Below are 72,089 nucleotides of genomic sequence, written 5' to 3'. Positions count from 1 at the left end.
AGAGGGATGGAAGATGTCTGCAGCTGCTGATGGATGGTATCCACCTTCTCCTGGAAATAATCCAAGAATCCGGAGCAGAGATCGGGGGCACCAGAGGGGGGGGAGGGGAGTGGGCTAAGTAGCTTGTTGATGGTGGAGAATAGTTTTCTGGGGTGGTTTTGCTGAGACCCAATAAGTGTGGAATAATACTGGGTCATGGTCTGAGAGAGAGCTTCCTTGTAGGCCGAGACATGATCTTTGAAAGCCAGATGGTGGACAGTGAGGCCAGTTTTTTTATATAGCCTCTCCAGCCGTCGACCAGCAACCTTCATGGCTCGGAGCTCAGTGGTGAACCAGGGGGCAGGACGGTTGAATGAAACAGTCCGGGTTTTGATGGGGGCAAGATGGTCCAGGCTATGGGATAAGGCAGTGTTGTAGCGGGCTACCAGGTCATCAACCATGGGGTCAGGGGAAACCCTAGCCATGTGGGCAGCTATCAAGGTCGATAGGACTGGAGCACTCACTGTCTTGGTGTTCCTGAAGGTGATGGAACGCTTAGGACGCTGCCTGGGCAGGGAGGCAGGAACACCAAAGAAAATGGCATGGTGGTCGGATACCGCTAGGTCCAGGCACTGCAGTGTGGTGGGGGGCTTGCCAGTGGAACACACCAAGTCCAACGTATGACCTCTGTCGTGGGTGGGGCCACGCACATGTTGGGTGAAATCAAAACAGTCCAACAGTGACAGAAATTCGATGGCAAACGTGCAACTGCTGGAGTCCACGTGCACATTCAGGTCCCCCAGCAGATAGGTAGATGGAGACGTGGCACAGACAGGTGTGAGCAGCTCAGACAGCTCAGACAGGAAGGCAGACCGGGCTGCGCTGGTGTTTTTAGGTGGGCGGTACACTAACACGAACTGAAATAGTGAAAATCCAGCTATTGTGAACACAACACACTCAAATGAGGTAGCAGTGGTTATTGTCACCTCTTTGATGAGGATGTCAGCTCGATGTATCACAGCCAGCCCACCACCACCCCCCTTTAAACGGGGCTTCTGTATGTATACATAGCCAGGAGGTGTCGCTTTATTTAGTGCCATGAAGTCCTGTGGTGTCTGCCATGTCTCAACCAAACAACAGATGTCAATGTGTCTTTCTTTGATGATGTCATGAATAAGCCCAGGTTTATTGTTGAGGGAGTGAACATTCAATAGCATGAATGAAGCTGCTGACATAGACTGGGTGGGAGGTGCTAAACTGTCAACACAAAGCAGTGGGCGGAGATAGCGGGCGCGCACATGGGCTTTGTTGTGATGACGTAATGCACCAGAGCGTGACACGGAGGTTATGGAGGGAATGGGTGAGTCAGAGTAAATAAACTCACGTCGGGAGCCCCTGTGAATATACCGAGGGCGACGCAAGAGTCCAAGAGATTTAATGACCCCGATGGAGTTTGGAATGGAGTAGCTGACCAGGTCGAGAAGTTTCACGGAGGAGTACTTCCATATCCCCATCTCCAGCAGCGGAGGCTAACGGTGGCTAACGCTACCGCTGGATGGACGACGCTAACGGTGGCTAACGCTACCGCTGGATGGATGATAGTCCAGGAATTCAACTTTTCCAGTAACACAGCAGATCCGTAATCCAAACAATCCAAGCGCAGGGGCAGACGGGGTGTCCCACAACCGAAGAATCACGGAGTAGTAGGCAAACCAGGGATCACTATTTACCAGGCTAGGAAGCCTGACAGCTGTCAGATGGAACAGCTGTTCGGTGACACACAACGGCAACAGCAGATCAACCTGTAGGTAAGTCCCCAAACCGTTCAATCTTCGTATTGTAGGAACAATCCCCGTGAAGTGTTATGGTTGTAGTGACCAGTTATTAGAAAAAGCACTGAAAAGGCACTTTAAACTCGACTTTTGTCTCGGATTGAAAAGCGGCGACAAAACGCCAGCGTCCTCTCAAACCGGAAGCAGGAAATGCTGTGTCCTTCACACAGCATTTCCTCCATCTTTGGAATGCTGCTCAGGCTTCATCCATCTTCTGTATAGGCCTTTCAGTCGATTGTAAGTCTCCTTGGGAGATTCACCAGGGGGAATGTGTGTTGATCTGAACTGGAGTCTATAAGTCTCAGGAGAGATATCAAATTTTGCAAGGAGGGCTTCTTTAAGGTTAGCATAGATGTTTGAAGCATCTTCCTCCATTGCGGAGTAGGCCTCAAGGGCTTTCCCAGATAAGAGTGGAACTAGTCTACAGGCCCATTCAGACAGCGGCCAGCCCCAGGTGCGAGCGATACGCTCAAAGCGCACAAGGAAATTCTCCAGGTCCTCCCCATTTTGGAAAGGGAGCATCTTTGGGCCTTTTCGCAGGTGCATGTTGGTATTGGCTACAGGCTGCAAGGAGCTGCTTGGCTGAACCCTTTGTTCTCTTTGCCTATCGAGAGGTACCCCAAGCCTCTACTGGGTTTTCACCCTTTGAGCTTCTTTATGGGTTCCCTGTTCAAGGTCCCCTTGACCTCTTGAAGAAATCCTGGACATCCAAACAACCCGCCCCACAAGGTGTTCTTTCTTATGTGCTGCAGATGCGAGACCGGCTAGAGCAATACAGAGCTGAGGCAAGACAAAATCTTGGAAAGGCCCAGTTGAAACAGAAAACCTGGTATGATCAGAAGGCACGACACAGGGTGCTACAGCCAGGTCAAAAGGTGATGCTGCTGCTTCCAACCTCAAGCCATAAATTACTAGCCCAATGGCAGGGTCCTTACTCTGTGGTCAGACAAGTTGGTCCTGTCACGTATGAGGTCTCACATCCGGATAAAGGAAAGGCATCCCAAGTGTACCACATTAATCTTCTAAAGGAGTGGAAGGAAAGGAAATGTGCTGTGGAAGGAACTGATGTCCAAGCCATTCAAGTACCTACTCTAAACAAGGAGTTACGAGTGGAAAAGGTTATGCTGGCACGGGAAGTGGAAATGGAGGATGCCGTAGAGGAGACAGATCTGTCCATGCTCACTACTACACAGAGACCTGATGTGAGTCACTTGTCTGCACAATCAGCCTTTGAACTCATGCAGATGTGTGAGGACTTCCCGGAACTGTTCAGTGGAAAACCATTGAACATACCCCTAATTGAGCATGTCATTCGGTTAAAGAACCATACCCCTATCCGTCAACGCCCATACAGAGTACCTGAGCGAATGGTGGAGCCTCTCAACAATGAGATTCAAACCATGCTGGATCTAGGAGTGATCGAACCCTCAAACAGTGAGTGGTGTAGTCCCATTGTTCTCGTCCCTAAAAAAGACAACACCATACGACTCTGTAATGACCTACGCAAAGTAAATGCAGTTTCAAAATTTGATGCTTACCCTATGCCACGAATTGATGAACTTCTTGAGAGGCTTGGCAAAGCTGTGTTCATAACCACCCTGGACCTATGTAAGGGATATTGGCAAGTGCCTTTGGAGAAGGAATCAAGGGAGTACACTGCCTTCCGTGGCCCAAAGGGTCTCTATCATTACACCGTTATGCCGTTTGGACTCCATGGAGCCCCTGCCACATTTCAACGGTTAATGGATCGAGCTCTTCAGGGATGTCCACAGTTCTGTGCTGCTTGATGACGTGGTGGTCTTTAGCACTTCTTGGAAAGACCATCTTTCTCACTTGCGCCAGGTCCTGCACCGGATCCATTCTGCTGGACTCACTCTTAACACCCAGAAGTGTGAGTGGGCCAAAAGGGAGGTTTGCTACCTCGGATACCATCTTGGCAATGGGAAAATCCGTCCTCAGGTGGACAAGGTGAAGGCTATCAGAGACAGTCCTAGACCACGGACAAAGAAGCAGGTCCGTTCATTCTTAGGCCTTTCTGGGTGGTACAGAAGATTTGTGCCCCACTTCTCTACCATCACTGCTCCTCTTGTCGATCTGACTACCAAAATCTCCCCTAATCCAGTGAAATGGACAGAAAAGTGTGAAACTGCTTTCACAAATCTCAAGGCTATTTTGTGCTCTTCCCCTGTCTTACAAAGTCCTGACTTTAACCAAAGATTCCTTGTTCAAGTTGATGCCTCGGGTGTGGGCCTTGGAGCCGTCCTAGCACAAGGAAAGGAGGGCAAGGAACAACCACTTCTCTATTTGAGCCGTAAATTGCAGCCCAGAGAAACGAGATATTCAGCCATTGAAAAGGAATGCCTTGCCATCAAGTGGGCTTTGGACAGCCTTCGGTATTACCTTCTTGGGAGGACCTTTGATCTGGAAACTGATCACCGGGCATTGAGCTGGATCAACTCCATGAGGGATAAGAACTCCCGGGTCACAAGATGGTATTTGGCGCTACAGCCATATTGCTTCAATATTACACATAGAGCTGGAAAGTCCAACCTGCTAGCTGATTATCTCTCTCGTCTTCCTGAGCTTGCAGTGGCTGGAGAGGAGGGAGGTAATGTGACAGTGTGACCACACACTGTCACTGTTTGGACATGGCCTAGCAATGGTGCACACTTGTCAGGTCATATGGACAAACAAAACTACCAAAGCAGAGTTTAAAGGTCTTTATTCACAAACAAACAAACAAATTATTCTCTCTCCCTCTCACCATGTCTCTTCACAGGATCCTAAAAGAGTCAGGGTGGGGTTGCAGTTAATTTATAGGTGTGTCAGGAGACACACCTGCAGCCACTCAGTGGGACCAAATTGGACCAAACCATTTGGCCTTGGGATCAGGAGTGTTAACTGTGTCAAAGCAGGACATTGAACTTTGCAGTGAAGGCAAAGGTTTATTTTCTAAAGATCTACAAGTTTGGAAAAACAGAGATCTACAAGTTTGGAACAGCATTATGTATTTCATGTTTGTTCATAGCATGAACAGAGACATAACAGTATCAAATCACCCTGAATGTTTGGTTCACTCTAGTGGGAGGAGCCATGGGGCTACATAGGGGTGAGCTCCTCACTCCCTGTCAGTCTGCTGTCTGCGTCTGCTGGGAGAAGGTGTTCAGCTTGAGGAGGTTCTTGAGTCTCTAAGGAGGTGTGTTATTTTGTGAATGTATTTATTTACTGTTTATTTGTTATTTGCTATTATATAATTATTTAGATCATTGATTGTATTTTATTTTTATTATAATAATACTTTAATTGAATTTACATTGGTTTACAAATGGATTATTTGAAGTTATATGGTTTTGGATATTTTCTTTATTTTCTATTTGCAGACTATTCTGCCCTGCCAAGGTAAAGAGCAGTAACTACGAAAAAGAAAATCACTGAAAAATGGGTTTAAAAGTGATTCAACTGGTCAGCCAAATGAGATATCGGCAAATAAGTGATATTACACTAATTTTGCATCTGTTCTTGAGGTAATTGTTTATCCCCCAAAATCACAAAGGCTAATTTGACCTTTTGGATACACAAATAAGTTGGCGTGTCCCAAAACGTAGTTACTGCTCTTTACCTTGGCAAGGCAGTATTGGTCTCTCTTGTTTTTGCCACTTTGTTATGACACTTGGGGGAAATAAAACTTGTTCGAACTTGCCTTCTGCGTGCCTCTTGCCATCCTTGTTAAAGAACATGTCTAGTTGTACTTGAGTACAAAAGGGTACACACTACCCTCACCCAGTCTGGGGTGTGACAGCGTTACGTAGCTCCGCCCCCTCTTCTTGATTGGTAGATATTTGATAGTTCCTATGCTTGCTATAACCTTTGAACGGTTTGTCGTATACAGACTTGTGAGTCACGTCACTGGACTCGGTTTAAAATCCTTGTCCTTTATTACAGTTACTTAGCTCTGCCCCCTGCTCTGATTGGTGGATATTTGCGCCTAACGTGTACAGAGGTGCATGAGGGCCTAGTTATCGTTGTTTGTAGCTTTAATGTCGTCTTTGTTCTTTTTTGTTTCTGTGTTTTAATTTTGTTGTAGTGTTGTTTTATTTGTGTGTCATTAGTGTTAAGGGTGGCATTGAATGAAAACGTTCTGTCTGAGCAAAATGTACATGATTATGATCATGTTTACTGTGGCTTGAACCCAATAAATTGCATAAAAAAACACAAAAACACTGTGCTTGTGGGCTTCACCTTCACTCTCTATTACGTAAAGCTCTCTCTAGTTTGGGTGGGCGAGTGCAAGTAAAGTAAGTAAATAAAAAATAAATGTGACTTCTAGCCCACGGGGGTCACAGAACACTTAACATTCTGTACGAGTCATTTCCTAAATCAGTTTTTTTTATGTCACACAACGACAAACAGTATGTAGCCCTAAGATCCCCGTGTCCCAATTTGTCCACCTCCCTCCCGTTTGGTCCCCAGTGCAATGTGTTCGTGTTCAGTCCTCTACTTATCCCATTAAGACCTGTGACGCTGATTCTACAAAATGTCTTCTAAAACAGTTTTCTAAAAAAAAAAAAAAAAAAAATCACTATTCAAAAATAACAGATGTACAAGCTCATAACGCGGCACCGAGTGCCGCGTTATGAGCTTGTAGATCTGCTATTTTTTTTAATCTGGAACATTTTTGCAAACCTTTTGAATATATGTATTTAAAACGAACATTTTTAACTCAAATCTTTGCTTCTGGGGGGTCCCTGGAACAAAACATTTTGAGACGGGGGTCCGTGGCCAAATACATATCTAAAAATGTTTTCTAAAACCTAATAGCATTTTGCTATAATCAGTGGTGCTCAAACTTTTTCATGTCAAGGATCCCCACAATTATATGTATTTGGCTGCGGAAAATATTTTGTTCGAGGAACCCCCAGAAGCAAAAAAATGATATACAGTATATGTTCAAAGGTGTGCACAAATTTACAAAATGTTTGTGTGCTATGAACTTGTATATCTGCTATTTTTTTTTATAGCCAACCAATTAGCTATATCTATATAGCAAAACATGTAAAATGACACGCATGCAGGGGCGTCACGGCCATTCACTGTGCGTACGACGCGACACCCTCACTCTCACAGATCCGTGTTTTCATACCCCCCATTTTTGAAAAAATAAAAATTTTCTTTTTTTTTTAAATAATAAATCGGTAAAATCAGGCAAAAATAAGAATTAAATAACCTAACCCTAAAACCGAAATAAAGTAACCAAAACATGAAAAAAACTAACAAAATCCGCCCAAAACACGCACAATTTTGAAAAAAACAGAATTGTTTTACATTTGACAGTTACAAATGTTTTTCACACTTTTCCAAAAATAGCAGACCTACAAGCTCATAGTGCGGCACCGAGTGCCGCGCTATGAGCTTGTATATCTGCTATTTTTGAATAGCTAAAGTGTAAAGTAAGGGGTATAGTCCACCGAAAGTCCATCCCCCCCACCTTCTGAGAGCCCGTGACGTCCCTGCACACATGCTTTCCCGGTTTGAATGGGTTATGCTGTCTTTGTGATTACTGCTGCCCCAGCTATGGCTCTCCCTCTGAGGATTGAAGTCTGGGAGCCTCTTGTCACACGCTTTCTGTGAAAAAGCAACGCGTCGCCGCCCGTCGGGCAGAAACCTCTTATCTCCATGTTTTAATAGTTGTGTTTTTCTCCATAAATTAACACCCCTCCTTGATCACACTACAGCGTCACACAAAAGCATCAAAAGTAGCAGATTTCGCCCCGTGTTTCGAGCTGCTACTTTTGCTATTTATGAAGTGAGTTTGAATCCTGTACGTATGAGGTTTCCACCCGACAGAGACAAACTGATATAAGGCCACACACACCAGATTTTTTTTCATCGGCTCCATAATTATGGCTTATACAAAGGAACAATATTAACCCATTGAGGCCTGAGGTTCCGATTCTGCAAAATGTCTTCCTGACGGTTTTCTGAAAAAAAACGTATGTTTCTATATCAGTGGTTTTCAAACTTTTTCATGTCAAGGACCCCCAAAATGATGAATTTGGCCGCGGACCATCATCTCAAAATGTTTTGTTCCAGGGACCCCCCAGAAGCAGAGAATAGAGTTAAAAATGTTCGCTTTAAACAATATATATATTCAAAGGTTTGCACACATTTTCACGATTTTTCAAAAATAGCGGATCTACAAGCTCATAGCGCGGCACTCGGTGCCGCGCTATGAGCTTGTATATATCTGCTGTTTTTGAATAGCCAAAGTGTAAAATAATGCTTTTTAGCTCAAATGAAAAATAATCACATAGGCAGAAGGAATGACTCGTGCATCGTGACAAAAAAAAAACATAAGAGCTCATTTATGATGCGGTGCATTGTCTCTGCATTATATGTGATTGAGAGGGAACCTATAGTCATCTTGTACGGATTAATTACGGCTCTGTAAAGTCTTAATTGAAAATGCCCGTCCATATCCTCTCCCCTCTCTAGGAAACCAAACAGATGAAGTACAAAGCAATGTGTGTGAGTGATGATGAATAGATGAAACAATCCAAATTATTCACGTGCTGGAAATGAATGTGTTTGGCTTCTACTCCAAGGCAGACAACAGCAGGCAGCACTTTGTTTTATCTGTTCATCTCTGATTTTCACTCTACAATTAGAGCTGCAACCCTCCGTTCTATAGTTTTTGGCTGTTGAAAATCGCTTGTTCTCGCCAAAAATGCAGAAAAAAAACAAGAAAGCAGAGAACTTTTTTCTAAATCCTTTGACATTAGATCGGACATGGCTGGGTTTGTTGTGATCACGTTATTTCCGGGTATACTATTCTCCAGAAGTCATATGAAAACACTGTTTTGATGTGTTACACGTCATTGGCACTCTGGGCTTTGGGAAAAATGTACGTGTTACACGTTACTGGCACTGAATGAGTTCAACTTCATGGCAGTCATTAACCACCTTATACCTCATTGTCATCCCCCCAAAATGTATTGAATGTCTTTTTTAATGATCAATTTAATCGATTAGTTCAAAACCCTATAGTCTTAGTAAACTGGACCCGAGTTGTCACTGTACTTGGACCACTTTTTTTCTGTCTACACCACATCTCTTTGCCAAAAAAAACGACGCGCTGTGGGCTTACAGATCTGCTATTTTTGACTAATGTTTCCCCCCCAGAATATGGATGTTGGGGTTCAAGTAAAACATACAAAAACTGTACATAATATACAGTGATTTTTTTGCTCTTTCTGGGCGTCCCTTATTTTTCATAGAAAAAAATAATTTCAGGTAGCTCGCAACCTTATTCACTGCTGTTTTAAATGGGGAGATAGATGGGGAGTGATATACAGCAAAGGACTCCGGGATTGGGACTTGAACGCACGACGCGCTGTCAGGCTACTTTGGAGCCTAGGTGCGGTCCGGGCCTGTTTTATCTTTATCAGAAGCTGTGTCCCCCATCTGCATCTACATCTAGCATTCCCTGTAATTCATGGTTCTGACTTGGCTAGTGTACAGTGCCTGACAAAAGTTATAAGCAAGTAACGCTGTATGTTGCTGTCAGGCAGAAACCTTGTCCATATTTTATCAGAAGTTGAAATCTCCATACTTTTTAAATTCCGATGTCCTCACAAGTATAGTAACACAAAAGTGTGTGTGTGTGTGTGTGTGTGTGTGTGTGTGTGTGTGTGTGTGTGTGTGTGTGTGTGTGTGTGTGTGTGTGTGTGTGTGTGTGTGTGTGTGTGTGTGTGTGTGTGTGTGTGTGTGTGTGTGTGTGTGTGTGTGTGTGTGTGTGTTTGCAAGCACAATTACACGTTTGTGTGCGTGTGTGAGTAAGACACAACAGGACCCCTGTGTGTGTGCGTGTGTGCGCGTACGTGCATGTGTGTGTGTGTGGGCGAACTCCCGCGTAGTTTCCAACAGCACAATCAGTGCAGAGAGGGCCAGAGAGGGCTGAGTGCAGCAGGGAGGAGGATGTGGGGGGTGAGCGTTCTTTAAATCGTGGTAATATGTTTAATCAATCACTCCCCCCTGCTCGCCCTCCCTCCCCCCTCCTGCACCTCCCTGTCTACTTTGGAAGAGGCCTCGCGGGATCGATACCGCACATTAAGTAATATCCTTGGATTATTGACTTGTGCCTTGACTAACAACGGAGTGCGATGGCATCGGCTTTATGGCACCGCGAACACATGTCAACGGGCGTCACGATCAATGGCCGGGGTTAGCGCTGATGGGCGGGGGGTTCTTAGCTTTATTGGAAGAGAGCACATAAGGGGAAGGGGGGAAAGTACTCATACAGGCACTTTGCACACACACACACACACACACACACACACGCACACGCACACGCACACGCACTCACGCTCACACACACACACACACACACACACACACACACACACACACACACACACACACACACACACACACTCTCACGCTCACACACACACAGTGCCTAGGTGAATGCAGTGTGTGTAGTAGTAGCTACATAAATGAAATGCATTCTAGTGTAGTACCATGCATTACACATATACTGCCTTTATGTCAGGGCCTGTTTTATTTACTGGGAGAAACAATGGATTTAATGTTACGGTATAGACCTACATCTCTTCGGCCAAAGCACTTCCCCCTCTTTCTTTCTGCGCTTTTCACTTGTAATTTAAGTGATCTATGTGGCTCTGTGTGTTATGTATTCTGCTGTTAGGCTAATTGTAAGGCACTCTCTGTAAAACAGGGTCGACTGAAGGCCTGAACGTTTATACATCGTCCCTGTCGTGGGGGAAACCTTGTACGTCAGAAATCCTTTTGTTGATATTATTAACTTGTCAGCTAGTTTCTGCTATTTTCGCTCTTGTATGATGTAGGGCATTAATAAAAAAAACGGAAAAAAAGAAAAATTAAGACGTGGAACGCATCTGTGTCACTTTTTCATTTGAGCTAAAAAGCATTATTTTACACTTTGGCTATTCAAAAATAGCAGATCTACAAGCTCGTAGCGCGGCACCGAGCTTCGCTACGAGCTTGTAGATCTGCTATTTTTGAAAAATCGTGAAAATGTGTGCAAATCTTTGAATACGTATTATTTTAAAGCGAACATTTTATAACTCAAATCTTTGCTTCTGGGGGTCCCTGGAACAAAATATTTTCAGATGGGGGTCGGCGGCCTAATTCATATCGTTTTGGGGGTCCTTGACATGAAAAAGTTTGAGAACCACTGACATAGAAACATACGTTTTTCAGAAAACTGTTGGGATTTAGAAGACATTTTGTAGAATCGGGTCTCAGGTCTTAATGGGTTAAGAAAGAAAGAAAGACAAATAATTCACATGGACATACGAGGTTTCAACGATACAGTATGTTACTGTTAAAAGTAGAATATAACTGTGGACATCAAATAAGGATTATACATTTTCAGGCTTTATGGTTATTCTGTTATCAAGCCTCCACTAAAGAGGTATTATATGTTCTAGACATCATTACTCTATGCCAAAACATTATGGCACATGATTGAAGATTAAGTTCTTCAGAAATAAATTGCTTCATCTAAAATGTTGATACTTTTTTTTTTTTTTACAACCATACATTCAAGCCAATATATTCAAATTTAATATATGTGCTATACAGCCATACAGCGAGTACATTCAATATTCTTTCACTCTTTATGAGTTATACTGTAAAAGAGCCAAGTCCATAAAAGCCTTATCATTTTTGTCATCCGACACAGCACTGACAAAGCACTTAATTCCCATACAAAACCTTAAAACAGCTTTAATCTGCTTAAAGTGCTATCAATTTAATCCAATTAGCAGGTAGGCTATCGTTCCTTTATTCGTAGTTAAAGAAGGTGGACATATTAGTGTGAACTAGAACGTAATCTCTGCTCATGAACACACAAATGGCTGGTCGTAACATGAAATAGGTCTGCATGTCATTATCGTCTTTTGTAAACAGGAAATTGGACGATTAAATGGCCCATGAAATGAGGGTTCCGTTTGACCACCACCAGCATGCTTAATGTGAATCCTGGGTAGAATGTGGCTCATTGAAAAGCTGGCTAATACATAGATAGATGGATTATGCTGTAAGTGGTTAAATGCACTTGCACAGAATTATGTTTTTCTGTTGCAAATATACCATAGGGAAATCTTAGATTGCGCCGTCATATACAGTATAAGAACTGTGTTCCAAAAGTAAACAAACCACTCCGGCGATTCTGTGTCGTTTATGATATCGAGTTATATTTGATAACGTCTGTGTTTGAAGAAAATGTATTTATTTTCTTACTTTCTTTGGATAAATTAGTACTTTTTCACCTGTCAGTTGATGCTTCATACAGTATATGAGTCAAATCGCCATGGGGATTTGTTTTTGTTTTTAAGAACACAGTTTATAATCGGCCTTTAACTTTAAAACAATAACCGTTAACTAAAAGGAAAAAGGCTTTCCTTCTTGCTGCTTGGCTGCAGCTTATTATTACTTTATTATTACTTAATGTCTTAAACTATAAAACTGGTGCCTAGGAGGATCTCCTCTCTTCTCACCCGTTCACACTAGTACTCATGTTTGTCTGATCCCCCCTCCCCCTCCCCCCCTGTACCTCCCCCTCCCCCCCTGTACCCCACCCTCTATGTGTAGAGTCGGGTGGTATCAATGATTATACAGCAGGTAGTTCCGACCTAGCAATCTGATTGGTTGAAATAGCTTTCTAGCCGTGCTTCAAACCAGCATCATAGCACGGGCCTAATCACATTAATAAATCACTCCGCAGTGCAGTCCAGTCCGCACCTGATTAGACCATTATATGGCACAGCTGTGCTGTGAAGTCACTCTGTCCCACGGTAGGAAAACAAACAGACAGTAGCCTGACCCACCGCCGCCACCGGAGAACAAACAGCTATGCAAAATGGACTATGTTGTTAATTTGGTGGATTTACGGTTGATCAATGGTTAGAAGGTTATAAATATCCTCCTGTGTAAAGTAAAATGACTCCCATTTCGTTAACAGTCCAGTAGGCTATATGCTCCGTCGTACGACCGTGTCACGCGGCCAAAATAGCCGATCTACAAGTTCACAACGCGTCGCCATCGCGACGCGTTGTCAGCTTGTAGATCAGTTATTTTGGCCGCGTGACACGGTCGTACGACGGAGCATATAGCCTACTGGAATTCATTCCACTGCGCAAGCATTGATAGCTCGGCTGTGTTGATGAGACGGTGCCTCAACCTCAAAGCACTGCTACAGGGACTATTTAAAGGGGCTACACCATGAATTAAAAAAATATATATTATATATAAATATTGCCCCTAATACGTTTTAAACAGGTTGTAAGCCTAAAAAACATCCAGATATTTTTTCTCACAATCTGACTGTCTGTCATTCCAAGCTTTTTCAGCTGCAATACCAAAACGTCCTATTGGGCAGGGGGGAGCTACTGAGCAATTCTGTCTGGCCATCGTCAATGCAAAATCTGTGCAAGTGACATCACTTGCACAGCCATTCTGAAATGGCCTGTTCAGACACGCCCATTCAGGAAATCCATGAAATGAGCATGAATGACTGAATATTAAAAAAAAATATTTTTTTGGGTACAAGAGACACTGGGGAGCCCAAACAATACTTAAAACCTAAAAAAAAATGAAATTCATGGTGTAGCCCCTTTAATGTCTCTCAGTCAAAAACTCTTCTCTTTACAGGGAAACGGACAATAGCGAAACATTTTTATTATTAATTGCCCCACAATATGAATACATTTGGATGTGTTTTGTTGGTAACTGTTGTATAATCGCAATATTACACTCGAGGGTGTGCTTTACCTTACATTATTGGCACTTCAGTGATGCTGGCGGAACTCGGCTTCGCCTCGTTCCTGACCGCATCACTGGCGTGCCAATAATGACGGTAAAGCACACCCTCTCGTGTAATATTGCTTAATTCAATCACCCACAGTAATCAGACCCATTACCTCTCACGTGAATAGGAAATGTTCATATTCACTTAAAGTCACTTCATAGTGTCAAACAAGTTTCATATAAATCAGATACAATAACACGGGGGTCTTCAACGTTTTCAGCCCAAGGACCCCCTAGCTGAGAGCGAGATAAAGCAGGGACCCCCATTGTATATTGTATAATTATTATTTTTTTCATAGATTTCATCGGCAACTTCATAGACTTGTTTCACAGCACTATCATGTTGGATTTGTGTTAATGTGTATTTTCAGACATTTCACCATGCACTTAAACAATACTTCGTAGACCTGACCTTTCACTCTGTACGTCTGCTCTTTTTTCCCCCTACACCAAACCACTTTGCCGAAAATAGCAGATCTACAATTCTAGCTATTTTTGGCTAAAGTTCTCCTCTGAATAGGGATTGGGGTTGATGTGGTTAATGTAAAAATCACACAAAGATTTGGCGGACCCCCTGTAGTAACTCTGAGGACCCCCTGTTGAAGACCCCTGCAATAACATGTTTGGATGTATGGGCTGTCAAGGCCAGAAAGTATTTTTTTACCACTCAGTAGCCGTTCCTGCTTAACTTCTGGGTACCATGATGTCACTGGCACAGCCTCTATTGTGGTTTGTGGTATTGCTACTTTCACTTAAGTTAAAAGTAGGACAGACACCTCGGGTCTCTGCTGGTAGACAGACTTAGCATATGACATACGGGTGGAAGCAGCTAAACATCTGGACAGTGTCCCATTCTCGTCTGGGGGATGTCAGCGAGCGAGGGGATCCTAATGCAGAGTGACAGGCACAAGAAGGGGGTGGAGCCTAATGCAGAGTGACAGCCACAAGAAGGGGGTGGGGCCTAATGCAGAGTGACAGCCACACAAAGGGGGTGGAGCCTAATGCAGAGTGACAGCCACAAGAAAGGACCGCTGCCTCCGAGTACATTAAAAAAAAAAAAAAAAAAAAAAACTGCAGGAAACAATTCCACCTCATCAGTTAAAGAATATTTTCATGCTGAAAAAGTTTTCTGGGGGGAAACTGACTCGGCAAAGAAGGGAGAGGCATTACTTCCACAGCATAACAGTCACTCATTAACCACTTAAACCCTATACTTGGTTGACCGGAGACCCTCAGCGCTGTATACTTTTTTCCCCCAGTTTTCTCAACCTTGTGAGAATGTCGATATGCTTTTTACTGGAAATGTTTTCGACCAGCATACGGAAGCTGGGGTTTCAGCCATTAAAACCGGGAACGCATCTGTGTAACCTCTTTAACCTATTTTAAAAAAAATAGCAGATATACAAGCTCGGTGCCGCGCTATGAGCTTGTAGATCTGCTATTTTTGAATAGCCAATGAAATCTTAAAATGGGTTAACATGTGTGTCATTGATAGATTTCTCCCCCACAAAGCAACAAAGTGTATCAAATGGATTAAAAGACACAAAATATTAGAAATAACGTCGGTTTTGATGTATTTATCGATTGAATACTAAGAAATATAGACAGCACGTGGTACAGTCAGACATTAAGGCTAAAAGGATAACACAAAGCAGACCCGGGGACTTGTTTCCATTGTGGTCCTATGTATTCAATTCATCAACATAGCATGACAAATTAACACAATAATATATGATATCAATCAATACTGTAAGCACTATATGTAAATGACATGTACCTCCCCGTGTGGTGTCCTGATAGATGTTTTTTTTTAATCCTTTAATGGATGGTGTTGACAGTGGTGGAAAGTAACTAAGTACATTTACTCAAGTATACTTAAGTACACTTTTGAGGATGTTTTACTTTACTGGAGTAATTTCCATTTTTCAATACTTTTACTTCTACTCCACTATTATCTCAGAGACAGATATTGCGCTTTTACTATTATTTGAAAAACTTTAGTTACTAGTTACTTTGTAGATTTTGATTATTATTACAAAACATACATTAACCACTTCAGTCCTATGTAAACTTTGGCTATTTGAAAATAGATCTACAATCTCACAATGCGTTGCATGGCGACGTGTTGTGAGCTTGTAGATCTGCTATTTTCAAAAGCCTTTCACACATTTTAGACATTCTGCATAACTAATACTTTTACTTTTGGTATACTTTAAGTCCATTGTGATGCCAATACTTTTGTACTTTTACTCAAGTACATTTTTAATTCCATACTTCTACGTGTAACAGAACATTTCTATATTGCAGTATTGATACTTTTACTTAAGTACAAAATGTGAGTACTTTTTCCACAACTGGGTGTCAACTGGGTAATCTGTGGTCTTGTCCAAAATCAGCGATCAGCGTCGGACCCAAAACTCGGACTCTATGGCTCTAGTTTCAACTCCTTAGTGGTAGATGTTTAACTATTGTGGGCCTTATAACTGTCTTGCTGCTTGAAGACCCACCAGAAATAGATCCTAATTAGGCTCTGTTTTAATATTTAATAGCCAACAAAGGAACAGTGTGAGAGGGGTCTGTCTCATGGTAGCCCTATTCTCTCTGCTAGTTTCAACCCCTTTGACTCTCACATAATCAGTGTCATGGTGGCTCACCTGAAAATATCTCTCAGGCTTGAATTACCCCCAACTTCTCATTATTAATATTTCATAATGAAGCCCTTTGGCTTCCTCCAAAATGGCCCTGAGTTTGCGGCACCATGCGGCTTCCTTAACCCTTTAAGACCGGGAACACGTGTCTTTTTTTTAAATATTTCTTTGGCTATTTAAAAATAGCAGATCTACAAGCACTCGGTGCCGCGCTATGAGCTTGTAGGTCTGCTATTTTTTGAAAAAGCGTGAACATTTTGTGCAAATCTTTGAATATATATATATTTTCAAAGCAAACATTTTTAACTCAAATCTTTGCTTCTGGGGGGATACTACAAAATGTCTTCTAAATCCAATGTTGTCAATCAGTGGTTCTCAAACGTTTTTATGTCAAATGATATGTACTGTATTTGGCTGCGGACCCCCATCCCCCCCCCCACCAGAAGCAAAGATGAGTTAAAAATGTTCTCTTTAAAAAAACATATATATTCAAAGATTTGCACAAATTGTCACGATCTTTCCAAGAAAATGCTATTTTTGAATAACCAAAGAAATCTAAAGTGACACAGATGCGTTCCCGGATTGAATGGGTTAAAATGTCAGGATCTCTCTCTCTCTCTCTCTCTCTCTCTCTCTCTCTCTATCTCTCTCTCTCTCTCTCTCTCAATTCAACTCATTTCATTGTCTCCTCCAGGCCGAAAGGCATGGCAGAGACTATGTTTTGCACCCTGTCCGTCCGTCCGTCAGTGTGTGTGTGTGTGTCCGTCCCCCTCTGTCTGTGATCAGCTAATCTCCAGCACCGTTTGCTTGATCGCAGGCAAACTCTGCACTCACTGTACACTCACTGTACACTCACTGTACTGTACACTCACTGTACACTCACTGTACACTCACTGTACTGTACACTCACTGGATGCCAGAGCAGAACCTATGCCCCAAATGTTTCACATGGGCCAAACATTATGCAAATCGGTACACAGCATCTCTATATTTAGCCTACATTTTAAATTGAGAGAGAGAGAGAGAGAGAGATGGAAGGCAGAGAGAGAGAGAGAGAGAGAGAGAGAGAGAGAGAGAGAGAGAGAGAGAGAGAGAGAGAGAGAGAGAGAGAGAGAGAGAGAGAGAGAGAGAGAGAGAGAGAGAGAGAGAGAGAGAGAGAGAGAGAGAGAGAGAGAGAGAGAGAGAGAGAGAGAGAGATGGAAGGCAGAGAGACTAAAGTTCACTCAGTAATCTTCTGATAACATACAGGCAAGACAAGGCAGTTTTATTTGTAGAGCACATTTCAACAAGGCAATTCAATGTGCTCTACACAGAACAACAAGCAAAGGAAACAATTACAAAATGACATTGGGATGCATACAACAGAAAGGTCTTTGGTTGTGTTTTAACAGAAATAAGAGTGGCAACATGAGAGAGACATTCCTGTTGTCAGTTCCTCTCCTTGTGCAGTCGCTCAGTCTATTTCTCAGACTGAGATTCACTCACAGTGACACGAGAAACTAACCGAGAGGCAAATATCAATCAATCAATGAATAGATTAATAGACAGACGGATCATTTGAACAACCTGGCAGTACATTTTGATTCCAATACTTTTTAACTTTTACTCAAGTCAGTTTTTTATTCCAGACTTTTACTTCTAACAGAGTATTTCTACATTGCAGTATCGATACTTTTATTTAAGTAAGAAATGTGAGTTTCCACCACTGCATGAGAGTCACATGAGAGTGTTGATTGATTAGGTCAGATAAGGAGCTGAAAGACTGCTGTTGTAGAACAGTGCTACAGCCTTTGTTCCCACATTTAGGACAATACACAAGTCACATGATTAATCAACAGAAGGTTACACCCACATGGGTAGACCAAACCCATATAAATAGAGATAGTGCTCACCAACAGGACAAAGTGTTCTACGCATGCATCAGTGTTACTAGTTACCAGGGTGTTATTGCTGTGTTCGTCATTTTCCATTGCGAGCTCCGAGAGACTGACGGTAAGATATAAGAGCGTGTTTATACGGCAATACATGTATATATTTCTGATATGTTTTATAGTTGCGAGTGTATATTTCATGTCAGTAATTTGTCGTGTGTATTTTTACTTTACTGGAGTATTTCCAATCTTCAGTACTTTTACTTCTACTCCACTACATCTCACAGGCAAATATTATGCTTTTACTCCACTACAATTGTTTGACAACTTTAGTTACTTTGTAGAGTTTGATTATTATTACAAAACATACATTAACCACTTCAGCCCTATATATATTTCGGCTATTTGAAAATAGCCGATCTACAAGCTCACAATGTGTCGCGATGTGATGCGTTGTGAGCTTGTAGATCTGCTATTTTCAAAAGATTTTTATACATTTTAAGACTTGAAAAAACGTTCTGCATAATACGTACTTTTATTTTTGGTATTTTAAGTACATTTTGGTACCAATACTTTTGTACTTTTACTCAAGTACATTTTTAATTCCCAACTTTTGCCTGTAACAGAGTATTTCTACATTGCAGTATTGATACTTTTACTTAAGTAAAACATGTGAGTACTTGTTCCACCACTGTTTATAACCTACTGGCCTAAACGTGTTAGTGTGTGTTTGTATTGTGTGTTAGTATAATAAAACCATCAAAGACACAGGTCTGAGTTGTGTCCGCTATAACTCGGTAGTTCAAATACCCTGTATATGGCAGCTCTATCTATTGCATAGCAAGTTTGATTGGTAGATAATTGTACAATTTATACTCATAATGTTATCGTTGTTTTGTCTTCTAGTATTCCTCTTGTGTAACAGCCTCAGGGAACATTCCAGATCAGGGAGCGGCAGGGAGCAGCAGACAAAATGGCTTCCTGTTTGATGATTCCGAAAATCGAGCTGAGCTGTCCCGTGTGTCGTGACATCTTTAAACATCCCGTTGTGGTGTGCTGTGGCCACAGCTTCTGCAAAGAGTGTCTGGAGCAATGGTGGATGGCAAGACCAACAAAAGATTGTCCTGTTTGTCAGAAAAGCTGCTACAGGGACCAACCTCTTACAAATTTTGTTCTGAAGAGCGTGTGTGAGTCGTCCCTCTCGGGGAACTCTGGGGTCGCCTGCCCCGCACACGGCGAGAGGCTCACGCTCTTCTGTCTGGACGACCAACAGCCGGTGTGTCTCGTGTGTCGCGATGCAGAGGAACACGCCGGACACAAGTTCTCACCTGTGGACGAAGTGTATGAAGGTTGCAAACAGAAGGTCCAGGAATCGCTGAAGCCTTTAAAGGAGAAACTGAAGGTCTTTGATGAAGTTAAAACGAATTACAATCACTTCAGAGCTCAGGCCAGGAAAACAAAGACGCAGATTAAGGAACAGTTTGAGAATCTTCGTCGGTTCCTAGAGGAGGAAGAGAGGGCCAGGATCGATGCTGTGTGGGAGGAAGAGGCTCAGAAGAGTCAGAAGGTTCCGAGAGGAGAACTGGAAACCCCCTCCAATGCAATCCAAGCTGGTGAGGACCAGCTGAGGGACCAGCTGAGAGCCGACGACCACGTCTCAGGAGCGCTGATAGACGAGGCCAAACACCTGAAGAACCTGACCTTCGGAGTCTGGGACAAGATGAAGGACATTGTCTCCTACACGCCTGTGATCCTGGACCCCAACACTGCTCATCCAAACCTCACGCTGTCTGGTGATCTGACCAGTGTGAGATGTGGAGAGAAACAGCCGCATCCTGACAACCCAGAGAGGTTTGACTCGTATTTCCAAGTCCTGGGTTCTGAGGGCTTTAACTCAGGGTCTCACGGCTGGGATGTTGAGGTCGCAGACAATAAAAGCTGGGAGGTAGGCATGTGTGTGAAGTCTCGCCAGAGGAAGGGAGACACCAAGAGTGGATACTGGTTTATAGAGTTATGTTTGGGTAAATATCAAGCAGTCTCCTCATCAGGGCCTGATGAAGAGAGGACTGTTCTCTCATTGAGGCAGACACCCCGGAACGTCAGAGTCCAGCTGGACTGGGACAAAGGACAGCTGTCCTTCTCTGATCTTGATTCTAACACACACCTACACACCTTCACACACACTTTCACCAGGAGACTGTTTCCATACATTTATAATGATGCGTATGGTGGTGCGTCTCTGAAGATGTTACCAGGGAAGATCTGTGTCCGAACGTCTAGCATCCAATAAAAAACAATGGAATATATTGATCTGGTATTGATTAGGAGATGTCCATGGTAATCAGAAGGGATTGGTTGATGGCAGTTTATTAATTATTATTATTATTTTTTATTACAGACAGACAGACAGACAGACAGACAGACAGACAGACAGACAGACAGACAGACCATGCTTTACAAACACAGCTATGGTGGACAGATAGTTAAACAGACACAATTATTCCTGATAACATACTGTTATTTTGTAGTATTTAATCTATCAGTTTGTAATTGTATTGGTATAATGGTGACATGTTTGATATGATTATTACTGATAACATGTTTTATATTGTAGTGTTTGTCATGAATGGATCAGGTTTGAATTCTATAGTTTCTATGTGACAGTGATGATGTCTGTTGATGTATTTGATCGTATTAAAGATGATGAGAGTAAAGTGAGTCAGACGTGTGTTTGTAACAGTCAGCATTCAGCAGATCATACACTAGAAGGTTTATTAAACACATACAGATCACATACACTAGATAGAAGGTTTATAAAACACATACAGACAGTGGTGGAAAAAAGTACTCAAATGTTTTACTTTAGTAAAAGTATCAATACTGCAATGTAGAAGTACTCTGTTACAAGTAAAAGTATTGGTATCAAAATGTACTTAAAGTACCAAAAGTTAAAGCACTAAAAGGTTTGAAAATAGCAGTTTGTAGCAGCAATATTTGAAATTTTTAGTTATTAAATAGGGCTAATTCAAAGGAGCTTTATTGGCATAGGGGGGGGGGGGAACTAAACAATGTATGTACAATTACAATCTCTCTCTCTCGCTCTCTCGCTCTCTCTTTCTGAATTCAATTCAATTAATTAAATTCAAAGGGGCTTGGTTGGCATGGGAAAACATACGTTCATATCGCCAAAACAAAAGTGGAACGAAACAATCAAAATAAAACATCTCTCTCGCTCTCTCTCTCTCTCTCTGTCTAAATTCAATTAATTTAATTTCGATTCAATTCATAGGGGTTTTATTGGCATGAGAAAACATTGCCAACACAAAAGTGGAACTAAACAATCAAAACAAAACAATGTATGTACAATTGCAATCTCCTTGTATTTTCAGACATTTAAACACTTAAACCATCAATACTTAGTAAAATCTTTTTTTTTCCCTATCAAAAAAAAAAGTGAGCTTGTAGATCTGATATTTTCTGACTGCAAATATCCCCCCAGAATAGGAATGCTGGGGTTCAAGTGGTTCATGTAAAAAGAAAAGGCCCCCCCCCCCCTGTAGTAGCGCTGAAGACCCCCTAGGGGTCCCGGACCTCCTGTTGAAGACTCATACTATACTACTATACAATACTGTATGATCAAATCTAATAGCTAATAATTTGACATAATGAAGGTGAATACCACTGGCAGTGTTGCCTGATTCTGTGAGAGAAACAAGCAACCAGGTCTAGGAAAACCAGCCCAAAAGAAGCGACTATGGGCCCCACGAGCACTTTAACACATACATCAGCTTTTTGAAAATAGCAGATCTACAAGCTCACAACGCGTCGCGATGCGACGCGTTGTGAGCTTGTAGATCTGCTATTTTCAAATAAAATCTTGCGGGGAAATTATAATAAGCAGAGAGATCTGGCAACCCTGACCACTGGCTGTACAACATGAATCACATGAAGATACTAAGTATGACCATGAACACAGCCTCTCGCTCTCGCTCTCTCTCTCTCTCTCTCCGGCCATTCCTCTTGTTTTTCTCCTTCTTCCAGTGATATTGTGGGCGAAGAGGTTTCAGTGGGAGCGCCCTTGACATTGGATCTCATTGGTAGTTTTGTTCCAACTGGAAAAGTGGTGTCTGTCTTCTAACAAGTTACAGTATTTCAGTCGTACTGCATAGCAACACCAGCCTTTAAAACTCAATGTTCGATGTTAATCGATGTGGACCACACCACACTGAAAGCCCAGCTTTTTGTAACTCTAGATGTTTTTTTGGTGGGCAGATCATTAGATGCATCCTTCTGCGAAATGGTACATTTCTCCAAGGGCTGAATTAACAACGGGGCCAAAGGGGGGGATTTAAGACCCCAGGGGGCCCATAGTTGGCCAGGGAAAGTAGGATGGTACCCTATACATTCAGTTTGGTAACCTAGAACCAGTGTTGATTTTGTCGACAAACTGTGACGCTAAAGCTATGATGACTGAAACTATGACTAAATATACTGACGAATTTGTCAACAAATAAAAACTGTACTAACATGTTTGGGAGGTGAAGAGATTCAGTAGAACTAAGAAAAGTCATCGTGGGCGCCTGCGGTTGTCACAGACCGAAAATAGCTGATCTACAAGCTCACAACTGCGACGCGTTGTGAGCTTGTAGATCGGCTGTTTTCAGCATGCAAGCTAAGTGAAAATCTGCCATTTCGATGCCAAACGCCCTGCCAAAAATAGATTTTAGTCGACTAAATCAACTGTAGATTTTAGTCGACTAAATCAACTGTAGATTTTAGTCGACTAAATCAACTGTAGATTTTAGTCGACTAAATCAACTGTAGATTTTGTCGACTAAAATCTTATGATATTTAGTCAACTAAAACTAGACTAAAAGTGAAACATTTCAGGTGACTAAAATATGAATTATATTCAAAAGACTATGACTAAAACTGAATACAAATTTGCTATCAAAATCAACACTGCCTATAACATTTTCAGCCTGTTGGTTGTTCGTGTGTAGGATATGCAGTAAATAAGCCACAAAGTCGGAGCTTGGGTGGCGTGCGTGCAAGCCCACCACCACCACGCAGTCTGGAGGGTTCGAATCCACCGCGGTACATCCGACTTTGTCGAGCGTCTATGCGAACACAATTGGCCCGTGTTCGGGGGGAGGGAAGCTGATATGTGTCACTGCACGTACTCCTATGGGTTGGGGATGGCACCTATCAGCGGGGAGTGTTGGGCGGGAGGATTAGGACGGAGGCTCTATGTCCTCCCGGTGGAGGCTCCTCACTGGCAGGTGAGTCAGTAAGATGGAGGAGGAAAGCTTGTACTGTATGTCCAAAACCATTCCTTTTTTATTATATCTTTTTAAAAATAGTGAAAATAGCCACGATCTACAAGCTAGTTTCACTACTGTTGTCATTAATTTACAAAATAAATATATTAAATGTGATGGAGATATGAGGTTTCTGCCTGACAGCAACGATACGTACATTTTAAATACACTTTGATTAATACACTTTCTTCTGCTGAATGTGTGTACCCATGCACAAGTGACTGTGATATTCTGAAGTTTGAATGTTTATACTTGGTTGTAACTTATAATTTGAAACGTGATGTAAATGTTGTATCTTGCTGCTATAACATATCCAATTATCTCAGTAAATCCTGTCGAGATCTGAGCTGTGCTATACAACCCGAGTTCTTAATGAGTTTCGTCTCGGAGAAAAATGGGCTAATGTTAGAATGCGGCGCTCGCCACCTAGCTTGAATAGCAGGCTGTTTTTCCCTCATTAATTGTATTAATTCTGTTCTTACTCTCAGGGGAGCCATATCTGTGTGTGACACACACACACACACACACACACACACACACACACACTTGTGTGCATTAGTATTCATCACCACAGGTGTGGAGATGATCCCTGTTTTGAAACGTTTCTTTAGAAAATGTTAGTTTCTGAGTTATATTGCTGCACAACGTAAGGCAGTAGTGTAAAGTAACTAAGTACGTGTACTATGGGGCGGCAGTGGCTCAGGGGTAGAGTGGCCGGTAGAGCGGCCGGATTGAGTTCGATCCCGGGCTCCCCCAGAAGAGTTAGTGTCGAAGTGTCCTTGAGCAAGACACTGAACCCCTAATTGCTCCTGATGAGCAGGTAAAGCAAAGTAAAGCAAAGTTTGTTGTTTACCCAGGGTGTCGGACTAAGTACGAAACTTGTTTCCAGCCGGACCCTGCATGGAAGCCTTGCTCAAGGGCTATTCAGCGGTGATTCATGATTGATGTGATGAATTGGGGAATCGAACTAGGGACCTTCCGGTATCAAGGCCGCCCCTCTAACCACTAGGCCACCGCTGCCACGTTGGTGTCTTGCATGGTGTCCTCCACCATCGGTGTATGGATGTGTGTGTGAACGGGTGAATGTAATGCACAATCTATGTAAAGCGCTTTGGATAAAAGCGCTATATAAATGCACCATTTACCATGTAATTAAGTACAATGTTTAGGTATTTTTTACTTTATTGGACTATTTCCAATTGGCAGTAATTTTACTTCTGCTCCACTACATCTCAGAGGCAAATATAGGCAATTATTTGAAAACTTAAGTTGCTAGTTACTTTGTAGATTTTGATTATTGTTACAAACCACTTCAGACATACACTTTGGCCATTTGAAAATAGCCGATGTACAAGCTCACATGTGAGCTCGTAGATCTGCTATTTTCTGGCAGGGCCCAGTAGGATTTAAGGATTTTGTATACATTTGAAAACGTGTGAATTGGGACCTTCTGCATAATGAGTACTTTTACTTTTGGTTCTTTAAGTACATTTTGATACCAATCGTTTTGTACTTTCAAATACATTTTTTATTCTGGACTTTTACTTGTTACAGAGTCTTTCTACGTTCCAGTATTGATACTTTTATTTAAATAAAATATTGGAGTACTTTTTCCACCACTAGTGAATGGCCGTAGCCTCGTATAATAGCCAGAGAGTTCATTCACACCAGTTTATCTGCAGTTGAATCTAAATGGTACAGTATGGTCGCAAACACGACAGCATTGCCTGCCTCGTGTCATTTTAGTGCAATGGTTCTCCTACATTTTAATTCCAAAGCGTCACATAACTCAGAGTCAAAGTGTGCAAATGGAGCCAAAAAGGGTCCATTTGGTTCCATTATACACTCTCAGAGTCACAGGCCTGTAAGGGTCCCTTTAGAACTCCCTCAAGGAGTCGTAGTGCTTGTAAACTATCGTAGTGCTTGTAAACTCGAGATCTGAATGAGAACTGATACTGTGATTATATTTTATATTGGTTAACGTAATAATGAAATATGGGTGTTCTGGTTAACTCATTTCATCTCAGTGCTTTTCATTATGTGTTCATGGTCATACTTAGTATCTTCATGTGATTCATATTGTAGGCCTACAGCCAGCGGTACGCAATAGGCTCTATGCAGAGCAGCCATATTATCACTTCCTTCACAGGTGTTACCAATGATACTAATGAAGGCTCTGTTACATTTAGTCTAGCACAGTGGTTTCCACGACCCCCATAACTCTCAGAGTTACACATCCGTAAGGGGCCATTTGGAGGCCAATGCACCTGATTCGGATGCTATCAATGCATTGAATGGGAGATTATCACGTTTTATCAGACCATTGAATGGGCGAAGTAGGCGACCTACTTACCTACCCGCGATTTATCAGACCATTCATTGGGTGTTATCAAGACATACTGACCTACCGACGGAGATGACTTAAATAGTTCAGTTTCGGTTTTGGTTTTGGTTATTTTGGTTTCGGACCATGACGGAGGCGCGCAGTCTCAGGCGAGCTGGACCCCGCGGAAGGACCACCGAGGGAGCTAAAGCGACCGAGTTGCCGTCCTGAGCGGTGTGACGCTCGCCTGAGCCTACTCAGCGCCGTTGGAGTTATATACCGATAGGCACAGAATCGTAAATATTGTTGTGGGGACTGCTCCGCCTCCAAAGTAGGTCAGTAGCTCCTGATTACGCCCAATGAATGGTCTGACAAATCGCGGTAGGTCCGTGTATCGCCTACTCCTCACCTACTCGCCCCATTCAATGGTCTGATAAAACGTGATAATCTCCCATTCAATGCATTGATAGCATTCGAAGCCGGTGGCCAATGAGGGTCCCTGGACCCCAACTTACGACCCACTGGTGTAGCAGAGTGTTTCCAGTGAGCCAACATGCACAATATCAGCACCCTGACTCTGTTTGACCAGAATGGAACAGAGCCGTCATTAGTATCAATGGCAACACCTGTGAATGTCTTCACAATATGGCTGCTGTGCATAGGGTGCATTCAGCTTCGAATCATCATTATGTCAAATTAGCTATTAGATTTTATCATATCTATGAAATGTATGGAAAAAGTTGTAACATGCAACACAATTTGATACATTATGTATGTTATGTACATTATGTCATCTCAATGCTAAGGCATTGGTTCTGAAAGTGAGGTCCTGGGACCCCCAGGGGTCCTTGGGGGAGTACCATGGGGGGTCCCCAGCAAAATGAGTTAATGTAAAGCATCACAATCATTTTAACCACTTTATCAATTTATACATTGGCTATTCAAAAAGAGCAGATATACAAGATCACAGCATGTCACTTCGTGCTGCCCTGCGAGCTTGTGCATTTTTGAACATTTTTGAAAAACCTCGAAAGTATTTTCTGTTTTTAAACACAAATCTTCTCTTCTGGGGGTCCCTGGCACAAAACCTTTTGAGATGGGGGTCCGCGGCCAAATACATATAATTTTGGGGGTCCTTGACATAAAGAAGTTTAAGAACCACTGAGCTCAGCTGAAAAAAACATTAAAGTCATGTCTGACGCGCGCACGCACGCACACACACACACACACACACACACACACACACACACACACACACACACACACACACACACACACACACACACACACACACACACACACACACACACACACACACACACACACACACACACACACACACACACGCGCGCACTCGCACACGCACCCGCACACACTGCCATCGGGTGGCAATCGAACCGAGTTGACTCTCTTGTCCGCTTGCGTCAGAGTGGAGGAACTATAGGGGAGGTCATGGTGTGAGTGTTATTGGGATTTCAGTAGGTCTTGATCTGCTGCAGACAAACAGTGCTAACAGAATGTAGCACAATATGAGAGATATTGACTCTAGACCTGCTGAGGGGTGGCTGAACATCACACTGCCTGTATGGCATGTCTTGAATTAACCCATTCAATCCGGGAACGCATCTGTGTCATTTTAGACTTATAGCTACAGTCGTTATTTTACACTTTGGCTATTCAAAAATAGAAGATATACAAGCTCTACTATACAAGCTATACGCAATATAGCGCGGCACCGAGTGCCGCGCTATATTGCGTCATCAGCGCCCATACCCTGGGTGGGGTTGGCGAAAGGGCCTACTCTGTGTGGAGTTTGCATGTTCTCCCCGTGTCTCCTAGGGTAGGTATTACCCTCACAAAAACATGTAGTAATCCTGGTCGCTATACCGCCTCCCCCATGACAGCAGGGGTGCCTGATGGAGGGGAAAGCAACTGGTTGGAATAACACGTTCCTTCCAAGCGCTACGTCCTTCCGGGGAACCTCGATCCCCCCTCTCAGGTGATAAGAAGGTCAGTTGGCTCTCATGCATTGAAGGAGGCATGAGCTCGGCTGCTTCCTAGGCTGGCGGGGGGAGTGTAGCACCCAGGATCACTTAGATAATTGGCACCGGGTGAAAAAGGGTTACAAAAAAAAAAAAAAGAAAAAAAAAAAAAAGATATATATTTTTAAAGCATTTTTTAACTCAAATCTTTGCTTCATGGGGGTCCCTGGAACTAGATATTTTGAGATGGGGGTCCGCGACCAAATACATATCATTTTGGGGGTCCTTGACATGAAAAAGTTTGAGCACAACTGATATTATAGCAACATACGTTTTTCAGAAAACTGTTAGGATTTAGAAGACATTTGTAGATGCGTTCCCAGATTGAATGGGTTAAAAAGGTAACACTGAGGAAGGCCTGCGTGCCAAAACGTGTCTGTTTGTTTGGTAGACTGCTGCCGCGGATCATTAAAAAAGGCTCCCACAGAGAGATACAGATTATTTCTCCCTTTTATATACTGTATATTCAATAATTTGCACCCAGTTTATTCAAGACCTTCTCAAGACATGTTCTCGAGTTGAGCGTGCCTTTCCCTTCAAATGTGTTGAATTAACACATTGTAATGTAATATGTGGGTGGTGCTATAATAGGCCAATGTGAAATGGTGGCATTTCCTCGGCTTAGTGGGAATGTGCGTGCAAAGTTTTACAGCAATCGGATATGAGGCATTTTGTTCAAAACAAGCCACCCCTGCAAACTTAAGATACCAATCTTAGCCAATCAGGATGGAATATGAAAAATAGGGCAGATCCGTCTTGATCACATGACTATAGAGATAATGTATATACCAATGTGTGTGATCTTTGGACAAAATCTGTAGGAGTACATTGTTTTGCAAAAATTGGCCTCCTGGTGGCGCTATGCAAGGGATAATTGCCGGGTAGCTGGTCATTATTGGAAAATAAATCCCGACTTTGTGATTTTGTGGAGGTGCATAATCACCCTGAAGGGATTTATTACATCTATTTATTTATCCCGCTTATTATACGGCTACTTAATAAATGAATTAATAACTTGACCCAAAAGTGACAACAAAACAAAGTATTTCCTTGCTTAAAGCAATGAAAGTATTCCATAAGAAACACGCCTGCCCCCATCATTTTCGCGGACCAGCGGTGAATACCACGTGAATACCGCCGGATTTGCCCCTTGGCGACTGTGTTTTGGGCCGAGCGCATTGATATTCTTCCATAAGTGTTGCTGGCCGTCAGCCCAGCGCAACACGGTACCCTCGGAAAACAAGGAAGTGTTGATCATAGAAAATAGAAAATAGAAAAATAGAAAACATTTTCGGTTACCGTATTGTCTGTTTCTCACTTCAAATGTTTTCAAAAACATTCTTGAGAGCAACGTTTAGTTGTAAATGACATGGTGCGTGTGTTTACATGGCTGTCATGTTGGATACAGCATCAAATCAAGTAGCGCAGGTTGATATGAGCAGGTGCTCTGAGTCTTTGATTGGAACAGAGGTCTGTTATTGAGCTCATTGGTCATTATCCAGAAATAACACACCGCTGAATTCAGCGATTGACCAATCACAATCAAGCGTTCAACCAAGCGGTGTAATAAAACAGGATAACGTTTCTTATGCAGGGTAGAGGTTTCTCCTTGGCCTCTAGGGAGTGTGTGTGCACAGTTTCACGTGGATCGGGCCAACAGTGCCAGAGATTGACAAGTAGTCTCTTAAAAAAGAGCTTGTGACTAAATAATAACTGCACTGAATCCACTGGAATACAAGTTCTTCTTTTTCTCCTCAATTTCCTGAAAAGTAACCGTTTTGACATTGAACGGTTCCAGCTGACAGCGACAACATTCTATGGTGTAGAATGTTGGGGAGCCTGCACTGTTTTATTCAATGAATTGTAAAGTGTGACCATTATGGCGAGTCACCTGACAAGCCCCTAGCTTTTTTTTGGGTCTCTCCTGCATTTTAACGAATACATTCCTGCCATTTATTCTGTATTTGTGCAAATAAAAAATGTGCAAAAAAAAAACAAAACTATAGGCTACAAGCCTTCTTGTATACTGCGTGTTCATACCCAAGTCAAAACATTTTAATAATGAGTATAAAATGTTAAAGCTGGCATCTATATATAGTAGTTCCAGTAGCTGGGGTTTTGACAATTGTTTTCCTAAACCAGTTTATAACTTGTTGTAAATGTATGAACGGATGCCTTAAAGCTGCACGAAAAAGCTTAAGGTTATCTCATGCAGGTTATCATGAATTGTATATCTAACAGTATATTGAAATTTTATATTTTTAATGATTATTATTATTATTTTGAATCATGTTGACGACAATGGAACGTGTGCCAAAGCCTTTCGCTTTTTTGTGTAGCATCCATTTGGCAAGGTATGTTCTGTGTATTTCTGCGAAGAATAAGCCAGCACTGAACACGTGCAAGCCAGGACTGCATACGTGCGCACACATACACACACACACACACACGTAACATGCAGACCTGCAAACACGAGCAAGCCAGTACTGCACACGTACGCGCGAGTGCATGTGTGCGCAGACCTGCGAGGCACACCGTGCACACACACACGCAAGCAAGCAAACGTGCGAGCCAGACGTGCACGCACATGCACGCACGCACGCACGCACGCACGCACGCACGCACGCACGCACGCACACACACACACACACACACACACACACACACACACCATGAATCACACACAGGTGCAAGATCTCTATGATGAGCTGAGGGGTTGCCTATGCCAGGTGTCAATCATTGTCAATTAAGAGTCAAGGCAGTCACAACAGTACCCTGCCTCCACCAGGCCTCACACTACAACAGCACCCACACCACACAAATATTAGTTAAAGACAACAATTGTTTGCCACCACTTCCCTGTCTCTGTGTCTGCTTTTTGGTACCCAGCCTGTCAGCTATGACAGATCACTTTTTGCCACTCACCTTGGAATGCATTTGGCCCCACTGCTATATCACCTGATTCGGATGCTATCAATGCATTGAATGGGAGATTATCACGTTTTATCAGACCATTGAATGGGCGAAGTAGGCGACCTACTTACCTACCCGCGAGTTATCAGACCATTCATTGGGTGTTATCAAGGCATACTGACCTACCAACAGAGAGGCTTTAATTAGTTCAGTTTCGGTTTTGGTTTTGGTTGTTTTGGTTTCGGACCATGACGGAGGCGCGCAGTCTCAGGCGAGCTGGAGCCCCGCGAAGGACCACCGAGGGAGCTAAAGCGACCGAGATGCCGTCCTGAGCGGTGCAACGCTCGCCTGAGCCTACTCAGCGCCGTTGGAGTTATGCACCGATAGGCACAGAATCGTAAATATTGTTGTGGGGACTGCTCCGCCTCCAAAGTAGGTCAGTAGCTCCTGATTACGCCCAATGAATGGTCTGACAAATCGCGGGTAGGTCCGTGTATCGCCTACTCGTCGCCTACTCGCCCCATTCAATGGTCTGATAAAACGTGATAATCTCCCATTCAATGCATTGATAGCATTCGAAGCCGGTGGCTATATACCTGCACCACTTAACACCTGGGTGTGATTTGCCTCCAGTGGCGCTGTTCAGTAGCCTTGAAATTAATTTACAGGGATTTAACATTGTTTCTCTAGTTCATATATAGCCCAATTAAATAAGCTCATCAAAGGCACCGCTTCCTTCACACAGGGTGTGATTTGTTTTACTTATTCTAAGTTTAACCCCAGAAATGACCCCCCACACACAACTGTTTTTATTTTTTACATACTGTTTCCATTGTGCTATATATTTTATACACAGGACCACAATACACTGTATTCAATTCATCAAGACATTTAAAGACTAACAATAATATACCATATAGACCTCATTAACGCTAGAAGCAATGAACGTATTGAGTATCTGTCAGTCCTTGTCTCTTTTATGCCCATATATGGAGATCTCTGTATCTGTCAGTCCTTGTCCCTTTTATGCCCATATATGGAGATATCTGTATCTGTCAGTCAACCCATTAAGACCTGAGGCCGATTCTACCAATGTCTTCTAAATCCTAACAGTTTTCTGAAAAACGTATGCTGCTATTATAGTGGCGCTCAAACGTTTTCATGTCAAGGACCCCCAACATTATATATATTTGGTAGCGGAACCCCCATCTCAAAATATTTTTTTCCAGGCACCAGGGAGATTTGAGTTAAAAATGTTCGCTTTAAAATAATATATATTCAAAGATTTGCACATATTTTCAAGAATAATAAATGAATAGCAGATGTACAAGCTCACTTCATGCCGTGCAATGAGCTTGTATACAGTATCTGCTATTTTTGAACAGCCAAAGTATATTAAAATAATGTTTTTTAGCTAAAATCGAAAATGACGGTCTAAATGGGTTAATTGTCCCTTTTATGCCCATATATAGAGATCTCTGTATCTGTCAGTCCTTGTCCCTTTTATGCCCATATATGGAGATCCCTGATGTCATCAGTATATATCCATTTGGGCTCGCTGATATGCCCATAAATGGAGATCTCTGTGTCTCTCAGTCTTCGCCCCTTTTATGCCCAGCTGGCCTACACAACACGAAAAATCCGCTGTAGCCTACTTTCTATGACCCCCTGGTCAGCCGGGGGGCCTGATGGAGGGGAAAGGAACTGGTTGGAATAAAGTGTTCCTTCCACGTGCATACTGTAAGTCCTATCGGGTAAACGCTCCCCTGTCGGGTGATAAGGAGCGTTCTGCTCACTCCTCATGCATTAGCTCATGCATTAGCTCAGTTCGGGGCTCTCCCCAGGCAGAGGGAGAGTAGCGCCCCGGATTACAGCTAAGGCAATTTGCACTTGGTGGAAAAGGTGGGTTACAAAAATCAAGGGATACAAAATAAGTAAAAAAGTACAGCAGAGAAAAACTCATGAAGTAACTGCTACAGTGCCTGCACAAATCGGCATTGCTAGGCAGTTTGTGTTGTGTGTGATGTCAGACCAGAACTCTGAGCAGCCTATATAAGGTGTGAAGATGTCTTTACACGTCCACTTCAAAACTGTAGCACTGCCAATGGCATAAAGAAACAAAGAGAAAATGACAGACAGCGATGGAGGTTTAGAGAGAGAGAATCAGTTTTCTGAAACTCCGGTCTTTCTCAATAAACACATGAAGAGCAGCCACAATGACCGCTACTGCCAAATGCTGAAGAATGGACACATTCACTCAGTAGCCTGTCATGAAATACCCAGCTCTTTAACCAATCAGAAACAAGGAGACTCAGATGAACCAAGATCTTTCGGTCAACAATTTACAGCCTTCATAACACCACCAGGAGAAGTAAATACACATAAACTGACAGAAAAGAAAGAACACATCTGTCAACAGTGTGACAAGAGTTTCAGTAGGTTAAGTAACCTGAAGAGACACCAGCTTATCCACTCTGGAGAAAAAACGTTCTATTGTAAACACTGTGACAAGAGTTTCAGTTTGTTAGGTAACCTGAAGACACACCAGCGTATCCACACTGGAGAAAAACCTTTCTATTGTAAACAGTGTGACAAAAGTTTCAGTTTGTTATGTAACCTGAAAAGACACCAGCATATTCACACTGGAGAAAAGCCTTTCCACTGTAAACAGTGTGACAAGAGTTTCAGTGTGTTAGCTAGTCTACAGACACACCAGCGTATCCACACTGGAGAAAAACCTTTCTATTGTAAACTGTGTCACAAGAGTTTCAATAACTTAGGTGGTCTAAAGACACACCTCCGTATCCACACTGGAGAAAAACCTTTCCAGTGTAAACAGTGTGACAAGAGTTTCAGTGAGTTAGGTAGTCTAAGGAAACACCATCTTATCCACACCGGAGAATAACCTTTCTATTGTAAACAGTTTGACAACTGTCATTGAAACTGGACTAACACTGGACTAAGACTAAGAAATAGCTGACGAAATCAACACTGAGACACACACACACATACACACATGCACGTAACATGCGGACCTGCGAGGCGCACCGTTGCAACACATGTGGCACTTCAAGACACACACACACACACACACACACACACACACACACACACACACACACACACACACACGTGGTAGACATTTCAGACCATGTGAAACCCTATTGCAAAGAGAGCCCAACTGATATACAGATGTGCCACTTCAAAACTTCACACGTTACTGTTCTTTTCCTGAAAGTGGCCTGAAAATGCATTTTTTTCCTCCCTTTTCTGCCCTTAAAATGCACTGTTTTGCCCCTGAAAAGAAGTTGTCACTACACCCCCCCCGTTTTTCCCTTCAACAGACATCCATATACATGAGAACAAAAGAATGTGTGTTGAATAAGGTGTCAGACTCATTATGAGGCGAAAGGTGATTTGACCAGTTGCTCAAATTAATTAGCATCATAAAAGCAGTGATCATCAAAATAATTCAGCATTTTAAATGCCCTTCTTTGTCCCTCTTATTGCCCTGGGAATCCCCTGAAAATTTACTGTCTTGGCGATGGCAGGACATGTGAAGTTTTGAAGTGGCACATCTGTAGACCTCGTCTCTGTCGGGTGGAAACCTCATATGTCCAAAGCTGTTACTGTGGTATGATCAAGTAGGGCGTTAATTTGCGGGAAGTAGTCCTTGGGCCAGACGAGATATCGCTACCACTAAGTTGGCAAAACCTTACCTATACTAAATTGTTTTTTGGGCCAATATAATTAAATAAAAATATGATAGACTTTCCATAGGAGCAGCTTTTTATATTTTTTGACATGATGTTATTTTTCTCTATAGGCGGATTTTCATTCATAGCCAACAACATATTAAAAGTTATATAACACACTTTTTGGACATCACACTGCTCCTTTTTTTTTTTATAAATTAAACAAAACTGTGTCCAATTAAAGTAGTTGATGAAGTGGGTGTGGCCTATTTGGTGGTGGAGCAGTTTTTTCAGGAATCAAAGCTGAAGTAGTAGAGGCCCTAGGAGGGGTCCACGCGCGACTGCTTATTTTTTTTTCTAGTTTTGATTTTTGGCATCCATAGGACCTCTAATATTGGGATTTTGATGATCCCAAGAAAAAAGTGGTCCCAAGTGTGTTTTTTTCAATGTTTTATTAACCCTATGAGACCTGCGGGATGGCTGGCTGGAACGCCGGCGAGACTGTCTTTCGGAGACTGTGGAACACTCAAATTTAGACTTAGCCCAAAGATAGAGATAACATTTGATTCCAGACAACCTCAGGTTTCCAATGGGACCAACCTTGTCATGCTACCTTGTCGGGAAGTGGGCTAAATACCTAATGATTCAAAGTTAAGACAACATTTTGGCGAGGGAAAAACGACCATCACCATTTTCCAAATGGTCCCTTGAGCTGTCACCTCAATATATGTGAATGAAAATGGGTTACATGGATACCTACAAGCCTCTCCTGTACAGACATGTAGATGCAGTACAGTGATCTACAGATGCACTAGAGTGATCTACAGATGCAGTAGAGTGGTCTACAGATGCATTATAGGGGTCTACAGATGCAGTATAGGGGTCTACAGATGCAGTAGAGGGGTCTACAGATGCGGTAGAGGGGTCTACAGATGCACTAGAGTGGTCTACAGATGCAGTATAGGGGTCTACAGATGCAGTAGAGGGGTCTACAGATGCACCAGAGTGGTCTACAGATGCAGTAGAGTGGTCTACAGATGCAGTAGAGGGGTCTACAGATGCAGTAGAGTGGTCTACAGATGCAGTAGAGTGGTCTACAGATGCACTACAGTGGTCTACAGATGCAGTAGAGGGGTCTACATATGCAGTAGAGTGGTCTACAGATGCACTACAGTGGTCTACAGATGCAGTAGAGGGGTCTACAGATGCAGTAGAGTGGCCTACAGATGCACTACATTGGTCTACAGATGCAGTAGAGTGGTCTACAGATGCAGTAGAGTGGTCTACAGATGCAGTAGAGTGGTCTACAGATGCAGTATAGGGGTCTACAGATGCAGTAGAGGGGTCTACAGATGCACTAGAGTGATATACAGATGCAGTATAGGGGTCTACAGATGCACTAGAGTGGTCTACAGATGCAGTAGAGGGGTCTACATATGCACTAGAGTGATATACAGATGCAGTATAGGGGTCTACAGATGCACTAGAGTGGTCTACAGATGCAGTAGAGGGGTCTACAGATGCACTAGAGTGGTCTACAGATGCAGTAGAGGGGTCTACAGATGCACTAGAGTGATATACAGATGCAGTATAGGGGTCTACAGATGCAGTAGAGGGGTCTACAGATGCACTAGAGTGGTCTACAGATGCAGTAGAGTGGTCTACAGATGCAGTAGAGGGGTCTACAGATGCACTAGAGTGATATACAGATGCAGTATAGGGGTCTACAGATGCAGTAGAGGGGTCTACAGATGCAGTATCGGTGTCCAGAGATGTCTACAGATCACGACAGTAGTCTACAGACATACTAGAGGGGTCTACAGACACACTAGAGGGGTCTACAGATCACGACAGGGGTCTACAGATGCACTACAGTGGTCTATCGATACAGTACAGCAGTCTATAGATACAGTAGCTAGTCTATAGATGCAGTACAGTGGTCTTTAGATGCAGTACAATGGTCTATATATGCAGTACAGTGGTTTATAGATTCAGTACAGTGGGATATAGATGTAGCACAGTGGTCTAGATGCAATACAGTGGTCTCATATAGCTATAGATGCAGTACAGTGGTATATATACACAATACAGTGGTCTCTAGATACAGTAAAGTGGTCTCAGATAGCAATAGATACAGTGTGGTGGTCTAGATACAGTACAGTGGTTTCTGGATACAGTACAGTGGTCTCATACAGCTATAGATACAGTCTCCTCTCCTAGAAGTGGTCTCCTTTTTACAATAGGCAGAAATTACATATTTGTACTGCATGCAAAACACTGCATGGTTCTTGCCCAGAACTGCATGACCATCTTGGATGGCATCTTGAAAATTATGCCTTTCTGCTAAGTATATTTTCCTGGATATTTGGGATGTTCTCAAGCATGCCTAAAGGTACCAGAATCAATTGAAAACCCTTTTGTATCAATGTGTAGGGAGGTTTAGTGGTACTCTTTCTTATATGCCTATTGACCGGTCTATTTCTCATAAAAAGTGCTTGTTTAAGATGAGGCTGAAAATGACCACCCCAGAATGAAATACTATGGGTAAATTATACATTTCCTGAATCCTTAGGGTCATGTCAGTATTCCAGTTGTTGTGTTTTGTGTCTCTGATGTTTCTTGATGCCACAGAACTAAAATAAAATATATGGTTTAGGCGGAAATTGTGAGAAAAAAAAGGTTATTAAAGGTTTGAAGAGCTCCAGTGACCACTGTACTTATCATACATAGTCACCAAAGGGCTCGAATGAAAGCTCAAAGTGTCCCCTTAAAAATGATACCAAACATAAAATATAAAACATTGTAATATGCCCTGAACGTGAGCCAATACCAAGATATGCACATGTGTCTAAAATGCCATTTTTCAATGGGGGGTGGTAACTTTAGCAGCTGATAACCCCAATTTAGCTGGGCCTCAGGAAGGTCTATCATACAAAAATAATATCTAGGGATGTATAGGAATAAAAAAATCCCAACTAGAATTTGCCATCCCAGGTGGTAGCGATATGTGAGATTTTGGGGTTTGGCCCAAGGACTAAAGGGAAAATAAAGTAAACTAGAAAAAGTGCTCCTCGGAGCACAAGTCTCCGCCAGCAGACTTGGGAATGTTGGGAATGTTCTACTTCTTATGTTCTAATTCTTTCAAAAAATAGAACATGTTACTGTGTCATAGTAACATGACACAAGTGTCCTATCCGTCTGTATAAGTGTCCTATCCGTCCTGTCTGTATAAGTGTCCTATCCGTCCTGTCTGTATAAGTGTCCTATCCGTCCTGTCTATGTACAGTAAGTGTCCTATGTAAGTGTCCTATCTGTCCTGTCTGTGTAGGTGTGATTATTCCTGTCTTACCTCACTTTGAAAGAGGCTAAGACTCTTTCAAAGTGACACATGTATTTATAGGCCGCTATACGTCACTAGCCAATCAGATCACACTATTTCACCGTATTGTCACGTGTCACGTGAGGCTTGACCAATGTTAGCTTGACATGTGGAAAGTGAAAACAATGTCTCCTGGCGGAGACAAAAATCACACCCTGTGTGAAGTGAGTGGTGCCTTGCTTAGCTTGGCTAACATGTTCAATCAGCCAAGCTAACATGTCCAATGTTAGCTTGGCTGATGGCACTGATGTCACTTTGAAACATGTAAACAATGTTTCAAAGTGACACACCTATTTATAGGTCTCTATTTCGTCATGCGTCTCGCTAGCCAATCAAAGCACACCCTTTCAACATATTGTCACGTGTCACATGATGCTTGACCAATGTTAGCTTGGTGGACACACGGACATACAGACATACATACATACATACGGACACACAGACAAAGCCACGTATAGGAGTGGTTGCCTTCGGCACCACTCAAAAATCACGCCCTGTGTGAAGAGAGTGGTGCCTTTGATGAGCCCCGTATTGATGTTGTCATCAATGTTTGTTTATTGGACATACATACACCCGGACACACAGACAAAGTCAGATATAGGAGTGGTTGGCACCACTCAAAAATAGATAGTAGGTTTAATTTCTGTCCGACAGCAACGATATAATAGGACGAGCACACCATTAAAAGTAATAGGGCAACAGAACATAGCATGGCGGCCGGCCATGTGGCGCCATGTTATGTTCGGCTCCACTTTCTATACATGTATATTGGTTCGACCGATATACAGTACAGTTAAGTTTAGTAAGTGTGTATTTTATTTGTGTTTGTGTTATTTGTGTTTATTTTCATTTATGTGTTTCATCTTATACAGTAAGTTAAATGTTCTCAAATAGAAAACGTTAATCAAATCTAAATCATTAAACTCTTTTTTTTAAATCAATTCGGGATCGGCACTGTCTGGACCCAAAAGCGTGACATCGGTCAGGCTCTAGCGCTTTTCCATTTGACCGATCAAACAGACGTTTCATTTCTCACACCTTGTCAGCCATAAGACTCGAGCTCTTTACAAAAAAAGTTTTGCCAACAGCAGAGAAAAAGCCTGACATTCTGCCTGTGTGTCCTCTAAAAGCTTTGTAACAAACGGATCGTTGTGGCGGGGACGGGGTGCAGCGTGTGGCACCACTTCAGGGGCTTTCAACATAGACACCAGTGGTCTGACATTTTTAGGAGTCGTATGGGAGCTGGAGTGCATGTGGTGGAAAGTATACTGTAACTAAGTACATATCATTGCTGTCGGGCAGAAACCTTTCAACTTCATATTCTAACTTTTCGTTTTTTGAAAATGTATTCCCTACTTTTTTATTTTTATCGGGATTCGAACCCGCGACACCCTGTCAAGCTGCATTAGCAGCCTAGGCGCACGGATCTCTACACAAGCCATCCGGGCCATTAATTCCCTACTTGATCATACTACAGCGTCACACAAAAGTAACAAAAGTAGCAGATACACATGAAGCTCAAAACAAGGTGCAAATTGACACGTTTTGAGCTTGTAGATCTGCTACTTTTGCTGTTTTTTAATTTGAATCTTGTCGGGTTTCCACCCAACAGAGACGACATACTGTATAGTTAAAAGTAACTTGTTTAGTTACAGGATTACCGCCATTACAAGGTATTCCGTTACGAAAACTCAACTAAAACCTCTCTGCGAAGAAGTTTGATAAACATAAAGTCAAGAGTGCAGCTGCAAGACCGCATTGGAAACATTGGTTTCCTTATGCTTTAATGTGTTATCCTGGGTTTAAGTTATAGTGTGAATGATTTTACTTGTAAATCTTTAACCAAAATCAAATCAAATCAAAACAAAGGCAAGCCTACCGGAGTGACCACTAACGTTGTGGAGGTGAAGCTGTGCTGGACTTTGCATTGACGTTCTCCTCCTTTCACCAATAAATCCAAAAAGAATGTGAATGCTTCCACAACCGTACTAAAGGGCAACCTCTCTGTCTTCTCTCTGTCTCTGCCATGCCGCACAGGTGTGGCAAATTAATGTAATAAAAACAAGACCAGCCGTCAGCCGCCTCGTGTGTTACACCATAAGTGGTGACCCGTTGAATACAGATACGGCTCAAATTAGGTCTTAAATGTAAGTAACGCCATTATTTTGGAAATGGCAACTAAGTAACCAAATACTGTAATTGCTAAACTAACGCGTTAGGTTACTCGTTACACAAGAAAAAAGTATTCCGTTACAGTAACAGTTAATGTTTAATGCTGTTACCCCCCCCCCCCCCCCCCCAACACTGGAAATGGCTAATGTTGCTCTGGAATGGGAAGTCTGGAGTTCTCTGCTGGAACTGTTGCCCCCGTGACCCGATTCTGGATAAGCGGATGAAGATGGATGGATGGATAATTACCTGTTGATTTCATATTGTGTTGAACCTTGTTCTTCTGGATTTTTTTTAACCACTTAAACCCTATATACTTTGTTGACCGGTGTCCCCCAGGGGTCTATACTTGACCACCTCCTTTTTCCCCTCCTACTGCAAAACTCTTTATCAACATTGTCAAAAAGCTTGTCCATTGCATACGTTGATGTTCCACGAATTATTGCCAATGTTCATCAAATGTTCTGCTATAGGGCATAGCAGTGGCGACCATTTTGTGGCGCCACAGTTAATACATTTTCCGAAAATAGCAAATATATGTCAAACAATATTTCAATATTTAATTATACTAGACCATACCCGTCGGGGGATATGAGCACAGTATGTGCAGTTTGGGTTATGCGCTGTGTGCACAGACCCCTAGCTCAGGGGCCATCTCATAGCTCGGGGGGCCGTAACCATGGCAACATTATTTTACATAAAAACGTTAATAAACAGCTGACATTTAGGGAAAGTGAAAAACGGGCGTTGGTGTTCCGTACACATGGTTATGGTCAATGGCTGTGTGCAAATGCAGATCAATTGCTCCATGCAGCCACTGAGGAGAATCGGGCAGAAGGTTGATGATGTACTATATTTAATGGGTGCAGTACGTTAGTCCGACAGCGCATTCCTCCGACAGCGCAGCGCTCCGACGTTTCAATACTAAACACGAACCAAACCCGCACCCTAACCCTAACCGCACGCGGATGCCACATAGTCGGAGAAAAGGTCTGTCGGATTATCGCATGCCTCCCATATTTAATAGATACCCTTTTTTGCTGTTTCTTTTTTGTTTTTTTACAGCATCAAATGTTTTACGGCATGCCCAGAATGCGGACGCTATAAGTTGCCGTGGGTAATCTCCAGTATTTAAAACACTATTATATAAAGTAGATTACTTTCCGAGAAATGGGAAACGTGCAGCTGATGGATTTTCCACAGATCGACTCCTGGGTCAACCTCTCTGATCCACCTTTAGAATTTCCGTTCAATTGCATTTCTTCCAACCGTTGTCTTCTTCGGGTAAACAATGGCTAAGCAATGAAGGTTAGCATCTCATTAGGAAGCAAAACAGATTTTCCGTTTTTTTGTTTTGTGTGTGTGTCTCGCCTCGCCTTTTTCTAAACTGCCTACCTCATGTATCATTTTAATTATTTCGCCCCTTCCTTGGGGAATGGCGGCTCGTGATAGGAACTTAATTAATGGGAGGAATAAAAGGGAAGATGGAGGACGAAGGAGCAGAAACACATCAGGTCTTTTCTCCCTTCTTTTCAGAGGCTCTCGACGCATTGCTTCGCCGGGATGAGCTTCGAGGCACGTACACACACACACGCACACACACACACACACACACACACACACACACACACACACACACACACACACACACACACACACACACACACACACACACACACACACACACACACACGGGGGGGCGAGGGGATATCTCTCAGCCCAGAGACAATGGGGGAGTGCAAAGCACTGTGCTTTAGAAAAGTGGAGAGTGACACTGTCACCCCCCTTTCAACAAAAAAACAAGGGCATGATGGAGTGAAAGAAAAACAATGAGGGTCGTTGCCGTTGGGGGTTATCACAGAGAGAGATTAGGGGGACCAGTGTTTCTGGAGTCTCTAGGGACTAGACGTGGTTGGAGCTCACCAACCACCATTTTCAAATGCTTTTTCTGCCCAGGTTTTTTTCCTTTTATTTCAGAAAACGATTGCCAGACGGCAACTCACGTGAACTCTGTGCATTCAGGCACTTCTTTAGTTAAGTCCTGACGTCACTCACACTATAGACAAATCCACAGAGCGCTGCCTGTGGCGGCGGTGTCGCGGTGTGGAGCGGCACACCCGCTTGACACCGCAGTTATATGATTGCCGTTCTGTGGATTCGTCTCCAGACCCCTGGGTCACAGCGTTATTATTTTTCTATTGGAATTCCCCATCGGCAAATCCAGTGGTGGAAAAAAGTACTTGCATGTTCTGCTTAAGTAAAAATATCAATACTGCAATGTAGAAATACTACTGTTACGTCTGTTACGTGTTCAAAATGTTACTTGAGTAAATGTACAAAAGTATTGGCATCAAAATATACTTAAAGTACCAAAAGTAAAAGTACACAACGTGAGTACTTTTAGCTCAAGCTCACGACGCACGATCGGCTGTTTGCCTTATTTTACTATTTTTTATAATAATAATAAAATTATGGTTTTGGACATAATGAGGTTTCCACCAGTGATTTTATACCTGCTGCTATATTTTATGTGTTTTTTTTAATACCTGATGCTCTATTTTTTTATTTCTTTAACCATGTCACTTTCATCTTGCACATGAAACTATGGCTCTGTCTGCAACTGCAATGTTGAGAGATCCTCACACACCCAAATTATTATAATTGCAACCACTCTTTTATACCTGTAATGGTGTGACAACAAAGTTGATTCTGATTCTAGCACTTTGTACTTCGGAAACTCTGAAAATGTGTAGAAAATTAAGTGGATGTCGCTTCACTTTCACGTACGCACGCGCGCACGCACGCACGCACGCACGCACGCACGCACGCACGCACGCACGCACACACACACACACACACACACACACACACATACAGCTTTTACAGCTCCAGCTGTGATTTTCAACCATTTTAATTTCAAGGACCCCCAGTTTGACATGCATTAGGTTACGGACCCCCAATTAATGGTATTTCTATCTCTGGGACCTCAATTTATATTGTAAAATCAATTTTAATGTAACTCAGAGAGAGAGCACAAATGGAACCAAACCACATTTTCGTGAACGCAGCGTCATGATGCCTTGGGAGCTTGTAGATCTGCTATTTTTTTCCGCTATTTGCGGTGCGATGAACTAAAGTATGTGGCTTAAGTGGTTAAACATATGAGGATTTGCTGACAACTATTATAACAGGGCCATTATTTTTTCCATAAAGAGAGAAAGATAAAAGTGTCATTGTGTGTGTGTGTGTGTGTGTGTGTGTGTGTGTGTGTGTGTGTGTGTGTGTGTGTGTGTGTGTGTGCGCGTGCGTGTGTGTGTGTGTCTCAGTATTTCATTATATGAAATAATGAAGCCCTCTTTTTCTGACTTCCATCAAATGAAATGAAAATAATGGGGGACTTTATTATTTATGTGATGAGGATGATTTTCAGTCATCAGTGGGATATTCATCATTTAGGTAGGCCTGCAAGTTAATATCAGTGCTTGAGAACTTAAAAAGAAAAAGTCTAATTCCCCCAACAACATCAGACCACCCTAGACGACAGTTCTTCAATAAGGTAAAGTCACATTAATAGGCTGCAGTGCTCAGAACATGGAACACGGAGCTCATTTGGAAACTAACAAGCACCACAGATACAAACCAACAACAGCTAAATGAGGAGCCAGTGTGCCGTGTTTGTCACATACTGTCTGTTCTTCAAAGGAACAGAGAATTAATTTCAACAACAACTTTGGTATTTCAACAGGGGTGGTGGGCGTGTTTATTGTATCTGTTTGCAACTCCGGGAATGTGTACACATGTAACCAAATTCAGAATTAAATTAACACTGATGATTTTAATGTCCTAGCTCACTGAAAGCAAAACAATAAATACAAAAATAAAAAAACATTAATTGAGGGCAAATGACCTATCCTATTTCGTGAAGACATCTTAGTTAGTTTGGTGTCTATTTTATTTTCTCTCTGACTCCACTACATATCTTATCTCATGTGCGGGTGCATGTCGCCTTTCCGACATGTCGCCTTTCCGACGTTAACGAACCCAAAGTCCTCCGCTAACCCTATCCTAACCGCACGCGGAAGCCACTAGTCGGAGTGGCGAGATGTCGGAATGGAGAAATTACCCCCTCATGTGCAACACTCTTCTGGCACCTTAATGTATATATCATGTACAGAATAGAGGCTATGTGCGTGACATCGTACCCGGAAGTTATCAGGGAACGAGTATCAAAAAACTACTTTCTTGCCTTGACAGCCCATACATCCCAACAGATAAGTCCTATCTCATTGTATTAAACGACATTAAACTCACCAACATGGCAGCTGTAAGGAAAGCTTGAATTATCCGCTCTCTTTTTATCCCAGTTTTTGTTTTATAAAAACTGGGATAAAACTGGGATGTTATGAGCTACTTTCTGTCAAGAAATTCCGTGCAGGTGATTATTTTTGTAAGTGTCAAGAGTTTGGAAGCGCTCGTTTTCAATAACGTTCTGCTGCCTCCTGTGGCGCCGGCGCCTGTTTAATTAAAGGACACTGTGTCCCCCCACTATTCAGTCCAGCCAAAAAAATATTTGTTTTTATTTATTTTTTTTGAAAAAAAGGTTCTTCAAATTTTCATTAGAGCAACCTTGAATTTCCCTTAAATAGAAAGACAAAATTACCTCTGACATCTACACTTCATGGAGTACATTTTTTTTTAACCGAATTAACCGAAATAACCAATAACCAACCCCCCAAAAAATTAACAAACCCAGTGGCGTGCACAGACATTTTGAGGGGCAGGTGCTCAAGTAAATTATACTTTTTTTTGGTTTACTTGGTCTGCTCTTTTTCCCTCTACAGCTATACCTCTTTGCCAAAAATAGCCGATCTACAAGCAGATCTACAAGCTCACAATGCCTCGGAGCGCGAGGCGTTGTGGGCTTGTAGATCGGCTATTTTTGGCTAAAGTTCTCCTCAGAAAAGGGATGCTAGGTTTCGAGTGGTTATGGTAAAAAGAAAAATCATATCACATAAAGATTTGGCGGACCCCCTGTAGTAACTCTGAGGACCCCCTGTTGAAGACCCCTGCTGTAAACAGAGAAAAAAAACTATTTTGTGAAAAGTGATGCATGTGCATGCTCTCCATATACTGTACTAGCTGCTATGTTCATGCACCTTATGTCTAAACCTCATGTATGGATGAATGGATATGCTATGTGCAGTGGTGGAAAGTAACTAAGTACATTTACTTAAGTACTGTACTTAAGTACAATTTTGAGGTATTTGTACTTTATTCGAGTATTTCCAATTTCCAATACTTTTACTTCTACTCCACTACATCTCAGAGGCAAATATTGTACTTTCGCTCCACTACATTTACTTGAAAACTTTCTAGTTACTTTTCAGATATAAATTATGATATAATGAAACATACATTAACCACTTTAAACCTATTTTATACGTAGGCTATTTGAAAATAGACGATCTACAAGCTCACAACGCGTTGCGATGCAACGCGTTGTGAGCTTGTAGATCGGTTATTTTCAAATATTTAGTACTTTTACTTTTGGTACTTTAAGTACATTTTGATGCCAATACTTTTGTACTTTTACTCAAGTCAAATTTTAATTCTGGACTTTTACTTGTAACAGAGTATTTTTTTATATTGCAGTATTGGTACTTTTACTTAAGTAAAGAATTTGAGTACTTTTTCCACCACTGTGTTTATGTCATAAATGTAATTTTTTGTCAAATGTCATGCCAATAAAGCCTGTTGAATTGAATTGAGAAAGAGGGAGACGGATAAAGAGGGGAGACAGACAGACAGACAGACAGACAGTGTTGTTTCTCTCCAGGTGATGATTGCCTCATGTTGTTGTGACTCTCAGCCTGCATCTCAGCACCTCTGGAGATCTCACCCCGAGACACAGACCAAATCACGGCTTCTCTATTACCCTATTAACTCACTTCAGTGCCTGCTTGTAAGGCGTGCGCTTGCGTGCGTGCGGGCGTGTGTGCGTGTGCGTGTGCGTGTGCGTGCGTGCGTGCGTGCGTGCGTGCGTGCGTGCGTGCGTGCGTGCGTGCGTGCGTGCGTGCGTGCGTGCGTGCGTGTGTGTGTGTGTGTGTGTGTGTGTACTGTATGTGTGTGTGCGTGCTAAATGTCCCCACAAGTATGGTACAATTTCAGTGTTTCTGGTGTTGCACCGCAGTGCATTGTAAGCTTGTAGATTTCTGAAGTGGCATTCACTGGGAATTGTGAATGCCACTGTAGGACAAAACGACATCTTTTTCCAAAAGTTATAACTCATTTTCACATAGCCGCCATATTGTAAATATGCAAATTAGGGTCCCAGACACACCCAATCGTAATGATAAGCATTCCAACATTGTGATGGTCAAAAAACATGAAATGAACAGAGTATTTCTATATTCTATGCATTGATACTTTTTCTTAAGTAACATTTTTTTAGTACTTTTTTCCACCACTGTTGTTTTACACCGGTGTGCCAATAAAGATGCTGTAAAGATACCTGGACCACCAAAAAGCACTTGCGGGGAAAACAGAGAGAAAGCAAAAATACTCTGCCAGGGAGCTGAACGGAACTGTAGAGAAAACCAATTACGAGTTGACTTTGAGATCTATGAAAATGCAATCTGCTGCTACTGTATAACAAAGATATGAAATCAGCCACGCACAGACCCCACATTTCTCAATCGATTAACAGTAAGCAGAATATAAACGCCTCATTCCTATTGTCTTCCATTGACAAACTGATTAATTCCTTCCAAATCTACCCCTCTTGAGTTTCTCTCTTCGACCAAATACTGTCAAATGTGCTCTTTTTCTTTTCAGGAAAAAAGAAAGTCTCTTATATAGAGACGATAGATTTCTTGCAGCAATATTAGGACCTGCCTCTCTGTCAAATGTATTTACTGGGATGAGCTCAATGTCTATACTCTCACCTGTTAACTCCAGAGATGTGGAGGAAGTCATTCAGTGCCAAATGTCTCGTTCACTTGAATCCCTCCCGACCAAATCTGTCCTTCATTGCTTTGTAAGCTGCCTCCTTGTAGACTGCCATTTTTTCCCGGGCTTCTCTCAAACATGCTGTAGTCTCATCTCTATTGAGAGATTAAGAGAAATGGTTGGGGGGAAACAAAGTATAGTACAGATCTGAGTAGTGGTGGAAAAAGTACTCAAATGTTTTACTTAAGTAAACGTATCAATACAGCAATATAGAAATACTATTACAAGTAAAAGTCCGGAATTCTAAAAAATGTACTTGAGTAAAAGCACAAACGTATTGGCATCAAAATATACTTAAAGTACCAAAAGTAAAAGTACTCATTATGAATGTCCCATAATATACTTAAAGTACCAAAAGTAAAAGTACTCATTATGAATGTCCCATTTCAAGTTTTCAAATGTATAAATATCTTTTGAAAATAGCAGATCTACAAGCTCAGAATGCGTCGCATCACAACGCGTTGTGAGCTTGTAGATAGGCTATTTTCAAATGACCTAAATGTACATAGAGCTGAAGTGATATCGTTTGTAATAATAATCCAAATCTACAAAGTAACTAATAGTACAATATTTGCCTCTGAGATGTAGTGGAGTAGAAGTAAAAAGTACTGAAAATTGGAAATACTCCAGTAAAGTAAAAGTACCTCAAAATCGTACTTAAGTACAGTACTTGTGTAAATGTATTTAGTTACTTTACACTGCGCTCCCCTGACAATATGACTTGTGAAATGTTGCGTGGTTTCTAAACATATTGACAAAATGCTATTTTGCACTGTGCATCTCTATCATCTCTGAATCTTCATCATCACGCAGATCATGCACACAATTATGCTATCACTGATGTATGGTTCAGTATCATACATGATGAGGCTGATTCATCACACATCCCACTTCCTTGTGGGTCTAAGTCTAGGAAGACAAAGGCTATGGGAGGAGCCTATAACCCCTGAGAGAAAACTAAACGTGATCAGTGTAGCGCGACCGACCGACCGGCGGCCCTCCAGATTCAGACCGGAGCTCCGGGCGGCAACCTCCTGCAACCGTGGAGGAAGAGAAGAGTGCCGGGTCGTCCTGGGACTCCCCTCGCATCCTGATCCCAACCCGCCCCATCGCACTGGAGAAGTGCATGCTGGGACGCGCGCACCACCAGCGGCACTTTAAGGGTGGTTCGGAAATACAGCACTGAGCGAACTGGCCAATACAAACTAATTGGCGAGTGCGCTCCCGGTGCGCTTTTCCGAACGCACCTTAAATAACCTCGTCGTGCAAGCTGTATCCACCCCTGCCTCCGTGAAACCAGCAAAGCAGGCAGATATTCATCACTAATTCATCTGAATAAGGATACGCGGGCAAGCATGCTATTCTTGCCATCACCATGGAAGCACGGTGACGGCATAATCATAAACAAAACAATGTTCATGACTGTGGTGTTATATAGGATGGTTTATTGATACGTGACTCTGTAATGTTATGTCTCATTTGTACAGAGAAACCATTGTGCTCGTCTGTATGTAATGGGTAACTTCAACCGTTGTTGACGAGTCATTCGATTGTTTGTTGGCGGACACAGGGACGTGCACAGATAGACTCTAGGTGGTGCTAGAGCACCTGCCCTTTGCCCTCTTGACCAGATGTGCCCTTTTGAAAAAAAGGGGATTTTTTTTTTTTTTTTTTTTTTTTTCAGTTTACAGCAGGGGTCTTCAACAGGGGGTCCAGGACCCCTAGGGGGTCCTCAGAGTTACTACAGGGGGTCCGCCAAATCTTTATGTGATATGATTTTTCTTTTTACCATAATCTCTCTAACCTGGCATCCCTTTTCTGAGGAGAACTTTAGCCAAAAATAGCAGATCTACAAGCCCACAACGCCTCGAGCTGCGAGGCGTTGTGGGCTTGTAGATCGGCTATTTTTTGGCAAAGAGGTATAGGTGTAGAGAGAAAAAAGAGCAGACCAAGTAAACAAAAAAAAGTATAATTTACTTGAGCAACTGCCCCTCAAAATGTCTGTGCACGCCAATGGGCGGACAGACATGCTCTGTTTTCATACATATTTACATAATTAGCATACGTTTGTGTGTTTAAAAGCTGTTTTGTTCAAATCCACCGTGGTAAACAATTGGCCTGTGTTCGGGGAGAGAAGCCATGCGGGGAGGGTGATGTTTGTCACTGCATGTGGCGGCACCTGTCCAGCAGGGAGTGTTGGCGTGGGAGGAGTAGGACGAAGGCTCAACGTCCTCCCGGTGGGGGCTCCTCACCGGCAGGTGAGCCAGTAGGATACAACAGCAGATTTATTGTATCATCATACCGGGATGTCTGGTTTTGATACATGATGTGGTAACGTGACGATGTGGTCAGTAAACACATGAAACCTCGCGCCCCTCTCCTGTGGCAAACATTTGCCAAAAACAGCCGATCCACACACTCACAATGCGTCGTAATGTGACACATTGTAGATCTGCTATTTCCGAAATAGCACCGAGTGCGCCGTGCTATGAGCTTGTAGATCTGCTATTTTTGAAAAATCGTGAAAATGTGTGCAAATCTTTGAATATATATATTTTCACAGCGAGCATTTTTAACTCAAATCTTTGCTTCTGGGACCCCCTGGAACAAAATATTTTGAGATGGAGGTCCGCGGCCAAATACATATCATTTTAGGGGTCCTTAACTTGAAAAAGACTGAGCACCATTGACATAGAAACATACGTTTTTTTCAGAATACTGTTGGGATTTAGAAGACATGTAGAATCGGCTGCAGGTCTTAATGGGTTAAAGTTTAAGGCACACACAACACCATGCCCCCTCCCCCAAGCAAAAACACTGAGTACCCCCGAAAGCCAGGTACATTTCACTCACTGAGGAGGACACACAGGTTCAGAGGAACGTAGGTCCATCATGAGAGTGAGGTGGGGAAACATAATAGTGCTATTCTCGGCTGCAACATTATCAAGTTTAAATTACAATTAACCTAATGTAGCAATTACCAAAAATTTGAACACCAGTCATTTCAATCAAACTGCAATAAAATGACACACGGTCCACCAGACGCGTCGCTAGGTCTCTACTAGGTCGGGGGCTTAGCCCCGCAGGCAACGGGCACATGCACGCGCGCGATGTGCCCCTCCTCCCGCGCGCGCGCGAAGCGCGCGCGCGCGTTTTTTTTCGCGGATTTCGCGGATTAGGGTGCTTTTTTCCCCGTTTTTTGTTACTTTATTTCGGTTTTAGGGTTAGGGGTAGGGTTAGGTTAGGGTGATAGATATATAATTCAAAAAAAAAAAAAAACTTTTAATTTTTTAATTTTTAATTTTTTTTTATTGGTGGCTTTGGACAAAACATTGGTGGCTATAGCCACCGAAGCCCACCCCTAACGACGCCACTGCGGTCCACCACATACCGAACAAAGAGAATGACACATGCAGCATATAGGCTCAGATCCCTTTGAGGATTTATTTTCAAGTGCAGCGCAGGTGGCTCAGAGAGAGAGAGAGAGAATTCCCAGCAACCCGGTAGCAATAGTAGCAATAACCATGGCCAAATATTTACCCGTATTATGGCTGGTGGACCTGTGTCTTTGCACAAAGCTCTCCTATGTTTGTTGCAATTGAAGACAGTTTAAGCCTCAAATCTTTCCCAACAGTATCCAGTCTTTGCTGATATTTAGTCAGAGCTGATGTAAAGACATGTTGACTTGCACCAGTGGTGTGTACATTTATGTGTGTTTGTTTACACCTTATCTTTTCATTTTTTTACATTTTTTTTTTTTACATTTTTTAATCAAAATATGAAGTTTTTCTGAATACTTATTTAGATTTAGAAGACATTCTCAGAATCGGCCTCAGGTCTAAATGGGTTAATATTTTGGATTCATGTATTTTCAGACATTTAACTACTTAAACCCTCAATACTTAGTAAACTTGACCTTTGGCTCTGTACTTGGTCTGCTCTTTTTTCCGCTTTTTTTTCAAGCTCACAAGACGTCACAGCTGTAGATCTGCTATTTTCGGCTAACGTTCCCCTCAGAATAGCGAGGTTAAGGTTCACAAGAAAGGTACACAAGAAAAATAGGTGTAAAAAGCGCCCCCCAAAAAAGCGCGACCACTGAAGCATGGCGGCAGAGGTGTCCTGTTTTAATGCAAACAAGCACACCATTTGTGATAAGCTGCTACAGGTGGCATGTGTGACTTAGAAGTAGAGTTGTACATGATAACATTACAATTAATATTATGTAAATTATCGGTACCACAGCCATATCTTTTAATTGATTTAGATTCATGTCAAAACGTTACATTGCGTGTCATCTCAGCCAATCAAAACAAGGTGATATCCCTCAATGGATTCGCATTGTTTTACAATTACAACAATTTAGCCTAACATTGCCCTATTATAGCGCCACCAGGAGGCCGATTTTTGCAAGACTTTTCAACAGTTTTGTCCAAACATCATGCAAATCGGTACACATTATCTCTATAGTCCAGTGATCAAGATGGTTCCGTTGCTGGCCCACAATAACTGACCTGGCGGAGACCTGTGCTCCGAGGAGCACTTTTTCTAGTTGACTATGGGTTCCCAGATTGCTGTGTAAGTAACCAGTTATCTACATTTTAACAGTAGACAAGAAAAAAAGTGCTACAGGCTATAGGTGGAGTCTGATCAGCACAGCTGATATGATTTAGAATTGGATTAGTTTTAATTTATGAAAGGTGTTAGTCTGTCATGCTCGTTTAAGCACGGCTCCAGAGCCCATTTCAACCAATCAGATTAAACTACCTGTCGTATAATGCACCATCACCACATATTTTTTCAAATTCTAGGCACAGAAAAGAGAACAGTGTCTAAAGGACTTTGATGTGTCATGAGCAAATAGGCAGTGAGCAGGCCAGAGATGTATTCAGAAGCTATAAGCCCAAAGCTGTTTGATTGTGAGTTCTTTCTTGTGTTTCTTTATGTCTCACAGTGTCTGGCCACCATGAGCTCACTATAACGTGCACTCAGCACTTTTAACAGGATGGCGCCATTCTGATACTTCAGCTAAATGTGGCGCTAGCTACATCATTCTCCCCCCCATCCTCTCTCTCTCTCTCTCTCTCTCTCTCTCTCTCTCTCTCTCTCTCTCTCTCTCTCTCTCTCTCTCTCTCTCTCTCTCTCTCTCTCTCATATCTAACTGCACCTGTGTGTGATGCGTTCGCTCTGAGCTCAGCCAATAGAGGGGGTGCAGATGTAACACAAATAGAGCTCAGCCAATAGGGGAGCTGCAGATGTACAGTAACACAAATAACTGTAAGGGAAGATTCCCCCCCCCCCTTATTGGGCTATGATTATTGATCATTAACTACTTGCTTTTCCTAGCACAAAAAAACAAGGCGAGCTACAAGTTGAATTATATGACGGTCACAAATAGGCCTCGATCGACCAAATAATAAAAGAAACATTGTCTTGTATTATTGATGGTACATGATACTTTGGGTTTCCCTCTGGAGCTGTGGAAGAAGCACATGAACACATGAATAAAGAACTAACTAAAATAATCATTATTCAAGAGTGTGTCCAGTAATATGTTCTTTTTTTTTTGCCCTTGCTCACATAATTAGAAATTATTATTTAACATTGCTTTTTTCCCCCTGCTGCTTTAATGAACTGGAGTCACACAATACCTCTGGACGTTTGTGTTTATGTGCTGTATACTATGGGAATTATCATTGACTACAGGGACTGTTTCAGTCCAACAATAGAGCTTGTTGACTTTTGGCAACATGATCTCACCTCTCAGCCAGCCACAATAGGCCAATACTCTGCCATATCATCCTCTCCCTCATCCATAGCATCCTCTCCCTCATCCTCTTCCATATCACCCTCCTCGAAATCCTCGGCCTCTTCGGCCTCAGGGATGTCTTCAACCTTCTCGGTCTTAAGGAGATCTTCAACCTTTGCAGCCTCGGGGATGTCTTCGACCTTTGCAGGTTTAGGGAGGTCTGCCGCCTTTACAGCAGCTACAGCAGCAGCAGCAGCAGCAGCAGAAGCAGAAGAAGAAGAAGGGTAAGTTTACAGTGTAGATTAATACAGGATATCATTGCTGTATATTGGAATACCACTACCCTTTTAGCATATTGGACTACCCTTGGAAAATATTTGAATATTTTGTGGAAAGTGTCTACATTTCAATTTAGCAATGCATTGATAATAAAAAGAAGCCCTTTGTAATGTGTACTTTTGAACACACAACAATTAGTAGCCTACTCCAGTACTTTAACTCAAATACACATTTTACTGAACGACTTTCACGCAAGTAATATTTGACCAGCTATACTTCTATCTATACTCAAATACTGGAGTTGAGTACTTTGTCCTACTTGGTGATTTGCCTTAATAATTAGTGAACTAAAAAACAACTACACAGTGTAATCCAGAAGGACGACATACTACTGTCCAGGTTGTGAGTGAATGTTTTAAATGATAATTTTGCTCTTGTTAAGCTTGGTCTCCTATTTCAATCAATTCATCCAATATTGGTACATCAGATCAGGAATACGACAAAAAAAAACTAATCTCCATTAATTCAAGGCTTCATGGGGTGAGTAAATGATAGTTAAAACAGTCATTTCGGGGGTGAACTGCCCCTTTAAGCCTCTAAGACCCGGAGCTTTTTCAAGTTGTGATGATTCCTGGCTCTGTGGGGGGTATTTATATGCAAATATCCTGGCCAATGGCATTGTAAGACTAAACAATAGGACCCAATGAGGATTTAGAGGTGGAAAAAATGAAAAAATAACAGAAAAACAAATTATTTAAACTCCTTTCTTTATAAAATATAATTGTTGCCAAAAAGTATCGCTGGGTCTTAGAGCATTGGTTCTCAAAGTGGGGTCCGGGGACCCCCAGGGGTACTTGAGGGTGTTCCAGGGGGTACCCAGAAAAATGTGTAAATATAGCATCAGAATAATTATGACCTTTTATACTTTGGCTATTCAAAAATAGCAGATATACAAGCTCATAGCGCGGCACCGAGTGCCGCGCTATGAGCTTGTAGATCTGCTATTTTTGAAAAATCTTGAAAATGTGTGCAAATCTATGTATATATTTTTTTTAATATATTTTTTAAAGCGAACATTTGTAACTCAAATATTTGCTTCTGGGGGGTCCCTGGAACAAAATATTTTTAGATGGGGGTCCGCGGCCAAATACATATCATTTTGGGGGTCCTTGACATGAAAAAGTTTGAGAACCACTGTCTTAGAGGGTTAACGTACAGTGAAATGGCTTGACATCTGATCACATGAAATGACATCTTATGAAACTAGTTACCTGGCTTATCCTCGGCTTTCACATTTTGCACTGCTGCCGCATTAATAGTGGCCAGCACAGCGAAAAGAAGGATCACAGTCTTCATTTTCTGTGAGAATGAAAAAACAAAAGCTGTCAGTGGTTGTATGACTCTGCATGCCGTTGGATCTGCTACAGTGAAGGGGTGGGACAATATGGGTACCTAACGATACGATATATATCACGATATTAGGCCCACGATAACAATATATATCACGATATTCGATATATTGCGATATCACAATATTCGATATATATTGCAAGATATTTCACCAACGATATATCACAATATCTGAAAATATCGATATGTTGCGATATCACGATATACCTGTATTGCATGAAAATTCACCAACGATATATCACGATAGTCCTTGTATTCAATTCATAAACACATAAAATAGCACCAAACAGTTCAAAATCATCATTACACAAATACAGAGTAGGAAAAACAACATATCACAAACAAAACAAAAAAAAATCAATATCGATTTTTTTTCCCGGCAGTATATCGATTATTTATCGCGGGAGAAAGTATTGCAATATATCGATATATCGATATATCGTCCCACCCCTACCACAGAGACAGTTATAAGAGCATTGAATGTAATTCTCATAAGACGGTGGTGCGCAACCTTTTCTGGATCTCAAAAACACAGCCATCTGGCCACTAAGACCAGGAAAGAATCTGTGTGTCATTTTTACATTTATTTGGCTTATCTTTGAATATATATATATATATATATCTATCTCCGTTTCAATTCAACCCTGGACTACTGGAATGGTTTGAAGATGGGGAAGGGGAGTCAGGTAGAATTCAAACATATATATATATGTTTTAAAGCGAACATTTTTTACTCCGATCTGTGTTTCTGGGGGTCCCTGGAACAACATATTTTGAGATGGAAAAGTTGGAGCACCACCGATATAGCAAAATGATGATAGGATTTACAAATCATTTTTAGATATGTATTTGACCGCGGACCCCCATCTCAAAATGTTTTGTTCCAGGGACCCCCAGAAGCACAGATTGGAGTTTAAAACAATAATATATTCAAAGATTTGCACACATTTTCAAGATTTAAAAAAAATAGCAGATCTGCAAGCTCATAGCCAGATGGGTGCGCCGTGTGCATTTTCAGAGCCTGTTATGATCAATCAATCAATTGTAGATCCACTTTTCGAGGGTTGAAAGAAAAATGAAAATACCATAAATAATGTGAACATAACATATCTTATCATTAAAATCTTAGCGTTTTGCCAATTATTTGACCCCAGCCCACAGGTTGAGCATCGCTGGCATTGCATCCTAGCAAGTATCTAGTAAGTATTGAGCTCACCTTCAGTAGTTTGGGGAAGTCCTCAGAGCTGAGAAGAACCACGTCAGTGATGTCTGTAATGTGAAGTCTATCTGCCCTGGCTACTGGAATATATACTGTATTAACCGCCCCCAGTGTTTATTGAGGGGAGGGTTGCAAATAGACTTGAACAAGGTTCGGGGCTATTTGACACTCAACTGCTGATCTGGGCTCAGCTGAATGACACGTGGACAGGTTATTACATAAAGTGTCCTATATTCATTCAGTGATGACATGATTTGCCAGTAGTGGAGATGTCCTTTAATCTAAACGTTATAATTATTTTTGACACGCCTGCAGTACCACCACGGCCCAAGACACCCTCACGCCGGAAGTGAAATGTTTGAGCGGGGGAGTCTGGTGCAACGCTTAGGTCCTGGACCTGGTGAGACGAAGGAGGGGCCCGGACAGGAGGCCATCCACAGAGCCTAGTCCCTCCACGTGCCAGAGCCTCCCCCGGTCCCGGCAGAGTAGTTGCGGAGAAGTGGACTGAGGGGCCCTGTCTTGCCCTAAGAGGACTGACCGTGGGTAGCTACTAGGACGTAAGTTGGGGCTTGATCAACTGGGCCCGGCTGGGTCACCTGGGCGAGGGTGTATGTTGCGAGACCCGAAACATCCGTCGACCCCAGGCTACAACACTGATGATGCGTCCCGGGTGCATCCACGTGATGTTTTTTTATTGATGCTTGTAGATCTGCTATTTTTGGTGAAGATACTTTAGTGTAGAGGGGAAAAAAAGAACGCACCAAAGTAACACAAAAATAACTATAACAAGTTACTTTTATAATGCAGTAATTGGTAAAGTAAGTTACTTCTTGACACTATAACTAGTTACTAATTTAAAGTAACTTGCCCATCTCCGTTTGGATCATTGTAGTTGTCACTCCTCCCCAGATCAACAGTGGAGCTTGGTATCAACAGGGACAGCAGTATATCGACCTCGTAACTCCATCTTTCGCCTATTTATGTTTTTTCGTAAATTAATGCCCTACCTCATCGTTCAAGAGTGTCGCACAAAAGTCGTGAAAATAGCTGATCTACAAGCTCACATCGCGTCACCATGCGATTCATTGTGAGCTTGTGGATCGGCTGTTAACACTATTGTAAAACACTTTTTTAAATAATAATAAAAAGGGAAAGATTTTGGACATACATCGTTTCGACCCGACAGCATTATATGCATGGGGAATTGGCAATCTGTGGTGGAACAAGTACCCGGATTATGGACTTAAGTTCATTTAACTAATATTAGCAATACCACGATATAGAAATACTCTGTTACAAGTAAAAGTCCTGTATTAAAGTACAAACGTATTGACATCAAACATACTTATAGTACCAAGGTAAAAGTACTCACATTTTTTAAAATGTTATAAATAAAATAAACAATAATAAAAATAAATATTTATAAGCAGATCTACAAGCTCACAGCACATTGCAACGTCGTCTTTTTAATAATAATAATGTAAATCTGCAAAGTTTAACCATAACTAAAGTTGTCAAATAACTGTATAGTGAAGTAAAAGTGCAATATTTACAGATCCACCCAAAAAAACCTGCCATAGTGTGTTGTTACCTAACAGGTTTGGGTCTACAGTCATTTGTGGAGGTATGATTGCATCAGCCAACAGATAGAGGGGATGGTCATGTTTGTGTAGCTTGATGCCATTTATTTAAATGTGCATGTGACAGCCCCAGAACATGTACTGTATGCTCAATTTACTGTACACACTGCACCTTACCTGGGGGCGGCTGGTGGAACAGACCGTTTGTGCACAAAGGACAAGGGGTTCATCGCCATGCTGGCTTGTGGCGATTTTTTTGGTCAAAATTCCATTTTTGTCAATGGCCTGACAGTATACGCAATGTTGGCCCTCTGGAGTGAGTGTGGAAATATAGTGGCCCTCTCCATCATCAAAGTTGCCCACCCCCCCTGGTCTAGACGCACAGCCTTTGAGCTAAATTCCCTCTCAGTTCAAGGAAGTGCAATTCGGAACAATCTACCCACTAACATAAGAGTGTGTGTGTGTGTGTGTGGGGGGGGGGGGGGGGCTTTAGCACCTGTGGCCTGCCGGCAGGTCTCTGGGGGATTGCTACAGCATGTATTTGCTGTGGGCCAGGAACGTTGAGTATCTTTTCATAAATGAATGCCCTACCTCAGGGGTCTTCAACAGGGGGTCCGGGACCCCTAGGGGGTCCCCAGAGTTACTACAGGGGTCCACCATATCTTTTTGTGATATGATTTTTTTCTTAACTACTTGAAAGCATCCCTTTTCTGAGGAGAACTTTAGCCAAAAATAGCAGATCCCTGTTTCATCTCTCTCTCAGCTACGGGGTCCTTGGCCTGAAAACGTTGAAGACCCCTGCCCTACCTACTTCATCATACACGAGTGTCACACAAACAGTGGTGAAAAGTGCAGATCTATACAGTAGGCATATATAACGGTTCACTCAACTCACGACACAATTTGAATCACTATACTAGGTTCACCATACGATTTCTGACGATTTTTTTTTTTACATTATTACTTTAGTTTAGTTTTTTTCCAAGCTGGAAACGCGGCGCGAAGCGACGCGTTTCCAGCTTGCAGATCTGCTACTTTTGATGTTTTTGAATTAGGGCGTTAAAGTAATACTAGGTAACTTTTTCAATAAAACTAAAGTTGAATTGTATATCTTTTGTGAGTGGCAAATGTTTCACAACACCCACTCCATGAATTTCACCCCCGAAAGCCTTTTATTTATATATTTTCTATTGAACGGGGTTGGGGTTGACGTTCCCGCGATAATGACGTCATCTGGCCGGAAAATGGAAGCGGAAATGCACCGGTTTCCTGTTTGGCCAGGAACTACCGCGCTAATAACAAAAGGAAACTCACGCTGATTTTAAGAGATTGTATGATTTGAAGAACGAAAAAAATCAGAAAAAAAAAACACAGCTCACGGTAACTAAAGCTCCACTGGCTAAGAGAAACGATCCACAGATCGTATAAAACAATTAAAAGAACGCTTTTTGAAACGCTTCCGTCTTCCGGTGAAAACGAATGGAATTCTGGATAACGCAGTAATAAACAAACGGTCTGCAGTGACGGTAATGACCAGCAGAGGCTGCTAAAAATCGTTTTTTTGAAATTTGCACTGTACAACTTTAAGTAGGGCAAAAAAAAAACAACAACAAAAAAACAGTTTAAATATTGAGATAGGAGGTTTCTGCGTGACAGCAGTGATGTAATCCTCTATACTAGTCATCCTCCATCCTCCACCTCCACTCTCTGCATCTTGTGCTTGTATAAAGATAAGGCGGTGATTGATGTGCGTACTGCAGGCAGTAGTTAAGAGTCTCTTAAAGTTCCTCAGCTTTAGCCAGTGAATCACCATGCCTTATAAAGGCCAGTTATCTTATTCTTAATACTTAGACTTTGGGGTTCCAACTCTTAGAAGAAGTAAATTATGTTATGTGTGGGGGGAAGGAGTTAATGCTTTGCCACCGCCTGGTGCCTGCGGGCGAAAAGAACTCACATATTTACGGGGAAATGTTTGCTTTCCAAAGACGGTGGGGGGGATTGGAAACATGATCTTTCTCTCTCCGCCATTTCCGACTTTAAATGTATTTCATGTCGATGCTTTATTAAGGCCACGCTCTGCAGTCCTTTAAGTGAACCACATTATCCCGTTCTCAGACACTCTCCTTTTTTTTAATGCCTTCCGTCTGTACCTATAAGTACGCAAAGGAAAATGTAGGAAATTCTCCCTATTTTAAAAGCTCCGCCACATTTACAGCACTTCAAAGCATGGCACGGGTATGATCCCTTTCCATGCCTCTGCTAATGCCCTGATTTGTACTTAGTTTCGCGGCGCGCCTGTGTCGCGGCTGGCAAAATAGTAGATTTGCAAATTCACCAAGCGCAGCGGTGCAATGCATTGTGAGCTTGCAGATCGGCTATTTTCCGTGCGCCACACCCTCACGCGCAACTAAGCATAATATTATATCTCTGGATTACTAATGGATTACAGTGATTTCTCTGGTGCTTGGGGGAGGCCAGAGAAAGTGAGAGAAAAGGACAACGCTTTAAGAGAAAAGGTGACCAAATGAAAGGGGTCTTTGATCAGCGCGAGGGGCCTGATTGCACGACGATGGGTTATCTCGGCAGTTGTCGAAGTCCATTTGCGCTCTCCCTTCCCTTCTTCCCCTTTCCTCTGCTCCCACCGCAGCTACTTAACTTCAATCGACCTCTGGAGCCTTTGATTTTGGCAAATGGCATCATTTTCTTTGAGTATAGGCATGCCAAGAAAGTGCTGCGGGCCCCTTCAGGGGAGCGAGTGTGTCTTCTCCCCACAAAATGATCAATGAAACCCCCCCCCCCCCCCTCCCCGCCCCCGCTAGGAACCCGTCCACCGCACAGATAGAAAGCCCATAGTCATAATTAGTGCGGCATTTTGTCGATTGGGGAAAGTGGAATGCTGCCGTCCGTGATTCTCCCCTGAGTGGGTGGGGTGCATGCGCCGTTCATTTAACAAAACCAGGAGCGGTTGAAGTATAACGTTTCGGTACAAACAATGATCTGAACTGACATTAAAGCAAGTTGTCGGTTGATGAATTAGTGAGTTGTGACAAGTCGGTCGTTACATTTTTGATGACAGACTGCAGTTATTGGCCCCCGTGTCGGGATGGCTGTGTCGGCGGCCAGAGAGATGTGTTGCCAAGTCTGCTTGTTATCAGCAACTTTGGTCTTGTTTTCCTGTCCTGAAGTTGCTTGTACAAATATTGGACGGTGCGGCTTGCTTTTTTTTTTCGGGGGGGGGGGGGGGGGGGGGGGGGGGGCTTGTTTTTAACGTGTATAGTTGTTGATTTGGGCTTACAGTTTAACCACTTTAACCCTATACACATTGGCTATGTTCACATAACATGAAGCTTGTAGATCTGCTATTTTCAATACATTTTCAAAGAAATCTGGAATATTTCTGAAACATTTCAACAACACAAATCTTCTATTAAGGGCTCACTTAATTGGCACAAACTATTTTCAGATGGGAGTCTGCGGTCCAATACATGTTAATTAGGGGATTTCATTGGCATGAAAATGTCTGCTTTAAAACAACATTAGACAGTAAAGTTTGACTGACATGCCCTATAGTCACTTATTTGGGGCTTGTTTTGACCTGGTTGCTTGTTTCTCTCACACAATCTGGCAATGCTGCCAGAGAGCCGGGGCCAGCATGTTGGTGGCTTCAGGGCCAATCACATCAGAGCACAAAGTGCCTCCACAGCGGTGGCCAATAATGAGTCAGAGCTCTGTTCAAACAACGACAGGTTATGGGATCCAATCTGACGCTTTATGGCATGTTGGCTCATACACAACCTCTCTCTCTCTCTTTCTCTCTCTCTCTATACATGCTTTTGTGTTATCCTTTTAGCATTATTGCATAACTGTACGTCGGTACTTTTTGCAAACTGTTAATAAAGTAGCATTCAATCAATCAATCTCTCTCTCTCTCTCTCTCGTTCTCTCTCTGAAAAAATAAAATAAAATAAAACTGGCACATCGGCTGGACAGCAGGTGCAGGACCAACAGTGGATCGTGGCAGGATATAAAATAGAAGTCAGCACACAGACTTTTCAAGATGGCCCTAACACTCAATAATTTCAACATAGGCTGCAACTATAAGACCCACAGGTCAGGTGGAGACTAGCAATCTGAAACACAGGCAAAACAAAGGGGACCCATTAATAAGAGAGCACAGGTGGATACAGATGACAGGAAAGATGACAGGAAAGATGACCTGTGCTCTTAACACATCGGGTGCCAGCGATTTTTTCATAACAACTTACCGTGGGTGCCAGCATTCTCCCCATTGACTGCGCTTTGCTGTTTAAATCTTCCGCGTGCGTTACAAGCAAATCCACGCAAAAAAAAGCATCGATTCATGTTGTGCCGTGAGCCTGGCTACAGCCTGGAACCATAACATTCCCCTCGCGGGTTACAACGGGGGGGGGGATCGCGCATCGCGCATGACCGGTTTTCCCCACAGGAAACAGATTCGGAGATATAGGCGTTTCAAAGTAGGAAATAGACAGGAAGCGGATGGGAAAAAAAAAATGTGTTTCCGGTGAGCGATCTGGCACTTCCTTCGCAGGATTACAATGGGTGCTCCCAGAGCTGCTCTAGCCCCGCCCGCGCGGAGAAAAACGAAAAAAACAAAAAGACTAAACTCACGGTTCAGACCGTGTTCGGCACCGAAGCTTCGGAAGCGCCACTATGTAAACACACGGTTCAGACCGTGTTTGGCACCCGATGTGTTAATAAGAGAGCACAGGTGGATACAGATGACAGGAAAGGTATGATATCAAGGGCTTCATTTAGGCCCTTGAGTGGGTCTGTGTGTGTGTGTGTGTGTGTGTGTGTGTGTGTGTGTGTGTGTGTGTGTGTGTGTGTGTGTGTGTGTGTGTGTGTGTGTGTGTGTGTGTGTGTGTGTGTGTGTGTGTGTGTGTGTGGTTAATTCCAGGTGCTGCCCATCTGGGTTGCTACTGCTAAAGCTAAAGTTTTGTTGTACTGGCGCCAGCTTATTGTACAAAGGTAACTTTTGATGTAGTGTAGAGTAGTTAGATTAGAGTTCTATTTGTAATTTTCATTTGGTGTTGGCTAGGTTAGTTAGAGGTTTAAACGCAAGGTAAGATTGAGGTTGGTTTCTTTGTTTATTGTTTAGCGCCAGATGCTATTTTTTTTTTTAAATAATTTTTATCCCTCGATTTTGTAACCCTTTTTTTTCACCCGGTGCCAATTTGCTAAGTGATCCTGGGCACTACACTCCCCCCACCAGCCTAGGGAGGCCATGGCTCATGCCTCCTTCAATGCATGAGAGCCGCAACTGACCTTCTTGTCACCTGACCGGGGGGAGTTTCCCTGGTTGGACGTAGCGCGTGGAAGGAACACGTTATTCCAACCAGTTCCTTTCCCCTCCATCAGGCGCCCCGGCTGACCAGGGAGAGGCAGTATAGTGACCAGGATTACTACATGTTTTTTTGTGAGGGTATTAACTACCCTAGGAGATGCTACTTTCTAATTGATGTTTAAAATCATGTTTAAAACCCATCATGTCTAAAAAAAAATATTCATAATTCACATTCATGCAAAACTAACAAAAGAAAAAGAAAAAGGTCAATTAAAAACACACTTCACTTTCCAACCCTCTGAGATGTAGTGGAGTAGAAGTAAAATTGTTGAAAATTGGGTTAAAGTAAAAAAAATACCAAAAATGGTTTTACTTAGGTATACAGTACTTGAGTACATGTACTTAGTTACATTACACCACTGCTCTCTCCTATGAAGTGACCTGTTCCATGCCAATATGCATGTGGACTTAGTCTCACGACGTCACACAGCGTTTTGGAAAGCACTCAGTGTGGTGACTGAGTGCCTTTGGGATCTGCCTTGGTGGTATATCCAATTAAACACGCTGTTTGAGCAAGGCCACGGAGAGGACCAAACATTTGCATCACTTCAAATGAAATGAATTCAGCCAGAAGTGATTCAATCATGGAACCACCGGGATGCGACGACGACGACGACAAAAAAAAAAAGCTTTACTCAAACAACATCAAGACATTATACGGGATCAAACCGGGGGTTTTAGCTTGACATGATGACCCTTTCTTTTAACCCATTAAGACCGGGAACGCATCCGTGTAACCACTTTAACCATTATCTTATACTTTGGCTATTAAAAAAAAAAGCAGATCTACAAGCTCATGGCTTGTATATATCTGCTACTTCTTTGAATGCTAAATCTTTGAATATATATATATATGTTTAAAGCAAACATTTTTAACTCAAATCTTTGCTTCTGGGGGGGTCCCTGGAACAAAATATTTTGAGTTGGGGGTCCACGGCCAAATGCATATAATTTTGGGGGTCCTTGACATGAAAAAAGTTTGAGAACAACTGATTATAGCAACATACGTTTTTGCACACATTTTCAAGATTTTTCAAAAATAGCAGATCTACAAGCTCATAGCGCGGCACTCGGTGCCGCGCTATGAGCTTGTATATCTGCTATTTTTGAATAGCCAAAGCAATCTAAAGAATGGCACAGATGTGTTCCCGGCCTAAATGGGTTAATCTGTCTCTTTGCCATACATCAAGCCTTTCGTGTTCAAAGCTGCTGTATATTCAGAGCCTTTGTTTTCTGTGAAGCACTTTCTGATGAGCATGGTTTCTTAAAAGTGCTTCATAAATAAAACGTGACCCCGACTTGGCTATGAAATATGGATTCAAAAGGAATGCCGATGCTTGTGAGCCACGCCAAAAACAAGGGTCCCCACGGACCCCCTGTTTGATTCCAAGCTGTCCATATAGACCTCCGGGAGTATACAGAAACGGCGCAGAGACGAGATTTCATTCATTCTATTTTATTTATTATTGATGCGAGAACGAACAATGGCTTCAATTATAGCATGCTAACTTTCCAGGAATAAAAAAAAGCCTGCTGTTTCTATATTAGCTTGGATTCCCCATTGATGATGACATCATCGATGGCAATCCAAGCTAATAGACACGGCAGGCTTTCTATTTCTGGAAAGTTACCATGCTATGATGGAAGCCATTGTGCTCACGTTAAAATAATAAAAACAAAAACAAACAAAAAACTGCCTAATAATGATGATGTCACTGGTAGGCGGGTTTCTGAAGTGTCCACAGCCCTACTGAGACATAGACTCAGGGACGTGCAAAGATAGACTCTAGGTGGTGCTAGAGCACCTGCCCTTTGCCCTCTTGACCAGAAGTGCCCTTTTGAAAAAAAGGAAGAAAAAAAGTTTTTTTGTTTTTCAGTTTACAGCAGGGGTCTTCAACAGGGGGTCCGGGACCCCTAGGGGGTCTTCGGAGTTACTACAGGGGGTCCGCCAAATCTTTATGTGATATGATCTTTCTTTTTACCTTAACCACTCCTTTTCTGAGGAGAACTTTAGCCAAAAATAGCAGATCTACAGCGCGAGGCGTTGTGGACTTGTAGATCGGCTATTTTTGGCAAAGAGGTATAGGTCTAGAGGGAAAAAAGAGCAGACCAAGTAAACAAAAAAATGTATAATTTACTTGAGCAAATGTCTGTGCACGCCACTGCATAGACTGTGTAAAAATGTGTACCATTTTATCATGAGCATTAGTGAGGACCAGTCAAGATAGGTTGATAGTTGTCCTTTAACATTAAGCCCTGCTGGAACGCATCTGTGTCACTTTTTCATTTGAGCTAAAAAAGCATTATTTTACACGTTGGCACCGAGTGCTGTGCTACGCGCTTGTAGATCTGCTATTTTTGAAAAAAAATGAAAATGTGTGCAAATCTTTGAATATATATATATATATATATATTATTTTAAAGCAAACATTAACTCAAATCTTTGGTTCTGGGGGTCCCTGGAACAAAATATCATTTTGGGGGTCCTTGACATGAAAAAGTTTGAAAACCACTGATATAGAAACATACGTTTTTTCAGAAAACCGTTAGGATTTAGACACTATGCAGAATCGGAACCTCAGGCCTCAATGGGTTAACCCCAGTATGGTAGGTAGACATCTTGCATGGTCGTCTGTCTCCGCCAAAGTACAACATAAAAGTAAAAAGGGACAGGGGCGTGCACAGACATTTTGAGGGGCAGGTGCTCAAGTAAATTATACTTTTTTTTGTTTACTTGGTCTGCTCTTTTTTCCCTCTACACCTATACCTCTTTGCCAAAAATAGCCGATCTACAAGCCAGTCACAACGCGAGTCACAACGCCTATTTACTATTTGAAGATCCGGATCCGGATCCGCGGATCCAGTCCGGGTTTTCTTCTAAATAAAAATAGCAAAATCAACAGGAAGCTAACATTTTTATTTAAAAAAAAAACAGTACTGGCTTTGGTGATGTTCTATATTGTCTGAATCAACTTTGTTTCCGTCCATTTACGTGCTAAAAGAGTGATTTTGAGAGCTGTTTCAGCGTACAATGTAAGTCAATGAGGAGCATATTTTGAATTATCAATTTCTAATCAATGGAGCAATTATTTTTTATTTCTTGTCCACCTTTGGAGTTACATCATGGCAAGGTAACTACACAACCCAAACCTCTACCAAAGTGGTCTTGCCCTTTAAGTAAAGAATTTGAGTACTTTTTCCACCACTGTGTATAATACACTACAATCATTGTTATAATGCCTTGTAGTGTGATTATAAGTCAGTATAAGTGGTCATTGGGTGCTTTAAGGTAAAGTATTGACATTCCCGGTGGTATAGAGGCAGAAACAAATAGGTGTGGATGGATCTGGTGGGTGTATTGCAGATTGGAGCTTGTGTGACTGGATATGAGAACACCAGTCAAACGCCAAGGCAGTCCAAGGCAGCCCGTATTATACAGGAGGGGTAGATGAATGGCAAACAGCAGAGATTTAATCTAGGTAAACCTTGAATAGGTTTTTAGAATCCTTCCTGTAGAACGTGATGGACTATCTGCGGCCATACATCAAGAGCTTAGAGGCTTTACTAAGATGCCACAACGATTTACACAGTGAGAGCATCTGATGGTAAACCCCATGTAAATTGTAAATGGTGCATATATATATATACTGTATATAAATAGCACCTTTTATGTGCTTTACAATGTGCGTTACATTCACCCATTCATACATCAATGGAGGAGGATACATGGCAAGGAACTGACCTGCTCATTAGGAGCAGTTTAGGGGTTCAGTGTCTTGCTCAAGAATAGTTCAAACGCAGCCAGAAGGAGACAGAATCAGAATCATTTTTTTTGCGCAAATTCCATGGTTTGTTATGAAGGGAAGTAGAAGAGTGACGGGCAAGGGGAAGAGGGAGAGAGAGAAAGAGAAATAAATCAATGAAAAAAATAAATAAAAATATATATATATATATCTACTGTAGGCCTATATATTTAAACATAATATATCTATAAGACTTATCTGTGAGACTTAATCCATTAAGGCCGGGAAAGCATCTACAGTATGGCATTTTAAGATTTCTTTGGGCAATTAAAAAAGAATAGCAGATATACAAGCTCATATAGTGCAGCACCGAGTGTCGCGCTATGAGCTTGTAGATCTGCTTTTCTTTTTTTATCGTGAAAATGTGTGCAAATATTTGAATATATATATTTTACTCAAATCTTTGCTTCATGGGGGTCCCTGGAACTAAATATTTTGAGATGGGGGTCCGCGGCCAAATACATATATTTTTGGGAACCACTGATATAGAAACATACGTTTTTTGAAAACTGATAGGATTTAAAAGACATTTGTAGAATCCACAGAAGCAAAGATTTGATTTACAAATGTTTGGTTTAAAAATAAATATATATATATTCAAAGATTTGCACAAACCTTCACGGTTTTTCAAAAATAGCAGATCTACAAGTAGATCTGCTATTCTTGAACAGCCAAATAAATCCAAAAATGGGGGGGGGGGGGGGGGGGGGGTACCAGGGGGTCCAAAGGAAAATTTGTTGATATGATGTCACAATCATTTCAACCACTTTAACCATATTTTATATATATTAAAAAATAGCAGATATGCAAGCTCATGGCGCGTCACTTCGTGCCGCACTGTGAGCTTGTAGATCTGCTATTTTTTTTTAAATCTTAAAAATGTGTGCAAATCTTTGAATATGTTTTTTTGTGAAGATTTTTAACACAAATCTCTCCTTCTGGGGGTCCCTGGCACAACAGAAAAAAATATTTTTGGGGGTTCTGGACACGAAGAGTTTTGAGAACCACTGCTGTAAATGATATGCTATGGATGTTAGAAGCCAGGGAAAGGACTGGACAGGGGCGTCACGGCCATTCACTGTGCGTACGACGCGACACCCTCACTCTCACAGATCCGTGATTTCATACCCCCCACTTTTTGATTTTTTTTTATAATAAATCGGTAAAATCAGGCAAAAATAAGAATTAAATAACCTAACCATAACCCTAAAACCGAAATAAAGTAACCAAAACACGAAAAAAAAACGCCCAAAAAACACAACATTTTGAAAATACAAAATTTGTTTACATTTGACAGTTACAAAAGTTTTTCACGATTTTTCAAAAATAGCAGATCTACAAGCTCATAGCCAAATAGCCAAAGTGTAAAATAAGGGGTATAGTAATAGCCCACAGAAAGTCCATCCCCCCCACCTTCTGAGAGCCCGTGATGTCCCTGGGACTGGAAACCAGTGTGGCGTTTCAACACCGCTGTTTGCCTTGGCCCTGCACTATAGACATACCGACCGACCGTATATATAGGCCTGATTCTGAGAATCATCATTCTAGTCCATTTATATAGCCCCCCCCCCCCCTCTCTCGTTGTTCTCACATAAAAGTTATTCATGATATTCCAGCCATTATTATCGTCTCCCCCAGATTAGCTTGACTCCAATATTCACGCGGAGCAGCCCAGTTTGACTCTAGCTTTATGTTAGAATAATGTGTACATATGCGGATGAGCAGAGAAAGTAAATTGGGTTGAGGATCAGCCAGAGTTATCTGCTTACGTTTGCAGGAAAAAAAAAACACAAGGATTACTGGAAATGCTTCCAACAACGTGTCCTCCTCTGTCTTAGACTCCGGTTTGCAGACACACACAAAAAAAAAACGTTGTACAACCACCGGTGTTCTCTCAGAAAGTGTGTCAGGAATGTTATCGCTTAATTGGTCATAATTCACAAAGAAATTGACATCCTTGGAGAGTTGTATAAGTTCTGCAATGCCATGACTGTCAGCGGTTTAGGCTGAGAATCTATTTTTCCTTTTTTTTTTTATTATTATACTTTTTGGGGGATTTTCTTGCCTTCATTGATAGTCAGGAAACAGAGAGAGCGAGTCAGGGAGTGGCGTGACGTGCAGCAAAGGTCCGCCAGGCCCGGGAATTGGTCCGAAGACAGGTCAGGTATCAGAGCCGCACTCTTGTATGACAAATAATTTACGGAAAAAAAAAAGTTGAAATGTGGCGATTGAGATACAAGGTTTCTGCCCGGCAGTGACAATATGCATGGTTACAGTCGCATGGCTAAAGCAAAACCTAAAACTAGAAGGAATGCCAGCACAGACTCCAGTCACAAAACAAGATATGACACAGTCATATTATACCAGGTTGCGGCGGTTGAAAGTGCTCATGTGGCCTATAGTTGCTTCTTTTGGACTTGTTTTCCTAGACCTGGTTGCTTAGTTATTTCTATCACTAAACATGGCAACGTTGAAAGGACAAATGAGGAACAGCGCCACAGTTCATAGAGACACATACAGTGGCCGAACACAGTATTGCGGGTCGTCTTTAGATCCCATATTCTGAGAGGACATTGAGCCCTCTTTGGCTATAGGACTAGCCAATGAGGAAAAAGTGACGCAAAAGTCAGGACTAGCGAGTGTAGATGTAGACCAGGTTTTGCAACCTGGTAAAAAAAACTTGCCAGGTGCACGACTCCCAAAAGTCCATCATAACAATAAAATGATAGCCAGCAGTCACGTTCTGTGAACGCTGGCTCATTTCTTATTTCATTATAGAAGTAGAGAATAAGACAAAGTGGACGGAGTCGTGCACCTGTGCTATGAGCCTTAACTCAATTACCAGCGCCACCCTCCCCCACCGACAATTACTTCCAGTTCCTCTACTTTTGGCCCGGGGAGGATGCAGACACATACCACATACCATAATGGAGTCACCATCCGAAGTTCACGATATCTCGGGTTTTCCTGCCAAGGTGCATTTTCAGGGCTGTTTTAAAGGGGGTTCCAGGGGGTCCCCAGCCAAATTAATAGTTAGCAACCAAATTGACCCTTATGTGTCTGTAACTCTTAATGTACAAATGGAACGGGTCCATTTGGTTCCATTTGTACACTCTCAGAGTTAAATGAACACTGATGATGATGATACAGTGTAGATTGAGACGCCCAAGAAATCTAAATGGTTGAGTCCCTGGCATATCTTTTCAAATGGGGGTCCCTGGGCTAATATGTGTCAATTTGGGGGTCCTTGATGGGAATAAGGTTGAAAACCACTGGGTTAGGGCATTCCTCACATCAATAACACAATCCCCCTGAATTGAATCTGAGCCACTTGTGTGGTGTCTGTGTTTTTTTTTACCTATAATTCTCCCAAAATACTCCCCAAAAAGCACTCTCCTCCAGACATTCTTTACCCCATGTCCAGGTGAGCCCTAACCCTCCACACGCTTATGGCTTTTGTGTGAGTTGTCCGCGGCACTCTGAAGGCACTTGAGCTCCCTGGCATTTTGTCGCAATCTCCGGAGGTCACGACAAAATTGCCAATAGCGCCGCATTAGCAGGAGGACAATGGCAGCTGGCTGAGAGAGGTGACATTGGGCCCCCTCCAGTGTGTGTGTGCGGCGCCCCCAGGGACCGAATATCCTTTTTTTTTTCTCTCCGTAAGCCTAAACATCCCCTCCTCCTCCTCTCTCTCTCTCTCTCTCTCTCTCTCTCTCTGTCTGTGTGTCACACACGCTCCAAAGGGACCCGACGAGAATGTGCAGCACATTTAAGTGGCCCGATGCCACACAGGAGGAAAACACGGGGCTTTATACAGCATTGCTTTTTTAGACCCCAGCCTGCACTATACTTCATAAGCACTTCATAAAGTTATGTATGGCGTGAACCTCACATAACCCTTACCCACCCCCAGACACCCAGACAGCCACCCACACACCCACCCACCCACCCCGCCATCCACCTTCTCCCACTTGTCTTCTCATGTCATAACTAAGCAAGAGTTTTGGAGTGGTGGGCGGGTGTGCGCGTGTGTGCGTGCGTGTGTGTGTTTGTGTGCGTGTGTCTACGTGTGCGCGCGCGCGCGCGTGTGTGTGTGTGTGTGTGTGTGTGTGTGTGTGTGTGTGTGTGCGTGTGTGTGTGTGTACGTGTATGTGTACACGCTAGCTTTGCCCTAGATGTGCAGCGTGCGGAGGCACCTACAGCCCAGGCAAGGCGGGGAGAGAGAGAGGGAGAGAGATTGGATTGAAATTGCTCGCGCCGCTTTTGAATATATGTAGAGAGAGGCGGTGAAGCGTGCAGGGTCCTCCCCACCACCACCCCCAACCCCCCCCCCCCCCCCCACACCCGCCCCCACTCTGTTGATTTATTGTGTTTACAGTGCCCACTGATTCAGTATTATCCTCTGCACCACTGCAGCATATATAAGGCTTGCTGTTTGGCATGCATATCGCGGATGCTATTTGGTGCCAGCGGCATAGGAACACATCTCTCTCTCTCTCCCCCCCCCCCCCCCCCCCCCCCCTCACTCTTTAATCTCCCCGTACTTTATTCACCTTTAGCTACAATCTTTTTAAAGGGGTGGCACGATAATCGCTATTATCGTTTATCGCGTGATAAAAGACGCTCACAATAATCGCATCGCAGAGATTTTAATTGTCCTCCGTCATACACCGGGATCAATTCACCTTTGCCGAGCTCCGGTACCACTTAAAGGACAACTTTGTTTTTTTTTTACAACCAAGGTTTATGTTTTAGCTTGTAATTAAAGTACATAAAAGATGAGTGTTAACATTTTTTCATTTCTATAATTTTAGCAATTTTTTTTTACAGTGGGCGGGGGCATTCGGGCAGGTGGCTAAATGTCTTTTTTACACAATAAAAAAACGTCCCGTGGTCTTTAATGGCCAGATGTGAGTTATTGGGGGCTAGAAGAGCTACTGTAAATAATAATAAAGAAATCGCCAGGTTATATTGTGTAAAAAAAAAGACATATTTAGCCACCTGCCCGAATACAGTCTTTTTTTTTCACTCTCTAAAGCTTATTGCCAAAAATAGCAGATCTACAAGCTCACAACGTTGTGAGCTTGTAGATCTGCTATTTTTGGCAAATGTTCCAACCCCAGACTATGGATGCTGGGGTTCAAGTGGTTAACAAAAGTGTCATTTTGTCATATCGTCCCATCCGTAATCTTTTTTCTAAGTATTTTTGTCTGTCTGTCCTCTGTCTTCACTGTGTTTCTTGGCGTTCATTACATCCTTGTGGATCTCCTCTGGTTCTTCTGGGTATCTTATAACCACTTAACCCTCTTAGACCAGGAACGCATCTGTGTCATTTTGAGATTTGAGCTAAAAAGCATTATTTTACACTTTGACTATTTATGAGTTATTAATTTCATCATGCGTCTCGCTAGCCAATCACAGTACGTCCTGCCAAGTGACGTGCTTACATTTTTTACATTATTAATAATTTCATCATGCGTCTCGCTAGCCAATCACAGCGCGTCTGCGAAGTTTGAAGTTAATTTCATCATGTGTCTCGCTAGCCAATCACAGCGCGTCCACTGAGTGTGATTTTTTTTTAGGCTATGGGCGTGTTTTCCACAGCATGGCGTCACAGCGAAAGACACATTTTCACG

This window comes from Gymnoscopelus microlampas (assembly GCF_963454915.1).
Source record: "Gymnoscopelus microlampas genome assembly, chromosome: 6".
NCBI lineage: Eukaryota > Metazoa > Chordata > Actinopteri > Myctophiformes > Myctophidae > Gymnoscopelus > Gymnoscopelus microlampas.
The sequence above is the reverse complement of the archived record's forward strand: the minus strand, read 5'-3'. Positions refer to the sequence as shown.